We start from the raw sequence: 72,089 nt of genomic DNA, 5'->3' as shown, positions 1-72,089 counted from the left end.
AACAACACTAAACATGAACAACACTAATGCACTCAGGTGGCTGTTCTACCTGTCACAGAGAACTGCAACTCTAATCATTTAATGGTGCACCAATGGTGTGTATACGTATGAAGTTACATTGACATCTGACAGTTTCTACTGGACACTTCAATTTTTTTTGTCAGGCGGTGTAAATGTGATCTCATAAACACTCTCCACATCATTCTAGAATAAAGTGTAGAATGGCAGAGCTCATTATATCTGACCTTTGTAGATTTTTATAAAGCATTTGACTCACTGAGCCTCTGTGGCTCAGGCAGCGCATGCAGGCCTCTTACCACTGGGTTCCGTCGTGCAAATCCCAGTCACTCTATGTGAGATTTGTGCAGGAAAAGGTAGAGATAGGACAGATCTTTTCTGGGTACTCTGGCTTTCCCTGTCATCTTTCATTCCACCAACACTCTACAATATGGCTAAATAGTTAGCATGCAGGATCAAGAATTTTAACCATCACTGGTTAATTTCACTAGCACAGGGGCTGAGTGTATGTGTTGTCTTCATCATCATTTCATGCTCATCACAATGCACAGATTGCCTACGGGTGTCAAATCAAAAGACCTGTACCTGGCGAGCCGAACATGTCCTTGGACGTTCCCGGCACTAAAAGCCATACGCCATTTCATTTCTCCAATATAATTCCTTTTCATCTATCAGTCATTAACCATTGCCCTGGGGACTGTGACAGGCTTCGGTAGCTGGCACAGTTACTATCCTCGTTGCTTGATGTGGTCTTCATTCATTCCATTCCTGACCCGGTTGAAACTGGAAATAGGCTGTGGATTTTCATTTGACTCGCTGAACTCAAATGCAATGTGGAATTCACTCAATGAAGACAGCATTCCAGATAAAATTGTCAACATGATCTGTGAGATGTATGATGGATATGAATGTCGAATGTCCATGAAGGAAACATAACTGAGCCTATCACAATCAGCTCAGATTTTGGCCTCTCTCCTACATTGTTCTCACTCATGTTGGATCGAGATATGAGGAAGGCAGGGGAATGTAAAAGTAGAAGTATACAGTGAGAGACACACTGCTTCCTCAAAGATCTGGACTTGCTTATGACATCTGCCTCCTTTACAAGAACATATGAAGGGGAAGCTATTGGAGTTAGAACAAGAAGCAACAGCTGTTGGGATTAAAATAAATGCTGCAAAGACAAAAGAGACTAGAATCAATGTTACTGCAAACAACCAGGTCACCATATCTGGCAAGCAAGTAGCGGAAGTTGGTTCTTTTGTCTACCTAGGAAGCACAATGACAAAGGCTGGTAGCACAGAGGAAGACACCAAGGCTTGAACCAGGAAAGCAAATAGCTCATTCATTTTACTGTAGCCTGTACGGAAGAACAGTAACCTCTCATGAAAAACCAAGATCTGATTTTTCAATACCAGCATGAAATCTCTTCTCCTTTATGGTTGTGAATCATGGAAGGTCACAAAACAAATCACACACCAACTTCAGGTGTTCGTAAATCGCTATCTACAGCAGTGGTGGTCGGTGGACTCTCAGGTCGGGGTATGGGGGTTGGCCACAGTACTTTTTCCCACAAATCTTTCTTTGCTCTACCGGGCGAGTTGACCGTGCGGTTAGAGGCGCGTGGCTTTGAGCTTCCATCCGGGAGATAGTGGGTTCGATTTCCACTGTCAGCAGCCCTGAGGATGGTTTTCGTGGTTTCCCATTTTCACACCACGGCCGCTTCCTTCCAACTCCTAGGCCTTCCCTATCCCATCGTCGCTATAAGACCTATCTGTGTCAGTGCGACGTAAAACCACTAGCCTTTCTTTGCTACTGACCAGTACCATTCTCGCATTCAAGTCTTCCGCGCAAAAACAAACTAATTCACTGCTGCCAACCCTCACAAAATGTGGGATGCAAGCCAGAGGCCCTATTTCAATCAAAATTCTTGGTCTCAAATGTTATATTTCAATATAATTATGTATTATTATTCTTCTTAAAATATAAATAATAGGGCAAACAAGGTCATAAATTATTAATTAATTTTATTGTATGCAACCATGGAGATTTGGCTCGCGCATGCTTGTATAGGGATTTGTGAGGACACCTGTACTGCTACAGTGCAATGGACTCTGCCCAAGTGAAAGCCTCTTTCCGCACTTTTCCTTCCCCCGAAACCATCCAAAAGCACGCTTGCCCCTTACATTTCAGCCCCCTCACTGGCACCACATCCTCAAATGGAAGCTCGGGAGTCCATGCCTTATTTTCAACCTGAAAACATTTACCAGCGAACTGCGCGCTGAAAGTCAGTCACCTAAATTTGATATTGCTGAACAGTCTTCCTTATTGATGAGAATTTACAGTTTTACAATGAAATGTAATTTTCTTAGCATTATTCAAGTTCAATATTTGACTTCAAATGTCAAGAGAAAATAAAAGAACCTTTTTGTTCTCTAGGGAGGATACCGCCCAGGAGTCCTTAAGGGCCGGCCGCTACTGGTCCACACTGTATCATCAATATAAAATGGTCTGAAGTGGAAGTAAACTGACAAGAAACCAATTGGTATAGAAATAAGGAAAAGAAAGTAGGGATGGATAGAACACACATTAAGAAAACAGGACAGAGCAGTGAAAAATCAATCTTAGAATGGAACGCAATAGGAAAGAGGAAGCATGGAAGACCCAGGATACTTGGAGGTGAACAGTTAGAGAGGAACTGATCGGTATTGGGAAAATATGAACTGATGGGCAAGACCTAGCTACAGAACAAACGCCTTTTGCTCCACAAGGAGAAATAGGAAGTAGATTAGATTAGATTAGATTAACCCATGAGGGGTCGCATCACGGTCTTTTAGATCGGGTGCATACATTTTTTATTCTTTCTTAATAGTTCCACAGTATAACGCTTCCTCCCTTCCTGTACCTTTCAATGGACTCATCCTCTGCACTTGTTGATGTTTGCTGTTCCCCCTTCCATCACCAGTCAGTCAGTGGAGAGCTTTATCTATAAGCCTAGTCATTCTCACTGTGCATGACTCCTGGTGTTGCCTTATTACCCGGTCCATTTTTCTTTCATGGATATATTTTTCATTAATAATATAATGTGTTTTGCAAGAAAAATGTGTATTTTGTTTCATGAACATATTTGTCCTTAATAATACAATGCATTTTGCTTCAAAAACTGGTATTTTGTACTTGCTGGTCAAATCGACCATGCACGACCCATCATGTAACTTTTTTTGACGCGACCCCTCGTGGGTTAAATGTAAATGTTCACAGAAGGAATACATTGAGTTTCTAGGGAAGATGTTTGGGTTCTGGGTGACATTTCATAGTATTTTATTGTGTTATTGATCTGTTGACTAGTGCTGTACATGCTGGTTCCTGCGTCTAAGTCATTGTCATTATTGTGGTGGATGACAGAAATACTAGTGTAATGCCATCACGAGCAATGAACATTTTCTTAGCATTTCTCAGCAGCGCTTACTTCCTCCTTAGATCTTCTTGTTCTTAGAGTCTGCCCTGCATGGCAGCGTCCTCTGCACATGGCTCGCCACTTTGGCACAATCCACAACATTACTGGAGGACACTCTGACTTTGTTCATTCGTTAATTAATTTTCATATCCCCTTGTCCAGTTCCTGCCAGGTCAGGGATATTGATGGCACTTCTCCACCATTGCCTCTCCTTACACAACTCCTCTTCAGTAATTGTATTCCATTTCAGTCTTCTTTTGGTATCCTCCCCTCCTCCATCCTCATAACACATTGAAACCATCTCATTTATTCTTCCCCATCCTATCACTCAGTTTTTTAATCCCTATTTCTTTTCTGACCTCAACATTTCTTACTATGTCTCTCTATGTCTTCCCTACCATACTCTTTAGGAAATTCATCTCACTGGCCTGATTTTTACTCTCATCTCTTACTGTCAATGTCCAGGTCTCTGATGCATATGTTAATATAGGGGAATAATACATCTTGTACATTATCTCTCTATATCTCAAAGGAACTTCTCTGTTCCACACCAAGTTCCTTACATTCTGGTAGAATGTATTTTCCACTTGTACCCTTCAGCTGATCTCCTTATCCAGCCTTGTATCATGCATTATTTCACTTCCCAAATATTTGAAGCATTCAATAACCTCAAGGTTTTGTTTCCTGATACTAAACATCTTCTCCACACTGATTTTCATACCATATCTATATATATATAAAGTAACTTGTCCTGACTGACTGACTGATTCATCATCGCCGAGCCAAAACTACTGGACATAAATGAATGAAATTTTGAGGATATATTCATATTAAGATGTAGGTGCTCGCTAAGAGAGGATTTTTGGATATTCCGTCGCTAAGGGGGTGACAAGGGGGTGTGAAATTTTAAAATGAGTGTATCTATATCTCAAAACTTTATAAGTTTACACATGTGAAAATTGGTATTTAGAATCTTCTTTAAAAATAAGGAAACCCGTATTTTTTTATTTTCAGAAAATCCCAATAGGATGGGTGAAAGAGGGTAAAAAAGGGGTTGAATGCCATTTAATCAGGATACCGGTACTTATATCTAAAAAACCGCAGACATTACAGACCTGAAAATTGGAACTTTTGTTCGCTTTTGAAAATGAAGAAACACGTATTTTTTTGTTTTTGGAAAATCCAATTAATAGGAGGGTGAAAAGGGGGGTTAATTTTTTAAATGAGTGCATCTATATCTCAAAACTTTTAAAGTTTACAGATGTAAAAATTGGTATTTAGAATGTTCATTAAAAATAAAGAAACACGTATTTCTTTGTTTTCGGAAAATCCCAATAGGAGGGGTAAAAAGAGGTGAAAAAAGGGTTGAATGCCTTTAAAGAGAATGCTTATATCTCAGAAACTGAAGATATTACAGACTTGAAATTTGGTGTTTGGGATCTCCTTTAAAAATAAAGAAACACGTATTTTTTGTTTTTGGAAAATACAATTCATGGTGGGGCTGAAAAGGGGGTGAAATTTTAAAATGAGTGTATCTATATCTCAAAACTTTTAAAGCTTATAGATGTAAAATTTGGTATTTAGAATCTCCTTTAAAAATAAAGAAACACATATTTTTTTGTTTTCAGAAAATCCCAATAGGAAGGGTGGAAAAGGGTGAAAAACGGGTTGAATGCCTTTAATGTAGCTACTTATATTTCAGAACCTGAAGATATTACAGACCTGAAAACTGGTGTTTGGAATCTCCTTTAAAAATAAAGAAACACGTATTTTTTAGTTTCGGAAATATCCAATTAATGGGGGGGGGGTGAAAAGAGGGCTTATTTTTAAAATGGGTGTATCTATATCTCAAAACTTTTAAAGTTTATAGATTAAAAATTGGTATTTAGAATCTCCTTTAAAAATAAAGAAACATGTATTTTTTGTTTTCGGAAAATCCCAATAGGAAGGGTGGAAAAGGGTGAAAAAACGATTGAATGCCTTTAATGAGGCTAACTATATTTCAGAACCTGGAGATATTACAGACCTGAAAATTGGTATTTGGGATCTACTTTAAAACTAAAGAAGCAGGTATTTTTTCGTTTTTGGAAAATCCAAATATGGGGGGTGAAAAGGGGGGGTGAATTTTTAAAATAAGTGTGTCTACATATTAAAACTTTAAAAGTTTACAGATGTAAAAATTGGTATTTAGAATCTCCCTTAAAAATGAAGGAAAACGTATTTTTTTCTTTTCTGTAAATCCCAATAGGATGGGTTTAAAAGGGTGAATAATAGGTTGAATGCATTTAATGAGGATACATATATCTCAGAAACTGAAGATATTACAGAACTGAAAATTTGTATATGGGATCTCCTTTAAAAACAAAGAAACACGTATTTTTTTGCTTTTGGTAAATCCAATTAATGGCGGTTGAACAGGAGTGACAAATTGGGGTGAATTTTTTAAAAGACTATATCTACAGAATATCTGAGAAACGTAAATTGTTGCAGACGTAAAAAGTGTGTATTTAGAATCTCCTGTAAATGTAAAGAAACATAGGTGATTTGTATTTGGAAACTCCACTTAAGGGGAACTAAAAGTGGTGAAATTTTAAAATGAGAATTTCTACAGTATATCTCAAAAAAGTTAACATGTTACAGAATTGAAAAATTGTATTCTTTATGTTATTAAAAATAAAGAAACATGTATTTTTAGTTTTCGGAAATACCACTTGGGTGGAGGGGGGGGGTAAAATTGACTGAAGATAGTGTTGATTAATTTTAATTAGGCTACTGATATCTCAGAAATGAAGATGTTACAGACGTGAAATTTGATGTTTTGAATCTGCTTTAAAAAGTAAAGAAACACGTAATTTCTGAAAATCCAATGAGGGGGTGGGGTGAAATTATTGAAAAATTAATAGACTTAATTGTATGAGAATACTTACATCTAATAAAAACTATATTTGTTACAGGCATGAAAATTTGTATTTGGATCTCCTTTAAAATCAAAGAAAAACGCGTTTTGGGGGGGGGAATAATCTTGGAGGGGGCGGGAGTGAAAAGGAGTTGAGTTCCTTTCATGAGGACACATAAATCAAAAACTGAAGAAGTTAGAGTCGTGATAATTGGTATTTAGAAGATACTTTACAATTAAAGAAACGAGTTTGTTGCAGGAAAATTCACTTAGGGGGGGGGGGGTGGAGTGTGAAAGATGTGAAAATATTGAATTATTTTTATGGGGATACTTATATCTCAAAACTGAAGGTTATAGACGTGAACAATGGAGTTTGGAATCTCTTTTAAACATAAAGAAACACGCCTTCTTTTCTTTTTTGCGTGGGGGGGGGGGGATGAAACTAACGACGGTGGGGTGTAAAAGGAGGTTAGACCAATTGATTTTACTGTATATTCATTCCATTCCTGACCCTGTCGAATGACTGGAAACAGGCTGTGGATTTTCGGTGTACTTATTCTGAGCATAAACCGATCATTTTTAATCTTTCCTGGGTTCGTTTTCAAGAGCCATCTTTTCCTTCGGAGAACGTTCTTTGATTACAGTAGATTCTCCTGGCATATAAATAAAAATTAAAAACATTTGAAATAAACGATAGGAATGAGATTGACTGTCCAATTGTTCACCTCTATAATAAGGTCAATAATGCACGGAAGTATGTCATTCGTATCGCCAGAATTTCCGCGTACTTGCCTACGCGCTACATAGGTGCTGGTCACAATGTCAAAAATGACAATGGCAGCAGATGGAATTTACCGCCAATTAGCGGTCTAGCATCTTGCTGTGGGGTCCAGAACATCTATAATAATAATAATAATAATAATAATAATAATAATAATAATAATAATAATAATAATAATAATAATAATAATAATAATAATAATAATAATAATATTCTGGACCGTCGTCAAATGTGCGGACCGCGCTGGAAACGGTTCTGGACGGGTAATGACTACAAATGCAGTCCGGCCGCGGGTTCAGTACTGCCAAGGCACCCAAGAAGACACCACGCCGAATCTCCTCAAGAATTTGATCCATATTAAAAATGCTTATAGGAAAAGATTGCAAACCTTTAGGGACCGAACTGACCGGGTGGAATACTTGGTCCTAGCCCGGGAAGTACGAAATCGATTGCTGGAAAGGAAGATTGAAAAATGGGAGGGAACTTGCCGTAATCTCTCAGAAAACGAGTGAGATCTCGAATTTTGACGGATTATATATAAATCGATATCCATTCAATTATAAATTTCAGTATAATACCGTAGCGAAGCACGGGTATCTTGCTAGTTTCTTAATATAGTCATTTCAAGCCTCTAGTTGGGTTTGCACTTCTGTATCATCGACTCCCCAGATCACTATGTCATCCACAAACAACAATATTTTCATATCTGCTCTACAGTATATGTGACTTTGTTCATGTCCTGCCTTATTATATTTGTCTACCACCTCTTAATTAAATGACAATACTCACTTTGAAGAGAAAAGCAGCTGAAGAGAACAGTTTAGTTTTCAATTAAGACATAACATCGACATGAAAATGTCATTTTAAAAAACCTCTTTAAAATGAACAACTAAGGAAAACAGACACATCACAGATGAACAAAAGACTAATAATTTTTTAATATCTATTTAAGTGAATAGGAAATTGTTAGAACATAATCAGACTCATCTTCTGTTCCCACTTTGCTGCCCCCTTCAATCCTCCCCACTTATTTTATTTATCTTTTGAAGTTCTGTTCTAAGCATAACAAAGGTACTATTTTAAGACTGTTCTTTGAGAAGAAAATTCTATGTAATTTAACCTAAGCAATGTTAAGCAGCTGAAGATGTTCCCAAGGAATGAAACATGTCCTAATAATTAATTTTCTTAAAGCAAATATATATTGTCGAACAGGTTTACTTTTATTTTTTATTGATATAATGTAAACAGTATGTTACGAGTTTTCAGTAGACAGATGGTATGGAATCACATTAGTGGACTAAAAAGCTTGAGTGAAGTATTTAAAACTAGGAAAGATCATTATATGAAGATAAAGTTGGAGTTTAATAAGACAAATTGGGACAAATATTTATTTATGGAAAGAGGAATTAGAATCAGGAATGCTGGCCATATGGTGTAGGGGTAGTGTGTTTGCCTCTTACCCGGAGGCCCCGGGTTCGATTCCTGGCCAGGTCAGGGATTTTTACCTGGACCTGAGGGCTGGTTTGAGCTCCACTCAGCCTACTTGATTAGAATTGAGGAGCTATCTGATGGTGAGATAGCAGGCCCGGTCTAGAAAGCCAAGAATAACCGCCGAGAGTATTTGTCGTGCTGACCAAACAACACCTCATAATCTCTAGGCCTTTGGGCTGAGCAGCGGTCGCTTGATAGGCCAAGGCCCTTCAAGGGCTGTAGTGCTGCTGGGAATAGTTTGGTTTGGAATTAGGGATTGGAATAATTTGCCAAAGTAAATTTTTGATAAATTTCCAACTTCTTTGAAATCATTTATGAAAAGACTAGGTAAATAACTGATAGGGGATCTGGCACCTGGGTGACAGCCCTAAATACGGATCAGTGGTGATGATCAGGGCCTGGATTTTGATGACATGTCATCTTTTAACTTGTGCGTCATACACATTTCTAACTTATACAGGGTGGTCAGAAGAAACATAATAATTTCGTGTGACTATTTCTAGCTGGGTGCAGCCCTTGTAAGGCAGACCCTCTGATGAGGGTGGGGGGCATCTGCCATGTGTAGGTAACTGCGTTTTATTGTGGTGGAGGATAGTGTTATGTGTGGTGTGTGAGTTGCAGGAATGTTGGGCACAGTACAAACACCCAGCCCCCGAGTCATTGGAATTAACCAATGAAGGTTAAAATCCCGGACCCGGCCGGGAATTGAACCCGGGACCAGTACACTGACCATTCAGCCAACGAGTCGGACAGGAAAAACGTTAACCTGGTATATGAGTGTTAGAGGGTTAGTCCTACTGATAAATAATTTGAAAAAAAATTGCACCATTGTCATCTCATCTGCTGCAGTTAGCCAAGCAGATCCCTTCACGAGAGAATTCAAATGGACTTTATGAAGCTGTGTTTCTAAACCTACACGTGGCTTAAGACTGACCAGAGCCATGCCAAGAAATCAGCATCAAAGACAAACACGTCGTACATTTCAGCACGTGTCACCGCACCGGACTTGTCATGGCGCAATCCTATGACATGCGAACACATCTTTAAAGAGTTCCTTTCAATACAGTTCACTACTCTTAGAGTAACTCATGAGAGAGCTTCGTACTTAGAACTTTGGCTCATACATTAATGACCAATAGTAGTATAATACAGGGATTCGGCCGCCACCGCCACCTCCGGCTCCCAGTGGCCACCTCCACCTCAGCCAGTGGCCTCTTCCAGTACTGCCAACTTAAGCTAACTAGCCCGACAGTACTGCCAACTTAACCTAACTAGCGCGAAATTTGAATTTGTAAACAAAGCCACGTGCTTTTTGACAGCTGTCATCGACAACAACGCATCGCTAACCTCAGTACTGCCATCTTGACGGGCCTAAACCTCACTAGTGCCAACTTAACCTAACTAGCGTGAGGTAAACAAACCCACGTGTTTTTTGACAGCCACGTGCTTTTTGACAGCTGTCATCGACAACAACGCATCGCAAACCTCAGTACTGCCATCATGACGGGCCTAAACCTTAATAGTACCAACTTAACCTAACTAGCATGAGGTAAACAAAGCCACGTGCTTTTTGACAGCCACGTGCTTTTCAATAGATTTGTAAACAAAGCCACGTGCTTTTTGACAGACAACAACGCATCGCTAACCTCAGTACTGCCATCTTGACGGACCTAAACCTTAGTGGCACCAACTTAACCTAACTAGCGCGAGGTAAACAAAGCCACGTGCTTTTTGACAGCCACGTGTTTTTTGACAGCCACGTGCATTTTTGACAGCTGTCATCCGCCATCTTTGAGCACCGTGCTGCCCTCTTTATCGTAGTAGATGTAAATTCATCACCTGTCATTTGCAGTGCTGCCATCTTGACGGGTCTAAACCTTAGTGCTACCAACTTAACCTAACTAGCGCGAGGTAAACAAAGCCACGTGTTTTTTGACAGCCGTCATCCGCCATCTTTAATCTATAGAGCACAGTGCTGCCCTCTTTAGCTACTTACCTTTGAAATGTGGTACGTCACAGCTGTCATCCGCCATCTTGCATCCGAAACCTCAGTGCTGCACTCTATGTAGTGACGGTAAATTCCACGTGCTCTTGTTTGGAAACAAAGCCACGTGCAGCTGTCATCCGCCATCTTTGAGCACCGTGCTGCCCTCTTTAGCTACTTACCTTTGAAATGTGGTACGTCATCCGCCATCTTGCATCGCAAACCTCAGTGCTGCACTCTATGTAGTGACGACAAATTCCACGTGCTCTTGTTTGGAAACAAACCTATGCGCTTTTTTGTCAGCTATCATCCGCCATCTTTAATCTAGAGAGCACCGTGCTGCCCTCTATGTGGTGGTGGTAAATTCTACACGCTTTACAAACCCATGTGCTTTTCTGACAGCTGTCATCCGCCATCTTTAATCCAGAGAGAACAGTGCTACCCGGTGGCGGCAAATTCCACGTGCTCTTGTTTGGAAACAAAGCCACGTGCTTTTTTGACAGCAGCCATCTTTAATCACCGTGCTGCCCTCTTTGTGGTGGCGGTAAATTCCACGTGCTTTACAAACCCATGTGATTTTCTGACAGCTATCATCCGCCATCTTTAATCCAGAGAGAACAGTGCTGCCCTCTTTATGGCTACTACCTTAAGCACGTAGTAGCGGGCAATTTGAAAAGTTCTGTTAGCTATCATCCGTCATCTTTGAGCGCCGTGCTGCCATCTTTAGTTGAAATGTGGTGGCGGATAATTTGAAAAATGCTTTTTTGACAGCAGCTATCTTTGAGCCCCGTGCTACCCTCTATGTGGTGGCGGCAAATTCTACATGCTTTACAAACCCACGCGCTTTTTTGACAGCTATCTTTAAGCAACAGAGTACAGTGCTGCCCTCTTTGTTGTGACGGCAAATTCCACGTGCTCTACAAAGCTACATGCTCTTTTGACAGCTGTCACCCGCCATCTTTGAGCACTATGCTGCGGGCAATTTCGTTAGCTGTCATCCGCCATCTTTAATCAACAGAGCATCGTGCTGCGGGCAATTTCGTTAGCTGTCATCCGCCATCTTTAATCCACAGAACACCGTGCTGCCCCCTCTGTAGTAGCGGGCAATTTGAAAAGTTCTGTTAGCTATCATCCGCCATCTTTGAGCACCGTGCTGCCCTCTTTAGCTAGATACCTTCGAACTGTGGTGGCGGCAAATTCCACGTGCTCTTGTTAAGTAAACAAAGCCACGTGCTTTTTTTTGACAGCTGTCAACCACCATCTTTAATCAATAGAGCACTGCGCTGCGGACAATTTCGTCAGCTGTCATCCGCCATCTTTAATCTACAGTGCACCGTGCTGCCCTCTGTAGTAGCGGGCAATTTGAAAAGTTCTGTTAGCTGTCATCCGCCGTCTTTGAGCACCGTGCTGCCCTCTTTAGCTAGATACCTTTGAAAATGTGGTGGTGGCAAATTGAAAAATTCCACGCGCTCTTGTTTAGTAAACAAACTCACGCGCTTTTTTGTCAGCTGTCATCCGCCATCTTACATCGCAAACCTCAGTGCTACACTCTATGTGGTAGCGGATAATTTTAAAAAGAAAAATTCTACAGCAGCCATCTCTCGACGCTAATTGCACAAGATGGTGGCTATACATGACTCCTTAAAGGTGCTCATGCAAGATGATCGCTATACATAGACGCCCTTGGGATGCTTGCGCAAGATGGCGGTTATACAAGGCTCCTTATGAGGGATGCTTGCGCGAGATGGTGGTTGCTCTTATGAGGCGGCTTAAGGATCCATGGCTAGAGACGCCCTAAGGATGCTTGCGCAAGATGGCGGATGCAAGATGGCGGCTATACATAGCTCCTTATGAGACAGCCAGTACAACATGTGATCAGAACATTGATTGATGTGTTCAGAACACAAAATAAGTAGAATCGAACACTGCACTCGATACAACATGTGATTAAAACATTGTCTGGTGTGCTCAGAACACTACATAAGTAGAATCGAACGCTGTATTAGGGGGTACCTTTGTTTAGATTGAAACATAACAAGACTAGAATTGATCACTGCACATTGATTGATGTGTTCAGAACACAAAATAAGTAGAATCGAACACTGTACTCGATGTCGTTAACTTCAACATGTGATTAAAACATTGGCTGGTGTGTTCAGAACACTACATAAGTAGAATCGAACGCTGTATTAGGGGGGATACCTTTGTTTAGATTGAAACATAACAAGACTAGAATTGAACACTGCACTCGATGTCGGAAGATCAGATTGAAACATAACAAGACTAGAATTGAACACTGCACATTGATTGATGTGTTCAGAACACAAAATAAGTAGAATCGAACACTGTACTCGATGTCGTTAACTTCAACATGTGATTAAAACATTGTCTGGTGTGTTCAGAACACTACATAAGTAGAATCGAACGCTGTACAACATGTTAGGGGGGGATACCTTTGTTTAGATTGAAACATAACAAGACTAGAATTGAACACTGCACTCGATGTCGTTACATGTGATCCGATACAACATGTTAGGGGATACCTTTATCCTAAGAACCGAACACTGTACAACATGTTAGGGGATACCTTTGTTTAGATTGAAACATAACAAGACTAGAATTGAACACTGCACTCGATGTCGTTACATGTGATCCGATACAACATGTTAGGGGATACCTTTGTTTAGATTGAAACATAGCAAGCCTAGAATCGAACATTGTTTGATGTGTTCAGTACAACTTCAATGATTAACACACACACACTGTGCACATATCGCATAGCTAACACTTCAAATGATTTACTTAGTACGAAAAAAAATCTATACCGCGTAGCTAACTCGTTCATCACACTGCTAAGACGCTTAGTAATTGTGAATACACTCATACGAAAATCAAGAAAGCACACTGCGTAGCCAACTCGCTCGACTCACTCGCTTAGTAATTGCAACACACACGGATAAGAATGTTGTGAGATACTTACATGTTTTTTTAAGGGGAGGGTGAAAGATCATAAATTATATGTACACATGTTGTCTCCTCCAAGTTGTAAGATGAAATAGACGCAGTACTGCGAGTTTCCGCTCTAGCTGGCGAACGGAAGTAGCATGATATCTCAGCAAAAAATAAAAATACGCGTGAGCTTGCAAGTCAGACACAATGATGGATACCGCGATTCAAATCCTGGCAACTTATGCCGTCGGGAAGGGCATCTAGCTAGATCATGTAATGACGATCGCGCAGGCCCCTCGCCTAGCATTTACGGCTTCTAGTTCGAACCCGCTATCTTCCGAAGTAGCGAGAATGATTGAAGAGTGTTGAGGGTGATTCATTTGTCGGATGGAGGCGTTAAGCTGCCTTCTTCGGTAGGAGTAGGCTATGTCGGGATATCGATTTAAAATCCTAGTCAGGAAGGGCAGCCGGTCGTATAAAACTATGGTGTGAGGCGGGGTGTGCAAAAAAAAGCTAGCAATAAGTAAGGGCTGTTGATGGGGACGTTAAACCTTGTGCAGACTCCTTCGAAAATGATTTTTTTTGAGTACAAGAGTGTTGATGCTGATTCATTTGTCGGATGGAGGCAATAAGCCTTGTGCAGGCTTCTTCAGTCGAGTAGGCTATGTATCGGTACCGGGATATCTAGTTATAAAACCCGCTACAACAAATTTATCACGTATACTGCGATTTAAAATCCTAGTCAGGAAGGGCAGCCGGTCGTATAAAACTATGGTGTGAGGCGGGGTGTGCAAAAAAGCTAGCAATAAGTAAGGGCTGTTGATGGGGACGTTAAACCTTGTGCAGACTCCTTCGAAAATGATTTTTTGAGTATAAGAGTGTTGATGCTGATTCATTTGTCGGATGGAGGCAATAAGCCTTGTGCAGGCTTCTTCAGTGGAGTAGGCTATGTATCGGTACCGGGATATCTAGTTATAAAACCCGCTACAACAAATTTATCACGTATACTGCGATTTAAAATCCTAGTCAGGAAGGGCAGCCGGTCGTATAAAACTATGGTGTGAGGCGGGGTGTGCAAAAAAGCTAGCAATAAGTAAGGGCTGTTGATGGGGACGTTAAACCTTGTGCAGACTCCTTCGAAAATGATTTTTTGAGTATAAGAGTGTTGATGCTGATTCATTTGTCGGATGGAGGCAATAAGCCTTGTGCAGGCTTCTTCAGTGGAGTAGGCTATGTATCGGTACCGGGATATCTAGTTATAAAACCCGCTACAACAAATTTATCACGTATACTGCGATTTAAAATCCTAGTCAGGAAGGGCAGCCGGTCGTATAAAACTATGGTGTGAGGCGGGGTGTGCAAAAAAGCTAGCAATAAGTAAGGGCTGTTGATGGGGACGTTAAACCTTGTGCAGACTCCTTCGAAAATGATTTTTTGAGTATAAGAGTGTTGATGCTGATTCATTTGTCGGATGGAGGCAATAAGCCTTGTGCAGGCTTCTTCAGTGGAGTAGGCTATGTATCGGTACCGGGATATCTAGTTATAAAACCCGCTACAACAAATTTATCACGTATACTGCGATTTAAAATCCTAGTCAGGAAGGGCAGCCGGTCGTATAAAACTATGGTGTGAGGCGGGGTGTGCAAAAAAGCTAGCAATAAGTAAGGGCTGTTGATGGGGACGTTAAACCTTGTGCAGACTCCTTCGAAAATGATTTTTTTTGAGTACAAGAGTGTTGATGCTGATTCATTTGTCGGATGGAGGCAATAAGCCTTGTGCAGGCTTCTTCAGTCGAGTAGGCTATGTATCGGTACCGGGATATCTAGTTATAAAACCCGCTACAACAAATTTATCACGTATACTGCGATTTAAAATCCTAGTCAGGAAGGGCAGCCGGTCGTATAAAACTATGGTGTGAGGCGGGGTGTGCAAAAAAGCTAGCAATAAGTAAGGGCTGTTGATGGGGACGTTAAACCTTGTGCAGACTCCTTCGAAAATGATTTTTTGAGTATAAGAGTGTTGATGCTGATTCATTTGTCGGATGGAGGCAATAAGCCTTGTGCAGGCTTCTTCAGTGGAGTAGGCTATGTATCGGTACCGGGATATCTAGTTATAAAACCCGCTACAACAAATTTATCACGTATACTGCGATTTAAAATCCTAGTCAGGAAGGGCAGCCGGTCGTATAAAACTATGGTGTGAGGCGGGGTGTGCAAAAAAGCTAGCAATAAGTAAGGGCTGTTGATGGGGACGTTAAACCTTGTGCAGACTCCTTCGAAAATGATTTTTTGAGTATAAGAGTGTTGATGCTGATTTATTTGTCGGATGGAGGCAATAAGCCTTGTGCAGGCTTCTTCAGTGGAGTAGGCTATGTATCGGTACCGGGATATCTAGTTATAAAACCCGCTACAACAAATTTATCACGTATACTGCGATTTAAAATCCTAGTCAGGAAGGGCAGCCGGTCGTATAAAACTATGGTGTGAGGCGGGGTGTGCAAAAAAGCCAGCATTAAGTAAGGGCTGTTGATAGGAGGCGTTAAACCATGTGCAAGCTCCTTCACCAGGAGAAGCCTACATGCCGGTACCGTGCAGGTTCTTTCGATAGGAGTAGGCACTGTGTGTGTTTTAACCTCTCCGTACAATCATGATAGTTTACGTTAGGAACTTACATAGGCTAAATGCTACACATTCCGTGGCAGAGCCAGGAATCGAACTCGGACCCCCGAGGGTAGCAGCTAACTACTGCACTACAGAGGAGGACTATTTCAGAATATTTTACAACCTTAATTAGTACTGTGTTTTAAGAGCTTGAATGGTACTCAGCTAAGAAGACGTTCGCGAGTTACAAGCCGCTTATCAGTGTCCTCGCTCAAGGTCGAGCCGGAAGATACGTGTACAATTTCAGCTAACACATGCATTCTACACAACTCGCTCAGAATGACTGTGCCGATACTTCGAGGACTGTAGAACAAATCTATAGCCTACAGTATGCATGCCTCTCACCCGGTAGTCTCGGGTTCGATTCTCTTGGGGATAAAAATGTGTTTAAATCACATGAATGTGTTGAGTTGTCCTTCCTGATGCAAAACTAGCAGTATCTAACCTCATACACTATAGTTTTACGACCGGTTGCCCTTCCCGACAACTCGGATTAAGAATCTGTTTTGTTTTAAGACTAGTTGTCCTTCCTGACGCAAAACTGGTAGTATCTAAGCTCTTACATCATACGCTATTGTTGTTAACCGGCTGCCCTTCTTGACGTCAAAGAACTCGGATTAAGAATCTGTCGAGAATCGGGGGGTTTTTTCAGCTAGATGCTCTTCTTAGATTTTAAATCACGAACTATTGTTTTACTGCCGGATGCCCTTCCCGACTAAGATTTTAAATCGCAAGAATTTGTTTTAAGACTCAAGTCTTGTTATGTTTCTTTCGTAATCTGCAAGTCTAAACATGCATATCGCTGCACACTCCTGCCTTCGCGATGCGTGTTCGATAATTGTTGTTAACCGGCTGCCCTTCCTGACGTCAAAGAACTCGGATTAAGAATCTGTCGAGAATCGGGGGGTTTTTCAGCTAGATGCTCTTCTTAGATTTTAAATCACGAACTATTGTTTTACTGCCGGATGCCCTTCCCGACTAAGATTTTAAATCGCAAGAATTTGTTTTAAGACTCAAGTCTTGTTATGTTTCTTTCGTAATCTGCAAGTCTAAACATGCATATCGCTGCACACTCCTGCCTTCGCGATGCGTGTTCGATAATTGTTGTTAACCGGCTGCCCTTCCTGACGTCAAAGAACTCGGATTAAGAATCTGTCGAGAATCGGGGGGTTTTTCAGCTAGATGCTCTTCTTAGATTTTAAATCACGAACTATTGTTTTACTGCCGGATGCCCTTCCCGACTAAGATTTTAAATCGCAAGAATTTGTTTTAAGACTCAAGTCTTGTTATGTTTCTTTCGTAATCTGCAAGTCTAAACATGCATATCGCTGCACACTCCTGCCTTCGCGATGCGTGTTCGATAATTGTTGTTAACCGGCTGCCCTTCCTGACGTCAAAGAACTCGGATTAAGAATCTGTCGAGAATCGGGGGGTTTTTCAGCTAGATGCTCTTCTTAGATTTTAAATCACGAACTATTGTTTTACTGCCGGATGCCCTTCCCGACTAAGATTTTAAATCGCAAGAATTTGTTTTAAGACTCAAGTCTTGTTATGTTTCTTTCGTAATCTGCAAGTCTAAACATGCATATCGCTGCACACTCCTGCCTTCGCGATGCGTGTTCGATAATTGTTGTTAACCGGCTGCCCTTCCTGACGTCAAAGAACTCGGATTAAGAATCTGTCGAGAATCGGGGGTTTTTCAGCTAGATGCTCTTCTTAGATTTTAAATCACGAACTATTGTTTTACTGCCGGATGCCCTTCCCGACTAAGATTTTAAATCGCAAGAATTTGTTTTAAGACTCAAGTCTTGTTATGTTTCTTTCGTAATCTGCAAGTCTAAACATGCATATCGCTGTACACTTAACACCTCCATCCAACAAATGAATCACCCTCAAACACTCTTCAATCATTCTCGCTACTTCGGAAGATAGCGGGTTCGAACTGGAAGCCGTAAATGTTAGGCGAGGGACCTGTGCGATCGTCATAACATGATCTAGCTAGATGCCCTTCCCGACGGCATAAGTTACCAGGATTTGAATCGCGTACCCCGACTAGAAGAAGCCTGCACATAACTTAACGCCTCCATCCGACAAATGAATCACCCTCAACACTCTTCAATCATTCTCGCTACTTCGGAAGATAGCGGGTTCGAACTAGAAGCCGTAAATGCTAGGCGAGGGGCCTGCGCGATCGTCATTACATGATCTAGCTAGATGCCCTTCCCGACGGCATAAGTTGCCAGGATTTGAATCGCGGTATCCATCATTGTGTCTGACTTGCAAGCTCACGCGTATTTTTATTTTTTGCTGAGATATCATGCTACTTCCGTTCGCCAGCTAGAGCGGAAACTCGCAGTACTGCGTCTATTTCATCTTACAACTTGGAGGAGACAACATGTGTACATATAATTTATGATCTTTCACCCTCCCCTTAAAAAACATGTAAGTATCTCACAACATTCTTATCCGTGTGTGTTGCAATTACTAAGCGAGTGAGTCGAGCGAGTTGGCTACGCAGTGTGCTTTCTTGATTTTCGTATGAGTGTATTCACAATTACTAAGCGTCTTAGCAGTGTGATGAACGAGTTAGCTACGCGGTATAGATTTTTTTTTCGTACTAAGTAAATCATTTGAAGTGTTAGCTATGCGATATGTGCACAGTGTGTGTGTGTTAATCATTGAAGTTGTACTGAACACATCAAACAATGTTCGATTCTAGGCTTGCTATGTTTCAATCTAAACAAAGGTATCCCCTAACATGTTGTATCGGATCACATGTAACGACATCGAGTGCAGTGTTCAATTCTAGTCTTGTTATGTTTCAATCTAAACAAAGGTATCCCCTAACATGTTGTACAGTGTTCGGTTCTTAGGATAAAGGTATCCCCTAACATGTTGTATCGGATCACATGTAACGACATCGAGTGCAGTGTTCAATTCTAGTCTTGTTATGTTTCAATCTAAACAAAGGTATCCCCCCCTAACATGTTGTACAGCGTTCGATTCTACTTATGTAGTGTTCTGAACACACCAGACAATGTTTTAATCACATGTTGAAGTTAACGACATCGAGTACAGTGTTCGATTCTACTTATTTTGTGTTCTGAACACATCAATCAATGTGCAGTGTTCAATTCTAGTCTTGTTATGTTTCAATCTGATCTTCCGACATCGAGTGCAGTGTTCAATTCTAGTCTTGTTATGTTTCAATCTAAACAAAGGTACCCCCTAATACAGCGTTCGATTCTACTTATGTAGTGTTCTGAGCACACCAGACAATGTTTTAATCACATGTTGTATCGAGTGCAGTGTTCGATTCTACTTATTTTGTGTTCTGAACACATCAATCAATGTTCTGATCACATGTTGTACTGGCTGTCTCATAAGGAGCTATGTACAGCCGCCATCTTGCATCCGCCATCTTGCGCAAGCATCCTTAGGGCGTCTCTAGCCATGGATCCTTAAGCCGCCTCATAAGAGCAACCACCATCTCGCGCAAGCATCCCTCATAAGGAGCCTTGTATAACCGCCATCTTGCGCAAGCATCCCAAGGGCGTCTATGTATAGCGATCATCTTGCATGAGCACCTTTAAGGAGTCATGTATAGCCACCATCTTGTGCAATTAGCGTCGAGAGATGGCTGCTGTAGAATTTTTCTTTTTAAAATTATCCGCTACCACATAGAGTGTAGCACTGAGGTTTGCGATGTAAGATGGCGGATGACAGCTGACAAAAAAGCGCGTGAGTTTGTTTACTAAACAAGAGCGCGTGGAATTTTTCAATTTGCCACCACCACATTTTCAAAGGTATCTAGCTAAAGAGGGCAGCATGGTGCTCAAAGACGGCGGATGACAGCTAACAGAACTTTTCAAATTGCCCGCTACTACAGAGGGCAGCACGGTGCACTGTAGATTAAAGATGGCGGATGACAGCTGACGAAATTGTCCGCAGCGCAGTGCTCTATTGATTAAAGATGGTGGTTGACAGCTGTCAAAAAAAGCACGTGGCTTTGTTTACTTAACAAGAGCACGTGGAATTTGCCGCCACCACAGTTCGAAGGTATCTAGCTAAAGAGGGCAGCACGGTGCTCAAAGATGGCGGATGATAGCTAACAGAACTTTTCAAATTGCCCGCTACTACAGAGGGGGCAGCACGGTGTTCTGTGGATTAAAGATGGCGGATGACAGCTAACGAAATTGCCCGCAGCATAGTGCTCAAAGATGGCGGGTGACAGCTGTCAAAAGAGCATGTAGCTTTGTAGAGCACGTGGAATTTGCCGTCACAACAAAGAGGGCAGCACTGTACTCTGTTGCTTAAAGATAGCTGTCAAAAAAGCGCGTGGGTTTGTAAAGCATGTAGAATTTGCCGCCACCACATAGAGGGTAGCACGGGGCTCAAAGATAGCTGCTGTCAAAAAAGCATTTTTCAAATTATCCGCCACCACATTTCAACTAAAGATGGCAGCACGGCGCTCAAAGATGACGGATGATAGCTAACAGAACTTTTCAAATTGCCCGCTACTACGTGCTTAAGGTAGTAGCCATAAAGAGGGCAGCACTGTTCTCTCTGGATTAAAGATGGCGGATGATAGCTGTCAGAAAATCACATGGGTTTGTAAAGCACGTGGAATTTACCGCCACCACAAAGAGGGCAGCACGGTGATTAAAGATGGCTGCTGTCAAAAAAGCACGTGGCTTTGTTTCCAAACAAGAGCACGTGGAATTTGCCGCCACCGGGTAGCACTGTTCTCTCTGGATTAAAGATGGCGGATGACAGCTGTCAGAAAAGCACATGGGTTTGTAAAGCGTGTAGAATTTACCACCACCACATAGAGGGCAGCACGGTGCTCTCTAGATTAAAGATGGCGGATGATAGCTGACAAAAAAGCGCATAGGTTTGTTTCCAAACAAGAGCACGTGGAATTTGTCGTCACTACATAGAGTGCAGCACTGAGGTTTGCGATGCAAGATGGCGGATGACGTACCACATTTCAAAGGTAAGTAGCTAAAGAGGGCAGCACGGTGCTCAAAGATGGCGGATGACAGCTGCACGTGGCTTTGTTTCCAAACAAGAGCACGTGGAATTTACCGTCACTACATAGAGTGCAGCACTGAGGTTTCGGATGCAAAATGGCGGATGACAGCTGTGACGTACCACATTTCAAAGGTAAGTAGCTAAAGAGGGCAGCACTGTGCTCTATAGATTAAAGATGGCGGATGACGGCTGTCAAAAAACACGTGGCTTTGTTTACCTCGCGCTAGTTAGGTTAAGTTGGTAGCACTAAGGTTTAGACCCGTCAAGATGGCAGCACTGCAAATGACAGGTGATGAATTTACATCTACTACGATAAAGAGGGCAGCACGGTGCTCAAAGATGGCGGATGACAGCTGTCAAAAATGCACGTGGCTGTCAAAAAACACGTGGCTGTCAAAAAACACGTGGCTGTCAAAAAGCACGTGGCTTTGTTTACCTCGCGCTAGTTAGGTTAAGTTGGTACCACTAAGGTTTAGGTCCGTCAAGATGGCAGTACTGAGGTTAGCGATGCGTTGTTGTCTGTCAAAAAGCACGTGGCTTTGTTTACAAATCTGTTGAAAAGCACGTGGCTGTCAAAAAGCACGTGGCTTTGTTTACCTCATGCTAGTTAGGTTAAGTTGGTACTATTAAGGTTTAGGCCCGTCATGATGGCAGTACTGAGGTTTGCGATGCGTTGTTGTCGATGACAGCTGTCAAAAAGCACGTGGCTGTCAAAAAACACGTGGGTTTGTTTACCTCACGCTAGTTAGGTTAAGTTGGCACTAGTGAGGTTTAGGCCCGTCAAGATGGCAGTACTGAGGTTAGCGATGCGTTGTTGTCGATGACAGCTGTCAAAAAGCACGTGGCTTTGTTTACAAATTCAAATTTCGCGCTAGTTAGGTTAAGTTGGCAGTACTGTCGCGCTAGTTAGGTTAAGTTGGCAGTACTGGAAGAGGCCACTGGCTGAGGTGGAGGTGGCCACTGGGAGCCGGAGGTTGCGGTGGCGGCCGAATCCCTGTATTATACTACTACCAATAGATTTCAGTGTTAGAAATACTGGGTCCTGAAAGTTATCACAGTGAGTTTGAAGACAATCTGGTGTTTCAGGAGTTTTCTAACACAGTCTGGAACTCTTATTGCCAGTTTCGATGTGGTTATCCAGGTATTGAAATATAGTTTTGGCTGCCAAGGCCTGTCTAGGAATTAGGTATCATACTCAATGATTTCCAAAAATGTATGGGTCATTATCATAGACCAGTCTGAGAGATCAAAACAAGAACCAATCCTAAGAGAAACACCATCTTTATATACACCCATGATCTTCTGAATTTAAAAAAATTCAGAAGTTTGCAATGTTGTTTTCATTCATTGAGAGAATGTTCCTTAAACTTTCAAAGTTCTGTTACACACACAAATAAATGATATACAGTCAGTTCACAATACTGATTCAAACTTCTCGATTCATCAATGAAATCAAAATAAAGGGCAACTCCTGCATCATTTCCATAACTTTTGGTTTGATGTTGTCTTCTAGGTGTTCTTTATATACTTCACAATTTCGTTCAAAAGATACATGTCTGAATATGTTATTAACTACCTTCTCCCAAAATATCTCTAGCTAATAGGGTACGGTACATGTTATACTATAACAGTCCTCCATTAGTGTGACAATTTTTGTGCTTGAGCATAAGAAAGGTTACAGTACTTTGTGTGTGGCTTTACGATTTTGCATATACTTGAAGGGAAGTGCCAATGAATTAAATTTACTGTATTTATTGGTAAACACTGAAGTCTTATTCTTTAATCAGGGATAATTAATGATTAAAAATGGGTTTGAAATTCACAAGTATCATCAGTTGATAAGTGAGAACCCAATAATAGACCCCAGACTGTTGTAATCACATCCCATTCTTCTTATGAGCTGCTGTGAAGTCATGTTTAATGTAATCATTATTGCTTCATTTCTTAGACATTGTTACAAATGTAATCAATATTCACAGCAACCCAGTTCTTATCCTGACTCCTAAACCACACATCTTGATGTTCCTTGGGTGAGCTATGCTCTCATGTACCCTTAATTCTGATGAAAAATGCAGAAGTTAGAAAAATAAGGAGAAATAGGTGAGGACTATGTTGTCAGTAAGAAATGATAGGATCTGACAATTTCTTATTAGGCTGACTTAAGGGGCACAGTTGATTTGTAATTGTCATCCTGTTCACAAAGATAAGGAATTTGATCTTTGCTGAGATCTATGGCATTTGAGAGTATCTAAGTGGCTTTCAGCATTTTACCTGCAAGACAAAATTCTGACACCTTGAACCTACCAAGTTGGACTCAGAAAGCCAGTACTCTACCATCTGAGCTACTCAGCCCAGCTGAGATCATCAACATCAACATCATCATCATCATCATCATCATCATCATCATCATCATCATCATCATCTCACTTCACTTCACTAAAGTTATCCAGTATCTCCCAAATTAGGAACACCAGATCTGAAGAGATTTAATGATGAAGTTATGAAACATGAAGGCGAAGAATAAGAGACATGATAGGTACGAACGATATCTTTAAAAGCTTGCACATTTGTCATTTTTCACCTGCATACTGACTTCCAGCATTCCTTGCATACACACATACGCACGCACGCACACATATTTGTAGCCACAGTGGCAGTATGTGCACCTTATACTGTATAAACGAAGTATTGTCAGATTGCTGAGAGCCCCTTCATATATGACATGAGGTCCATCATCCAGTTACTGACTACTAACATAAATTCTTCACCACATAGTGGCAACCGGAAATATGAGGTGTATTGTGCTTAACATTCTACTTTAGAGTTCTGGTGAAGAATTTATGTTCTCTCTCGTGCTTCTTTTTTCTTCACATACTCACACACATAACAGCCGGCTTACCCTTCCATCAGCCGTTGACACTCCCTATCTATCCGTCTAAAGGTTTAGACCAAAGGCTTTAGAACAAAACTATGTTAATAACTTTGTGTGTGAATTTTAATTTGAACTCACCCTAAGATTACAACTGTAAGAAATTTTATCGTACATTGTTTTAAATAATTAGGTACATTCGACCCATAAGTCTTTGACTTGTTGAGAAAGGAAGGGCAAACATTGTATTTTTCTATATGTAGTAATTTTAAGTGCAATATCATAAGATTTCATCTTGTGAAAATGCTTGCTTTACGTCGCACCAACACAGACAGGTCTTCTGGCTTGTAAAAATGTTAATGTTAATAATGTTTATACGATTGCCAGTTTTCTACAGCCTTTGTTCAGCTGATAATGATGTACAATAGCATTGAAACTAGTTCTGAATAAATATAATATATTGTAATTACGTCTAGACAACAAACTGTATAGCATTGAATAAGGTGGACCCTAAAACTTTTTGAAGCTTTGTAATCTCAGTTCAATACAGATAAAAAAGAAGTTTATTACTCTAAATAATTACACCATGTTATGTTAAAATGTTTAGACACACAAATTGTATTATCTTATGGCGTTTGTAACTGCATGTATTATCTTTTCCATCTTTTGATTATGGCTGAAGATGACCCAATATCATAGGGTTAAATTAGTCCCAAGATTTAATAAAGATAATAACATCAATCTAATTGGTATTGATTAGGTGGACCTTCCCATCCCCTTCTTGGATAGTGATGAGACTGATGAGTCATTAATATGGACCACAACAAAATTTATTACTTATGATTAGTTTGTGTTTAAACATTCTCAATGTATTCTGATTGTTGAGATGGACATAGTCATGGCTCTATATTGTATGAATTAATTACAGAGCACAGTCAGTAATAACAATATTATATTAAACAATATTAATCACAATAAAACCAAAATATTGATTAACAAGACTCACAAACAACAGTCATGTAACTGGTATCATATGCCTGCGAGACAGAACGGCAAACTTACCATTCTTTTACTGAAGGTCAAAGAGAGTGAACGGTATGCCACCTTCACTGAAAGGTACCCAAAGGGAGAAAGAATTTGGACCCTGGAATGAGAAGGGATGTAGAGCAGTCATCTCACAGATGTATGATACCAGTTGAGGGATAAATGCCATGCAAATTAACCAATTCAGATGTGCATTTCCAAGGATGTGAATGACCAGGAACTGCCACAGCCTATAACTGGTTACCAATGAAACTTACTGAAAAAGTAAGTCTCTCTAATTCTTAGCATTAGCTTGACACTTAGAACTATACTTGTAATGCTACACTCATATCTTCTGAACACATAGTTTAAAAAATTTCAGACTTATAGGAAAATTGATTCTTCTTTGATGGTCTTTAGCCTGGAGCCAGATCGGGACATCCATGATATATTATTTCACAGTCTTCACCCTGCCGTCCTGCCTTGCCAGCATCAATCACCAGAAGTCTCCATCCAGAATTAATTGACTGAGCTGCCCATTGACTAAAACACAATATCAGTCAGTAAATGTGCACAAAGAAATATTAAAGCTGTTTTAAATATATTTTTTGATGAATTGCTTACTGTTTTGAATTATTTATTTATTCTAGTATTATATATAGACAGAGAGAGAGGAAAATGAAAAGAAACTCATAATAGAATAAATATAATGACAGATAAGTTTTGGAAGAGGAAATATGGACAAACATGTAACAAAAAAGAACAACAACCTCCACTTCTTAATCTACATTGGAAGTCTGCTGTAATGAGTACAGGATATAGCGAGAACTCCATTGTAACAACAGATTTTATGTCCCTTGAAAATTCCTATATTAAACTGTCCAATATCTTTCGGTTACAATGAGAAACCTTAAACAGATTCTTCCATTATTATGAGTGATTTAAAATGTGTAAATTTTTCCATTCTTGATATTTATCCTGCATTCCAGTGATTATATTGAATGCAATCGACCTTCCACATCAAATTCTCGCTGCATGTACTAGCGAGCTCTATCATCGATACTCAAAGGCACTTCAGAAGTTGATAAGTATTCCCGGTTGACTAGTGTAAACAACCCAAGTTCAAAATTCAAAATGAAAGCAGAGAACATGTTTTCATAATAAAAGCATAAATAATTTGGTGGAAAGTACTTTTTAAGTCATCAGAAATAACTGCTTAATTTTAACACCATCACAGGTACTGAAATTGAGTAAGAATGTAAGCTAATACTTCTCAATACACGGTAGGGTGCATCACTGATTTCAGAGGTCACTTCATACATTCTTGTGTCTGGTCATATTTCAGAAAGACCGTGTAAAGCTAAAAGGTTATCATTACGCTAACGGGGATTGAAGTATGTTTTCATGATACCGTACATAAATAGTTAACCAAGGTTAGGCAACACACCCTGAATAAAAAACCTGGAATGTTTGCCTCAGAAACCTCTGGAGTGGATCTACAGTATTACAATTTTTAAGAATGAAACTGAACATGCATGTTCATGTAGTATCAGAATCAGGAAAATAATTAATGAGGAAGCCACAGTATGGAAATCATCTGCAAAATTTTAAGTTTTGAACAAACTGATTTCATACTGATTTTAATGTTTTTATTCCTTCTGGTTTTTACAAAAGATTGGATATAATGAAAATCTGCTATTGCAAGTACATTTTGCACTGTTATGAATTCTCATAATAATGGACTTGTACTGTACCCACCATCTTCAAATACACTAACATTTATAAAAATTGCAGTACCAAGAAGGAAACATATGTGACTGAAATGAACATATACCACAGATTAGGTACAGATTTGTACATGAGTTTTGAGCATGTGTCTTTTGAATACCCTACATGTGCTGCTATCAGAGCCTCTAAATGTTGTGGCATAGAATCAAAGAGGTTCTGGATTTGCTCCTGGGGAATCTCCCTTCTTGCAGTTTGTATGTGAGTCCACAAATCATCAACACTGGTTACTGGAGGACTGTGACGAACAAGTTGCTGACCAACCATATCCCAGACATGTTCAGCAAACATGCAAGCCAGGAAATCAATAGTACTAGTCATTCTTCGAAGAAAATGCAGAAACCTGTCAGGCAGTATTGGACAACTCTATGTTATCCACTGAATGGCAACAATTTGGAAGTGGTCCTTTTCATGTTGAACATGACAATGCACTCGTTCAGAAAATGAAGACCATAACTGAATGGTATGTTGAAATGGGAGTAAATGAAATAAAATAGCCACTTCAAGGCTCTGATTTGAGCATCTCTGTTAGACTATGTGTTATGGCACCAATCAACAGCCAGACCAGACCACCTTGAAATGGCTACAGAATCGTTCATAATTTTGGAGAAGGAGTGAAAGAAAATATCTGTAGAATCTACCAAAACTTCCTATAAAGGCAGAGGCTGAGATAGCTTTGAACTGTGGACCTGTAATACTGACATCATAGTCAGATGGGTGTCCAGTCGTTAGTGGCAATGTAGAGTACTTTTACATATTTCTCCATTTGTCTTTAATACCGTCTCCCCTGGAAGACTTTCCATTGTCTCTGCTCTTACCATATTTAGTTCCATCTGTAACAATGTCAGTTTCCCCTCGTTTCCCCTTTTACTCATTTTATTACCTATCATCCTAAATTTCCTTTTTAGCCTCTTGACATCCTTATTGTGGTACGATGGGTCATATGCATTTCTATCTTTCAATTCTTTTTTTTTTTTTTTTACACTTTTGCTTTACGTCCCACTGACACAGATAGGTCTTATGTTGATGATGGGATAGGAAAGGCCTAATGAGTGGGAAGGAAGTGGTCTTGGCGTTAATTAAGGTACAGCCCCAGCATTTGCCTGGTGTTAAAATGGGAAACCACAGAAAACCATCTTCATGGCTGCTGACAGTAGGGTTCGAACCCATTATCTCCCAGATGCATGCCCATAGCTGCGTGTTCCTAACCACACTGCCAACTCGCCCGATATTCCCATTTCCAACTGTTTCACTTGGCACATATACTGTACAGTAGTGTTTCCACTTCCAGTATTAAATTTTTGAGCCTTGCCCATACCAATTCTACATTTTCAGCAAAATAAGAAACTACTGCTTCTATGTCTGGCTTACATTTTTTACTATCTTCATTTCTCTCTTCTGCCTTCTTGCTTAAATGTTAATTTCCTACATAACAGTGCTGTCATCGCCAATCCATTCCATTACCTGTATTTTAAAATAAATTTCCTCAGGTCTGTCCAGTAATACATGACGAAACTGTTGTAGGCATTTTCATTTTCACCATGGTTACTTTTCTTACTGTTCATTCTCTGCTCAATAAGAAAGGGGTCACGTTATATTTTTGAGATTTAATTACATTATGGCCATGAATCAAATATGTTTTATGTTAGTCTGATAGTTTTTTTGTTTAGTGCTGAACTGGGAATCCACAGGAACCATTTCAAAGATACGAGTTTCCATGATTTCCATTTCCTTCCTCCAGTCCCAATACCACCTAACTTCACGGTAAGTCAAAGTAGTATTATATAAGATGGTTGCAACTTAATGTACATCTTAAACTCACATTCCTTGTTGAAATTTACATTGATTTAACCTGACATACCTTAGTAAAAATTATAATACAGGTTGTTCAAACAGTGATGCAACCTTATAAAAAAAATTCTTTTTATTGCAGGAGGGAACCTTATTTAACTAAGGAAAAATGGGTTACACATTACAGCAAAGAGTAACAATGTAACCCAGTACATTAGATGTACCAAGTATGCTGAGACTCAGAATGCCTTCACAGAAAAGAATGGTAAGAATGCATCAAGCAAGTCTACCATGAAGTGGCTGAACGACAAGTTCCAAGAGACAGAGAGTGTGGCAGATGCAGCCAAAAGTTATTGAAAACTTATTAGAAAATCAGATACCATACCTGACGTACTGTCCCAATAGCCCACCTGCAGTCCCCAGTTCACTGGCAAGCAGGCGGTTAATGTCACACACTCTGTGTTGGATACACTGCACTTCCTGGCTTTCATTTAGCAGCCAGGTTTTCTCTGTTTTCTGAAATAATAAAATTTATTTATAAAGCCGAAATTCATGCTAGGATGTGAACTATTGTAGAATAAATAATTCATAAAATCAAAGTAACATTTTTCCGTGGTTAGGGCAACCGGATGAAAATAGGAAAAACAGAGGACAAAGCTGTTTAAAAAGGAGGACAAGGTTGGAAAGAAGAGGACACAAAAATCCTCTATGAGAGTCTGAATTTAGAGAATATATTCATACACAAACAAAATTTATTCATTTATATATTATACACTCAATTCCTACAAGATTTAAACAATGAAACTAATTTACATGCTTTGCTGGTACTTTTCTGAAGATTCAGTTGCCTTCAGAAGTTTTGAAGTGTAACATATAAAAAGATACACATGTTAATTCATTTAGATTATATTGAACCATTAAGAGAATTTTCCCACATTCTACTTTGAAATGGTTCCTATTTTCAGTCCATTGTGCTGAGATCCATGAAAATAGTCTTTCTATACTTGCATTGTGCCCTGGTATAGAAAAAAGTATTCTGCAAGTTTTAATAACTCTGAACTACAATCAACTGACTTACATGAATTGAAATACTTTGCCCACTTGAAAGTACAAGGTAACTTGTTAAATTCAGGGCCAATACTACACTCATTCATGAATTGTTTGAAATTGTAGAACTGATCAAAATATTTCACATCATCAATTTGAAAGGATTTAGACTTAGCTTGCAAATACTGAATACATTTTTCAACATCATAATAATCAATATTACTTTTCAATGCCATCTATTTAAAACAGGCTTCCTTCAAATCCCAGCTATTTTCCGTCACTTGTCACATTGTCAGCTGTCACACATTAACATAGCAGTGTTCTGATGGGGTACAGTGTCTATTATCACAATACAAGGCATGCATAGAATAATCGCATGTACTGTATATGCGTAATCACATTTCAATGTATTGATGAGATATTGATGATGCCGTAGCGTAATGAAGAATACTTTCTTTTTTCTTGCTATTTTCTTTATGGTTCACTGACACAGATAGGTCTTATGGTGATGATGGGACAGGAAAGGCCTGGTGTGAAAATGGGAAACCCATCTTCAGAGCTGCCAACACTGGGGTTTGAACCCACTATCTCTCGGATGCAAGCTCACAGCTGCACACTCCTCACCACACGCCCAACTCACCTGGTATGAAGAATACTTGTAAAAACGAAGTAGTAGAACAGATTATCCCAAAATAAGCAGATTCACTAAAAAGGAGGACAATTTGTGTTTCTTAAATAATCCACCCAGACTCCAGACAAAGTTCTAAAAAAGGAGGACATGTCCAGATAAAAGGGGACGTTGATCTGTGGCTGTTGATATCGTGATCGAATTTTATAAATTATATAAACCTGAAACTGAATTCGTGTGGGCAATACACTGTGACCATTCGGTGCTTAAAGAAAAAATAAGGCACTGCACTCTCTTTTGTTTATGCATGCTCAAAACCTAAACTTAAATTGTTTGTAAAGATATACAATACTAAGTTCAACAAAAGTCTCTAGATATAGTTACTCTACTCTGTTAAAACAGTGAGGAATTTAGCAGGATTAACTTCTTCAGCTAATTTGTACTTGATCATGAATCAATACCGGTAACTTTGGTTTGAATCTTCCAACTGATGTAAGTAGTATTACAATGAATGGAGTCTAGATGTGTTTTCTGAAAAGGATCATGAGTTTCAATTCAGTTATGTAATAAAGCTCAGAAATTACCTTCAGTTTGAAAATAGAAGCAAAGGTGGAGATCAATGACCCACAAACAAATCCAAGATTACATTGGACAAGGGGAACAATGATGATGATGTCTATAAGCTACATCTCATCTTTAAGCACAATGCATGGATCATGTTTGATTACGTTCATATTTTAACTATCAAGCAATATACAGGATGTATCAGAACTATACTGACAAAAATGTCAGTGCTACTCTTCATATTATGTTAAGAATGATGGTGCAATCGGACTGGAAGAGAAAATTTTTCTTTTTCGAGAAAATGAGGTTACTTTGTTACTTCCAGGGCCATGATTCAAATGAATGAACTCACTGTATTTGCTATGCCAGAGAGCCAGCTGCTGTCTGTTGCTATGCATCAGAGGAGGGAAGGGAAGGAAGGGGAAGTAGGAAGTGTGAGACAGAGGCAATGCTTGGTTCGAATGGACAAGGCTCTTGTTCATTTTTGCAAAGTCGCTTCCCAGCCCCAGTAAGCAGTTTTCACTTTGTTCTGCACTAATTGACTACTATGCAAACCCTGTAGAAAATGATGAACTTGTACAAAGATTACAGGCAGCTTTCCAGGTCATTCATGACACACTACACATCCTCAAAGATCACTATTACACCATTACGAACTGTGCATCGGAGTAGGAGGGGGGCATATTGAACATCTACTGTAATCAAACCATTGGGTGTATTCGTTCAGTATTCCTTTCCATTTACAGTGTTGTGAGTAAAGTAATACACAATTGTGGGGCGGCAGCGTTTGCATCTTCGAGCATGTTAAATAATGAAGAACATTACTATGACCAACAGACGAGAGGAGAAACGATCCGGTGCATTTCTTGACTGACAAGTGTGTCTTAACTACAGTGTGTTCTCATACTGTGTGTGTAGTTATAGCTGTTTAATAAATGAACAGTGGATATTGCCTGTAAGGGACAAGGGCAATCTTGTGCGAGTTGAACAAGGAAACTTGTGCATGCACGTGGAGCATTATCTCTGTCCTGCCCCAATTCCACTCCCTCCCCTTCTCCTCCCTGAAGTATGGCAGTAGCTTGTGCTCTAGTATAGCAAATATAGCAAGTTTTTCAATTTGAATCACATGCCCGGAAGTAACAAATAACTTAATTTCCTGGGAAAGAAAACTTTTCTTTGCCAATCCTATTCCACCATCGTTTTTAACATAACACGAAGAGCATCCCTGACATTTTTGTCGGTATAATTCTGATACACCCTGTAGTATGATTCAAAACTATCAGATTAATGAAGAAATATATGATGGATAATTTATTTTATTAATCATTGACATGATCTGAATAATTAACAACAATATCGTCATGTCTTTTTTCTGAGTCAAAGATATGAATCATACAGTAACATATTTTCTTAGGTTATAAATGTCTTAAGTACATTAGGCCTACTGTACGGAGAAGGAACATAAAGCTATTTATTAATCAACAATTCATCATATTTTGCATACTTACCTCTTGTGGTACAACAGTGGGTACGTCAGTTTGGTTCTCTGGATTAATCAGGTCACGTCGTCTTCTGGTTGCCAAATATACAGAATTGGATTTGGTCAGAGCAATCAGGTTTCCCTGAAAAACAATTTTAACATATAGGTTTTCATATTATTTAAATTTTTATCATCAGCTATTGAACATGCACAGATTTTATTGTCATTCATTATCATTTTCATAGAAAGAAGAAACAAAATAAAACCTGAAAACGAAAGAATAGCAACAAACTCCATATATTCAAGCATCAAGCCCAATTCTTCCTGAATAAAATGTTAATTAATAAATTTCTTGTTTATTTATTGCTTGATAACAAACAATATGCTTTCCCCATTCAAGGATTGCCATATGATAAAGCCTACTGAACAATGTGATTAGAATAATTGAAAATAGTAGGATGTGAAAGATCTTAACATATAACAGTTATTTAGGGTCTGTTGAAATAATTATGAAAGAATGCAGTCCAGCCCTTTAGAGCAGTATTGGCAATTTTTGTGTACTAACGTCATTCTACGCTATCTCTCCACTAACAGCTCGGAACATATCATTTATGATATAGATGTTGATTCCTATAGCGAACCTGAAATGTCCAATAATTGACCAACTATATTGTATTACATACCGTTTAGTCGACGAGCAGCTCACCTCCTTTCTCCCAAGTCTTCCCAGCCCAAACTTTGCAATATTTTCGTAACACAGAACAAATCGAGCTGCTTTTCTTTGGAGTTTTTCCAATTCTTGAATCAAGTAATCCTGGTGAGGGTCCCATACAATTGAACAACACTGTAATTGGGGTATTGCTAGAGACTTATACGCCCTCTCCTTTACATCCTAATTCATCATCATCATAATTTAATCATTTCCAGTTTCTGGGTGCGGAGCAAAAGAGCACTCTCCACTTATGTCTATGCAGGTACACTTCTTCTTCTTTAACTTTTCACAATTCCACTCCTCTTCCTTGCAGATCATCTTTTATTTGGGAGATCCATTGTATTCTTAGTCTGCCACTTGGTTGCTTTTCCTCCAGATCTTTGTCAAACCATTTTTATACTACCCTCTTCAGATCCATCCTCTTCAAGTGACCAAACTATCTCAATCTTGATGTTGCTAGAATTTTGTTGAGTGGTTTCACTTGGATGCCTTTGCAGACCTCTTCATTCTGGACCTTATCTTGTCTAGTTTTCTGCAGCATTGATCTCAGGAATTTCATTTCTGCAGCCGGGAGTCTGCTGTTACCCATTCTGTTGATGATGCAAGTTTCCAGACCTTATGTTGTTATTGGTACAAAGCAGGCCTGATACAAAGTTTTCTTAGATATTAAACGAATTTGGATATCCCAGAGGAGGTTTCTGACTTGATGGTACAAATGAGCTCTTTTATGAATCCTACTGGTGATTTCAGCTGAGCAACGGCCATCTCGAGTTACAATGCTGTCAAGGTAGGCCTATTCGAACTGATCAACTTCTGCTACCTTCTTTCCATCTAGCATAATATTCATACTTCTTCTTTCCCCACTAACCTTCATGGCTACCATCTTCGTAGGGCTAATTTTTAGATCAAACTCCTTAAATTGGTTGTTCAAGGCATCTAGTTTCTGCTGTACTTCATCCTCTGTGCAACCCCAAATCACCACATCATCTGCAAAACCCAATGCCTTGAAATCAGTACCGACATACTGTTGTTTCACACTCTTTATGATTTCTTTCATTACAGAAATGAATAGCAGTGGCGACAATGCACTGCCTTGTTGCACTCCTGTAGAAGTAACAAACCAATTTGAATATCTGCTCCTTATTTGGACCCAGCTCTGATAATGGGTATTCAGAGTGTCGGCTCATGACAGAATTTTCAGGGGGTTCACAGCAACATTTTTGTTCATGCCTCAAATGTACCAAAGTAGAATGCAAATCAGTACAAAATAACTTATTTAAATCATTTTACTAACAGTTCCTTGTATAGTTCCTTCTCCTCTCATAATATGGTATAACCACTGCAACCAAAGCTGCATTTTTCTGAGATAAATCTGTGAGTGTACAACAAAACTAAAATTACCACTGCCAGGCTGATTGGCTCAGACTGTTGAAGAGTTGGCTTTCTGACCCCAACCTGGCATGTTCGATACTGGCTCATTCCTGGGGTATTTGAAGTTGCTCAAATACGTCAGCCTTCTGTCGGCAGATTGACTGGCATGTAAAAGAAATCCTGCTGGACTAAATTCTGACACCTCGACTTCTCCGGAAACTGTAAAAGTAGTTATTGGATGTAAAAACCATAACTTCACCATTATTATTATTATGACTACTACTAAAATGTCCTCCAGGAGATGCGCTGTGGTGGTTTGAGGTGAGAAGAATGTGAGAGAGGAGCGATCATGGCCTATAAAAGGAATTGTTGATGTATTTCATCATTTGCTTCATAGAGGAGAATGGAAAACCAGGGAAAACCATTCTCAGGACAGCAGACAGGAGGATGAAACCAACCCCACCCCCTCCTGAATGTAGATCTGAAAAGTCACAATAAAGTCGTGGCCACTGTTAGCCGAGCTACTTGTCTCAGTGAAAGTAAAATTCACAGTAAATTTGCTACAATGCTGTAGGCTATTGTAGGGAATATTAAAAGGTGCAAACACTATTCTTGGTTTTACATAGCATCAAGTTAACCTAGGTATGACAAGCATAAAAATAATGCATAGTGGTACCACATTTACCAGTACTCAAATAAATTTCACTCGAAACGATTCTCCAACTATAATTTAAGCAAACTTCTTCCCGCAATTATGAACATCTGTTCAGAATTACCAACTGGCGAAATCTTTCGGCAGTGTGATGCAATAGTTACTTATGGGAGCTGTGGCCTGCAGTAACAGGGGAGGTGGCGGACCCTTGTGGTTAACTGTAATATTATCTGTGGTTTGAGGGTGGCTTAGACAGAAAGGCACATACCTTACCGTGTTCATCGCTCGTGGAGGTTATCTGTGCATAAACCGTGATGTCATCGGCATGTGCAGGTTCATAGCACAACAGCCAGTGTGCTTCCTGGATTGTCAGTCGAAATGAACAACTGTCAGGGTAACAGAGCTTCGATATAAGTTGAATTCTTGTAATCGATTCAATCAGGTCAAAGCAAAGGAAACAAGATTGAATTATCCATGAATGCATGAATATGTATTAGAGCATGTGCTCCTGCGAGCCCACTGCCACTGGGAATACAGCATTTTCACTTTTCTGATAAGAGAGTCTGGAATGTTTCTTCTTGATAGAGAAACCCAGATCTTGTCCCTAGGCATGCTGTCATAAGCCTGTTTGAGATCCAAGAAGACAAAGATGATATCTCTTCCTTTCCCCCAGTATTTCTCTATAATCATCCCAACAACAAAGATGAGGTCAGTAGTGCCACTTCCTGGGCAGGGCTGCCTCTAAAAAAGGGTCCCCACCTGCTACCATTCCTTTACATCCTTACTACAATCCCTAAATATGTTTATAACCATATGAAGAGATCTGTAACCTTTGTTGCTGTCCTGTATTCTACACTGTTTCCTTTACAGGTTGTATTTACTTGTCTTTATTCTGCAGGATTGGTAACTGAATCTATTTATCTTGATTGCTGGGATTGATGTCATATGCGATTACATATCAGCCAATGGCAATGCTAGTACCTGCTCAAGCAATGGAGAATGGCATGTACTGTATTTAATTACAGTAGGTTATAAAAGAAAAAGTACTTTTTGGAGCCAGCTGGACATTGTTATGAACACATCTCTCCTGTAAAAACAATTCAACATAATATTTGCATCATTTCAACTGTTTAACTCCTTGGCTAAATGGTCAGCATTAAGCTCTTCTGTTCAGGGGTCCCGGGTTTGATTTCCAGCCGAGCCAGGGATTTTTAATTGCGTGTGATTAATTGTTCTGGCTAGAGGACTGGTTGCTTGTGTTTTTCTTAACACTTTCCTCTTCATATTCATACAACACACCACACTACCAACCACCACAGAAACACGCAATAGTGATTGCATCCCTCCATGTTGGGTTGGCATCAGGAAAGGTACCTGGTCACAAAACAGGGCCAATCCACATGTGCGACACAATTTGCACCCACAACCTCACAAGGTGTGGGAAAAGCAGAAGGAGAAGAAGAAGAAGAAGATAATAATAATAATGTTATTTGCTTTACGTCCCACTAACTACTTTTTAAGGTCTTCGAAGACGCCGAGGTGCCGGAATTTAGTCCCGCAGGAGTTCTTTTACGTGCCAGTAAATCTACCGACACGGGGCTGTCGTATTTGAGCACCTTCAAATACCACCGGACTGAGCCAGGATCGAACCTGCCAAGTTGGGGTTAGAAGGCCAGCGCCTTAACTGTCTGAGCCACTCAGCCCGGCTGAAGAAGAAGAAGAAGTAGAAGAAGAATAAGAAGAAGAATATTTGCATCATTTCAACTCCCTTTAAGTTTGCTTATCAGATAGTGCAATTTAGGTGGCATGTGTACCAATTTCAATGTTTCTGTTTCACTCTCGTCTGGCAGCAAATGGAACTATACTGAACAATTTCTAAGGTTGATTTAATTCTTTTAGGATGAAGAGTGCACTACCATAAACTGCTACAACAGTGAGATTTATTTATACCCGCCTTACAAAAATTATCCTATGTAGCCCAGTTGATCACAATACTTCTCTTACTTTTTGATTTTATTGTTTTAACCATTATGGTTTATTTTGGTCCAAACTGACTATAAGTTTTGATATGTAAACAAGCAGCCACAACATGATATGGAAATCATAATCACAACCCACTTATAAAATAGCCATTTTGGACAGACAAAGAGTACAGAAGGAACTGAAAGTAAATTTTAAGTTTTAAATTTTTGATGCACAAATTGCTTTTAGAGAAAGAATAACAGATGTCTTTTTTATGTAATGTTAAAGATTTTATTTAGATGACAATTGTTGTATTTTAATTTATAACTCATTTGATAGTATATTATTAATAGGGGCCAGTTGTTGTTGAAATGTCATCTTTTTTCCCTTTGCATTAGGACATTGCTCAGTAGGATAGAAGTTCAATCCACGATATAACAAACTATAATAATACGTTTTAATTTTGTATTATTTTGCAGTTTTTGCTTATTTGGGATGATCAGTCATTATTTCAACTTTCCAGAAGGTTTTAGGTTATCGTGAACCGTTATCGTGAACGGCGGTTCACGATGCGCCTTTCGCATATAACAGAGTGAGCGAACGGACTCGAACAAGATTCGAATCTGCGACCTCCAGGGTATACAGCCTGTGGTATGAAAAGTAGCAGGCATGTAAAACACATGTATATATGAAGGGAAATTACAGGAGAATCTGTATATAATTCATAATTCATAAATAATATTACGGTAATGATAATAATAATGGGAATGACAGAATATTCCAAGGAAAGAAATAAAACATTCTATGTGGCGTAGAATCTTGTAAGACAAGGGCTTTGTGACTCAATGTTTCGAAAGATACGTATATAAGTTAAATGCGCATTTCTTCTGGAAATGTACAATGCCACGTGTAAAAGACATAAGAACAGCTTCTAAGCATTTCTGGAACATTGTGTGTAGTGCAATGTGACAGGAAAGTTCCATACTAAGGAACCAATCAGAGAACAGTGATGCTGTGACATGTACAAGCGACCAGTTGTGGTAGTGAATTAATCAGTAGAGAGTTCTCGAAGGGATGGAAAAGAAATATAAACTCGTAACTTGTAAACAACAGGGATTTTTGACTCTCAGCTCTTGACGGAGGCTTTTAGATGTTCAGTTCTCGAAGAAGGCTTTTGACTGTAGGCCGGAGGCCATATCGTCCAGTGAACAGATAGTTAGTCAGCCAGGGAGAAACTGTTAAGAGTGCTGGTAGACTTTGAATAGAGCTGCGAGTACGCAGTAAAGTATTAGTAAGTCAGAGGGATAATAGGCTCTTGAACTGAGTGTGAGTTGTTAGTGAATGATCACAGGGTTTTCCACACCAGTAGTCAATTAGATGTTGGAGAATAATAATAATAAACCAGCATTCATTCTTATTGGGAGTGTTTCGTATCGCAGATGAAGTGACAGGTTTCAGGGACTAGGACTTCAGCACAGAAGAAAGAAGAGAAGAAGACTTCAGCTGCATAGGAATCAACTTCATCCCGTAGTTAAGTATTCAACCAGTGGGTATATAATCTTGTGTGTAATATAAGAACTAAAAGACTTACAGCAAGATTTGAAAGAGATTTAAAGGTTGATTGGTGTCAGAAATTTATATGTGCTTTGTATATATGTGTATATTATTTCAAGGGTTTTAGAATATAAGTGATATTCAAACTTATTTTGCCAATCTGACTATATGCTCCCAAAAATCCGAACCCAAGTCCTCAGCCTGCTGAAATTCTTAGGGTCACGACAAGGTCAATATATACAATTTTGAAGAATGTTTTCTTAAAATTTATGCATGTATGATAGAAGTCCACAAGTGAGAACATAAAAAATTATACATTTTTCTTACATATGATTACATTTGTTAAATATATTTCATGACCAATCAAATGGACAGCAGTTGCTGGTGATTAAGAAAGGGTAAAGAAAGGATTTATACATCAGAGTCTTGTGGTCCCAACATATGTGCAGGAACACAAAACAGAACTCTGATAATAAGGAGATAGTATTTCTTAACTTATCTCAAGCACAGGGAATTCACGAGCCTTTGCCCCTGACTACAGTCAATCATTCACCTCCCACCACAAGTCAAGATCAAGTAGATATGAGAAAGGATTGAAAACAACAGTTATATAACTTTCCGCTTCAAGTAGTTCTGTGCAAGAAAAATGCCAAGAGTGAAAACATTACAAAGTGTTGCACAGACACAGATATGTCTTATGGTGACAATGGGATAGGAAAGGGCTTGTCATGGGAAGGAAGTGGGCAGTGCCTTAATTAAGATATAGCCCCGGCATTTTCCTTAACATCTTAACATCAGGTTACTTCAAGCAAGATAGTGCAACACCACATTTTTCCTTAATGGTTCGACATTTCTTGGATGAAACATTTGGTGAACGCTCGACTGGAAGAGGTGGACCTTTGGGTTGGCCAACACAATCACCAGATTTATCGCCATGTGATTGCTGGCCAGGGGGAATGGTGAAAGGATGCTTGTGTGCTACAAGACCTCCTGACATTAATGATCTTAAAGAATGCATAACAACAGTTATCCACTCTATACCTATGGCAATGTGTAAACGAGCTATGGACTGTATGGTGGAAAGACTTCACACATGCATTGAGAACAAAGGGGTACAGGTTGAAGGAATGTGCTAGATTCATTTGGAATTGTGTACATGGTGTGTTATTATGTTATTCACATAAAAGTCAATCCACATTTTTTTGGACAACAATATCTGTTAATTTCCTTGAACATAACTTACCTGCAGGAGACTGAGCACCACCAGATAAGCAAGGAAACTGAAGGCATTGTCTCGAGAACTGTTCTCAGGTTCATGTTCATCTATTCTGAATATAATAGAAATAAAAGAAAATTACTGATTCAGCTTCTATACTTAGATTACCGTGCTATGGCATTACTTTACTGTATTAAGTCTCAAACACTTACTAAAATAGTAAATCATGCTGGATAAGGGAAACTTATAAAGGAAGACATCAGAAGTACACATATGTATGTCCAACCCTTGTCCCCTTTCTCTATGGGGTTGGGTATGAAGTGAGATGAATCCTTGTAGCGAGTTATTATGACCAAATGCCCTTCCTGATGTCAACCTTATCAGAGAAGTTAATGGGATGAAATGAACGACGTGATGTATGATAGTGGGAAGGGAGAGGGGTAATTTATGTTTAAAATTTTGCTTTACTTCGCACTGACACCGATAGATCTTATGGCAACAATGGGATACGAACCCCGACATTGGGGTTCGAAACCACTATATTCTGAATGCAAGCTGATAGCTACGTGACTCAAGCTGCATGGTCACTTGCTCGGGTGAGACTCAGTGCCAGCACACAGGCTACTCCTGTTGAATATCACCAAGGACTCTGCTCAAGGCTTTATGTCCCCATCTGACAGATGAATCACCATCGACTGCATCATATGCCCTCACTCCATATGAGCACTGTGGAGAGGTTTGGAATTGAATCCAGGCTTTTGGCATGCAAACTAATGATTAGAAATTGTATACCTACATCTCTCCTATCCCATCAGATTAAAAGTATCCATACCTCCCCCCTTTATAAATCTGAAGCATAGATATTACTATGACTCAGTATAGAAGTGCAGTGTGTGTGTTTTGTTTATTAATATGAAATGCCAGTAAATGGGATAAGCGTCGGTCCTTGACTTTGAATTTGGATGGTTGTTACATTGTTTTAGACATTTCAATATTTCTTATGTTTTCTAAATTGGCCATGTGATTATAAAGTGGAAATATGAGTTGGCTTTGCTTAATCATAGTAGTTTCTGAAAACTGCTGGATGTAAAACGAATCAATTATGAGCTCCTTTTCATCTTTTAATAGCCATTTACCATTGCATTAACACATATCCTGTAGGTTTTTTAGTACATGTTGGGAAGAAAAAGGGCTGGGACTGGGAAAGTAGTGGCCATAATGTTCATTTGCCTGGTGAAAAAGTGGAAAAGTATTGTTAAATCTGAATCAATTACTCATGATTTGATTAAGAAAACAACTTTATTGATTACAAGGATGTATGCAAAAACACCAGGTGCAATGTACAACACAGCCATCTTGCATGAAAGATGATCGATGGACAACCTTGATCAATTCCAAAGAGGAAGTATCACTAAATCTAATACAATGAGATAAAAAAAAGTTATGAAAAATTATATTTAGGGCTGCCATTTCCTAGAGCCACAGTTTGAAGAGGAACAGTATGGCTTCAGGCTTAACAGGTTCACAACAGACCTAATCTTCAGGGCTAATGGAGAAATACTGGAAAAAAAGCAAAGATCTGTTTGTGGTTTTCCTTGATATCGAGAAGGCATATGGCAGCATTGTAAGAGAGAAGATACGGGAATGCCTGAGAAAAAGGAATGTGCCAGACAGACTATTGAGTAAAGTCCAGATGCTGTATGAGCACTGTACCAGTAGGGTGCAATTAGATAATGGACATTCATCCTGGTTGCAGACCAAAAGTGGAGTCCAGAAAGGCAGTGCACAATCCCCATTATTGTTTATCACCATCATGGATGACATAATGAAGAACAAGGAAACCTCTGGTGAACTAAATGCAATGGCTTTTTCTGATGGCATTGTGATCTGGGGAGAAACTGAGGAACAAGTACTGTTGAGACTCAATGAATGGAGGATTAAGTTTCAGGAATTGAAGATAATTGAACTCAAAACAGTACTGATGGCAATAAACAGAGAGGAACGACCAGCGAACATCATGCTAGGAAACCATCCACTAGAAAGTGTGGAAAACTTTACATACCTCAGCAGTGGAATATCATGAGATACACTAGCCACAAAGGAGGTAGCAAATAGAGTGCAGAAGAGCTCTTACTTTTACCAGCAAGTATGAACACTCCTCTAGGATCCCAGAGTACCAACAAATTTAAAGCTGGTGAAGTTCCATCAGTACTTCATACGCTATGGTATTGAAACCTGCACCCTCACTAAGAAAGACTCATCTGTGATGAAGTTCCTTAGGATCACAATTCATAAAACAAAACTGGATGAGTTAAGGAATTATGTGGTTAGAAAGGAATCTGGGATTGAGACATCATTGTTAGATCAGGTTAGCATGTTCAGAGATGTAATGAGGATGGAGCCAACAAGGACAGCTTATGTTAACTTCGAGAGACATATTGGCAGGAAAACAGATGGTGGCAAGACCAAGAACCCACTGGATAGACATCGTAAACATGAACATTGCAGTTCGGGGAAGGACACTAGACGACATCATTAACAACAGAATGTATCTCAATAAGACAGAATGGAAGAGGCTCACCAATAGTACCTGGGAAACTGGAACTATAAAATGATGATGATGATGATGATGATGATGATGATGATGATGATGATGATGATGATGATTTTCTAAAAGTATGCTTACAGATATTTGACCCATAACATACAGCCAAACAACTTGCAAGATCCACAATTGTTCAGAGAGCACCACGACTGTGCATTGCGAACCACGAGGAATGAGGATCTTCAGTTGAGCAGCTGCCTGTAAACCAAATATTTCTTCTGTGAAGGAAAGTGCCACCAAACTTTATGTAAAAAAATAATGCCACTGGATGGTGGAGAACTAGAAATGTGTTGGAGTGATGAATTATGTTATATAATGTGATAGTTTGATAGGAAGTTTGGGGGTGGTAAATTCCTTGAGATCACCGCCTGTCAGCATGTGGAGTGTCAACTTGATCATATGGAATATAACAGCTATTCATAATACAATTAATGCATACATTTCAGTTACACTCACTGGCATAAAAAATTGTGAACCATGAACAAATTGTGTGAATAAAATGAAGGTTGCCACACAGTCTCATCATAGGTTGACATGTGTCCTGTTTGCATTTAATCCTGATTGCCAGTGTAGAAGTGCCACGTCCCTTTCTCATTCATAGATGGAAGACATTGAACAAGGCTTTTGTAGCAATGTGAGCAGTGTGAACTACTGAGCTAAGATGTGTAAACACACTGCATGTCCCAATGGCACATTTGAAAAGCCTTTGACCAGGTGGACAAGTCTGAGAGAGGCCAGACTGTTGGACTAACAGAGGCAGGTTGGACATTGTCATGGCAGCTGACAATTGCTTGTATCCATCAGTAATATATCCAGGCGGCTAGCAGAGTAGGATCTGTCATCACAGGGCTGAATGGCTCAGACAGTTGAGACGCTGGCCTTCTGACCCCAACTTGGGAGATTCAATCCTGACTCAGTATGGTGGTATTTAAAGGTGCTCAAATATGTCAGCCTTATGCTGGTAGATTTACTGGCACATAAAAGAGCTCCTGTAGGATTAAATTCCAGCACCTCAGCATCTCTGTAAGCTGTAAAAGTAGTTAGTGGGACGTAAAACAAAAATAACATTAGATCTGTCATCATGGCGTCCCTTATTACATCTACCATTGCGATCTAAGCATCACTGAGCATTTTAACATCTGCCAGGAATGTGTAGCATGGCAGTTTTCAGACTGGCGATTAGTGGTACTCAGAGAAGAATCACAGTTCTGTCTGGAAACAGCTGAGTCCTAAATTAGAGTCTGAAGATGTCATATAGGATATAGGATATGACTGCTCTAAAATAAAGCTTGGATCACTACATCTTCACCAGGATGAACTTGAAACTCAAACTTAACACCAGTGTAGCAAAATACACTTACTCATGTCCATGGAATTGATCATGGTGTAGGTCTCCATGATGCGCTGCAACTGGTTTATGGTGTAGCCCTCCATGATGCCCTGCAACTGGTTTATGGTGTAGCTCTCCATAGTGTCCTGCTACTGGTGAATCAGGTGTTGGAAAGTACTCAAACTGTCCTCCGGTATATCCTGAGGAAAATGAAACAAGAATAGAAACAGTAAGTTTAAATAAAACCTACTGTTTGGACCTCACGTGTTTGCTAATGTGCGGTGAAGCAGAGAGTGGGAGAATGCTCTTCCAACCACATGGCCTAGCTGCGGTTACCAGAGCAACCTCCTTCGGACATTGCCCGAGTGGCTTTTTTCTGGTTTTAATCAGTTCGTATCTGCACTCTTATAAAGTCGTTATAATCACTCTTGTGTTTTTTTTCCCCAGATCATAGATTTTTGTCTTGGTGGATACATTTTCTGCCTTCATTATATCTACTGTTAGTAAGAAGTAAAAATATGGCAATTTGTAGCAGAGCTAGGCAAATAATAGGGAGCATTATTAAGTGGTGTAATCAGGAAGCTAGAAAATATAAATAAAGTATCATTAGCTAAGTCATCCTGTTTGATTTTTAAACCTATCATTATTAAATGAATAATAATAATAATAATAATAATAATAATAATAATAATAATAATAATAATAATCATATTTTGCTGAAAACCCACGATGACAACCACCATTTCACAGATGGAAGAATGGAAGAGAAATGACAGTGAGAAGATGAAGAAATTCTGGGAAGAGAAGAAAAGAAATTCGTGCTCCTTAGTTGGGCACAACATTGTGAAAAAGAAAAAAATCTATGGCCTCAGCCACCCAGTTACCTTTGAACATGGTACCATTTAGGTGTCATCTTTGATAATTGTCCTTTAAATGAAAATATCATAAGCTCCACTTCTCAAATTAGCATTCTATGTGCTCTGGATGTTATGACACAATATTTCTTTAGGAGGATAGATATTGCTATGCTTCAATCAGACTGGTTGGTGCTGCATTTCAAGTAATCACATTCTTCAGCCTAGCAACTAAGTGGGCTCTGAACAATAGCAGTATACTCATTTGCATGTGAGCTCTTAGCAGAGAAAACCTTCCATTTACACAAGGACACTCACTACTTCAATAATACAGTGTACCGGTATATGTGTTCCATTGGCATTTAATGAAGTGGTTCTAGAGGGTGAAAATGACTCTCCCTCATCCATATTCAAGACACCAAATGAGGCCTTAGTAGCAGCATAAGCAGTGTCAGCCACAGGGCTAAGTTGTATTCCCCAACAGCACATCCAAAAAGCTTTTGACCAGCTAGATGAGTGTGAGAGAGGCTCCACGGCAGGTTGGATGTTTTGGCGCATAGCTCGCCACTTGAACCATTCTGACTACACTGTGCGTAAGTGTTGGATGCATGGGGAATCTGGTAGTACACACACCCACATATGCACGTCTCGAGAAGGCTCCGATCGATCCTGATGGATCACCATCCAAACAAAAACACATCATGTCAGTTAGGGATGTGCTAGTGTCAACCTGTGCTATATCCAGGCAGGTAGCAAAGCAGGATCTGTCATTGCAGTGTCCTTTATACCTGAGCATTCCTGAACACATTTGAACTTCTGCCAAGGAATGGGCAAGATGGCACCTTGTGGATTGGTGATGAACCTTGGTCCTGTCTGTATACAGAATTCAAGTCTAGAGACATCTTGGTCAGTGTAAGAATTCCATCAAAATGTGTCAAGGTGTGGTATGCCATTTCCAACGATTCCGACTCTTCACTTAAGTAACCCTGATGGTGCAGCAATGTGTCCAGGAAATTCTATTACCGTGTGTGCTTTACTTTCTGGTGCAGCTCAACAATCACATTACCCGTCCTCACACAGTACAGGGATATGATTGTGGCTTAAATTTTAATGATTTTCAAGTAAGAGATGTGGAAGGAGGTGAGGTGATAATTCTAGTTACAAATAGACATATAAAGCTCATTCATGGTGATTTAGGCCTACAGACCAAATGATGAAAGGTATGACAGTCTATAATAAAGATACATATACACTCAACTCTTGATTAACCAGGATAATATAGGGTTAAGGCTTCCCAGATAAGTGAAATCATGGTTAACCCACAAAACGTGAAAATAGAACAGGCATACTGAAAGTGATAATAACAATACTACCATATTGTTTTTTATTAACTTACCCAGTACGTAGCAGTAAAAGTAGTACTTAGCACAATTAATAAATGGAAAAATAAACAACACTTTTCGTTGAAACTAATCAGGCAAATAAAAATATTCGGACTACCTAACTTTACTGTTTCTGAAAATAATCAGTCATAGATGTCTACTTTTGTGCCGAGAAACACTTTTTCTTTATTTTGCTTCTTAAGTTACTCGAAACAAGTTTTTCAGTGATGAGAGCATCATCCTGGCCCTTGATGTACTCCAGCAATGATTCAACATTTGCCAAGGCAGCCCCATGCATAACTGTTTTTTGGGCTTGTGTTGTGCGAGCAGCTGTTTCCCCGTCCTCACCACTTTCACAACCCGCTCCCTCCCTGCCCTTTACTTCGTCAACAATCTGTTCGTCTCGCAGCTCTTCGTAGCCTTGGTCGTTCTGGTCACAATTGAAGCACTGACGAATATTGCCTTTGTCAAATTCCTCTCCATCTGGGACAGTTTTTAAGGCTACAGTCACTGTACTAACTGTATCGGCTTCATCAAATCTGAGAAATCCATCGTCTTCAGAAATATCTGTATTACTGTAACTCCTAACACTACGAATTTTTAGTATTTTGATATCGCTGTTAAGCTGCAATGCGGTTGATCCGATTACAGTAAATTGAGAGTTGAGTGTACATACATTTTGAGTAGTTATCATGCAGTCAGCTCTTTCATTTTCCTCCCCCTAGTTTCACCTTACACTTAGATTTTCTGGTTCCCTTATTCTTATTGCAACTAAATTAATTCATGTTTATGAATGTCTTCCCCAGGGTAACCTTTTTACCATCCAAATAAGTACTTTCATTCATTGTTAATTAAAAAATCAATAAGTTTATCTCCCAGATGAAAAGATTTGAACGTTCATATTATTAGCATCGAGGTGATTCTATGATTTCCGACTAGAAAATTTGATATATGTATACCTGGATAATCAAAGGATAGCTGGGAACTTCCAGAATTTTGTTGGTCTTGATACTTATAATTTGCAGCAGTTACTCTCTTGTCTGGTATCTCAGCATGATCTTCAGCCTGTGGTGTATTATCAGCTGTTGATCCATCTTCAAATTTGTGATTGGGGAAGAGCATGGTATTTGACTTCACTTGTGCTGAATCTGTTGAAAATAAATAAATAAATAAATAAATACTTCTTAGACCTAAACATGACATGGAAGTTCTAGTTAGGGACATTCACTGAAATGGTTCCTGCTTGGATCTGTGACAAGTAGATTAAAATGTGTGATTTTCTCAATTGGGATAACTTTATTTACCATTCATCATCCAAATTTGGTAGATTCTGCTTAGGATTACTTGTTTTACTGTCTAAGCCGGAAATGTATTTAAACTTATTATCTCTCTTTAAGATCAGTGTTACAATAAACAAAATAAGTCTTCTGCCGATGACCTCTGAACAGGATAGGCCGCAGAGTAGAGCTGGATAGACAAGTTCCTCCAGAGAAAGTGGCCATGATCTGAGAGAAAAGTCATATAGTATATCAAGGAGTGAAATGGAAAATGTCTGAAAAGCATTTCAAGTATAGGTGATTGTGGAAATTCTGAAAAATAACTACTACTATTACTACTACTCCTACTACTACTAAATGTTTTTATTCCTCTCCTGAAAGGGGAAGTGAGCCTCCTAGACAATGATGCTGTCTCTCAGGCCAGAAGATTTGTATCAGAGAAGGAAATGTGCGGTGAAGGTGGCCACCCTTTCTCTGCTTGGTTTGCTGGTTGGAGTGCAGAGCTGTTGGACCATGGACCAGCTGTGGTCACTTGTGGGCTGAGACCCACTCTGCATCTACTGACCTGAAAAATTAATCAATCGCAGAGGATTTCATTCCCTACCCTGAAGGGGTGGGGCAGGCCACCTAGAGGGTTACGCCCTCTCTCTGGCCAAGATGTGCACACGGGTTGGGGAGATGTGATGGAGGAAGGAGGTTGGTGAAAGTATTTGAAGAAGGAGGAGATGGGAGGGATTTATTTGGCGTTTTTGCTTAGGGTTTTACAACTTTATTTTAATTTTATTTGTGACATACAAGAAGGGAAAGAATTTGATTTAAAAAATATATATTAACTCTTTTTTAAGGTACATACAGTCTACACGTTTAACAAATTATATATAGTGAAATCCCTCAAAAATGGACACCTACGGTTCGTTAAAAAGGGTCCAATATTGTGGGGTGTCCAATCTACAGGGTGGGCGTACAGTATTTCAGAAGCGCACTAAGTGTGCAAAAGGAAATCTCTGAGTTAGTGTGTACTGTATACTGTATATACACTGTAAAAATGTGATTCTTTGAATTTTTATACTGTATGTCACAGAATAATTGTAACTTCAGCCTTTTTACAATTAGCTGCCATTCTTTTAGAAAAATGTTGATTACTTAATTACACTGGAAATTCTTAGTCTTTTTGTAATCATGGACTTCCAATACATTATCCAAATCACTAAAAACACAGTCTGACAATTCACTGCGAAGGACATGAGGAAGACATCTCAAACATCTCAGTTTCTCAGTTAACAAGATGTTATCTATGTGAAATGGTTCTTCCTCTTATGTTGGTTAGGTACACATTTCACAATTGTTTCTTTGGACATGCCCATCCAAGCACCATGGATGCTAAAAGAGAAGTCAAATTTACATTTTTGCTTACTGAGATCCAAGTTATTGTTTGCTGTTGTCACTTCCTCCTCTGCTGAGTGAGAATAGGCTGCTAACATGGTTGTAAACAGTCCAAGTCTCCACAATCTGTAACAAAGAAGGTACTGGTAACTGCACACAGAAACTGAAAGGAACAAATGAAACATTTTAACTGCATAAAATAATTATGAAATGCTTGGAAGGGATACATCTGTTGGATTTGAAATGAATTACAGCTACAGAGATATCTGGAGAGAACTTACAATGTCAAACTCAAGACACTACAGTAAATAATGAGACCATTAGCTCTGTATGCTTCAGAATGCCTGAACAAAGAAAGGGATAACTCAAAACTGTGACCAAAGGATCAAAAGATCCTAAGAGAAATCACAGGTCTTCTCTAAGAGGAAGGTACAGAATCAGACACAACAAGGGATTCTACCAACAACTAGAGAGGCTTACAATAGCTATGAGAAAGAGGAGACTGATCTTCTACGGTCATGTGGTCAGGATGGACAACCAAAGAGTGAGCTTCAAAGTCTTCAGCACAATTTCTGGAGGAAAAGTGACTAAGGTTAAGTGACTATAAATTGACATCAATTAAATATGCAGCGACAATAAGTACAGATTACTGATCAGAAAAACAGACTCTCACAATGTAAGCTTGAGAGAGTAAAGGGCTAAAAAGAAAGCCCGCCAGAGTGAAGGATCACATAGTCCATTGTCATCTTAAACGAGTGCAAAAATAAATAAATAAATAAATAAATAAATAAATAAATAAATAAATAAATAAATAAATAAAATGAAAGGAGATATGAAGACTCCATGCAGTCTTGTTCAGAGAAAGGGACATTTATATTGTTATGAATAAAACACCATCTATTTTACTGCTCCAATTTATTTCAGGATGACCACACACACACACACACACACACACTCTCTCTCTCTCTCTCTCTCTCTCACTCACTCTACTCTGTACTCCAACATGATGCTATAATCTTTACCAAATACAGTAGAGACAATACACGACACTTACGGATTTCGCCTTGCTAAAATGGGAGACAATTCGACGGTGGCGCTCCTAGTGACTTGACCTGAACAAATCGCGCTAAATTCAAATATCAATGGAAATGTATATACGGAAATGGATAAATAAATTACCAAGAAAGTGGTATTGAGATATTAACTTCGAAGTTGCTAAAGCAATTCTGGATAAATGAATGAAGAATTATTTAAAAGGTTATTATTCAAAGACTGAAATTAGACATATAAACAAGGTGTGAAATGGACTGCTGTGAAATGGCTTGATCTTTCATTTATGCATTACTTTTTTAGCTTTAGCATACCTGACTGAAATCTTACGGTTGGATTTGTCTTTTCCTCATTTAAAAACAATGTATCATCACATTAAGACATTTGTCAATAAAAATATCGGCACATTCCTTGCACATATGATGCAATGAATTAACATTTAATAGCTGGACAATTTTCCTCTTAACATGAAGCCTACTAACAGAAAGAAAATCTATAAAATCCCGGCTTTAATCTGAGAAGAGGGATAAAAGAAAGAAAAGTTTGAAAATGTTGTCGATAGTGATGCTTTGAGGAATATTTACGTACAATTAGAGTAAAAATGTAACATACCCTTGGCTGTATAGTCGAGGATTTTTAAAGTCGCTGGCCTGGAAATGATCTGAACAGATCTTATAATTCTTATACAAGCGTAACGTCCCTTCTTTCTTGTACACTTTATCCAAATCGCTTCTGTGACATTTCAAAACCCACAGATCACACCTACAACAACACATCGGTATTGAAGGTTAACTGCTGCACTATACAATAAAATATGCGTATTATATTTTAAGCCCATTCAAACATGGGTCGAGCAGGTCAGAAGATTATGAAGTACTATAAAAATCTCTGTCACTGGTAGAATATGTATGCAAACACAATATTACTTACATGTTCTTGTCACGAGGGAACCTGAAGAACGAGCGCGCATTTTTCTCTACTTCGTAATTACTGCAGCCAAACACAGCACATACCTTTCCCCTCATGTTGAGAGGAGATATCAAGGAATGACACACGCTACTACTTAATTATGTCAACTCACTGAAAACGCATAAATAACACCAAAAACTTCACACAAAAATACACGTGCTCTTATGACAGAATCAGTACCGTTCGGGTCTATCCGCTAGAGTGAGCTCCAATAGCTGTCCCTCGATATCTCGCTCAGTGTCGTGTATTGTCTCTACTGTATTTGGCTATACTTGTGTGCTTTAACCTGACGCTCGATACTCTGACACGACTGCTCGTTCATACTCCGGTGCAACACTACAGTCACCCTAGTCTTGCTACCGAAGTCCAACACTGACTGGTGGAACACCCACTACTGTACATACTCCACCCTCCCACACTACAACTCCTCCTCGTTCGCAGCGGCCTTGTATTTGTATTTCGATGATGGGTTACTAGCATGGGCGCCCGCAAGGGGGGGGGGGGGGGCACTTGCCCCCCGCTGGAATTCTAAAGATGTTGATGTTCAATTGTTTAATATCATACCAGATTATTTAATAAACTGAAATTACTGACAGTCATCTAGCATATGTTATAACTGGAAGTTTCTGTAAACAATTTAATGTTGCTGACGTTATATTGGTTTTTATATTCAAGAAAATTGTTAATGTGCCCCCCCCCCCGGAAAAGATCCTGCGGGCGCCCATGGTTTCTAGAATATTCAGGGCTTGGTTAGAGACGGAACATTCCCGTCTCGGGGTCCAGAAGGTGCAGGGTACAACCATACGAAGAGAACAATAGAGAAGAGGCCACGGCATGCGGTCGGGCCGGCTGGGAGAATCCCAGCCTGGTTTACAGTATTCATCTCTTCCAGGAAATGCCGAAGGGAGCTACGAGTGGGGTGGCACGCAACACTATTAACAGTACATCGGTGCTGGAGTCTTGTCGTCCAAGAAATAATTTTTCTGTCCTTACCGCGATGAACGATGTGGTGATGGGAGTGACTCTTGTTTTATGGGGAGGTACAGCTAGGCTTTGTTGTTCCCTTTCTTTCCTCCAATACTCCTTCATCTCCTTTTCCTCTCCTCGGACCATTTTGAAACTGTTTTCTTTCCTTCCCGACCTTGGAATCGTTCCATTTCTAACACTCTCTTTCCAAAAGTCTCTCTCTGTTGCTTCTTCTTCTGTTCCGTTGTTTCTTTCCAAATCTTTCGTGACTTCATGAATCCAGGTTGTTGTTGTTGTTGACTTCTTGTTCCAAAGTTAGGGCCTATATGAAGATTTGTTTGGTTAACCTGTTGTCATCCATTCTGTATAAATGTCCAAAAAATATCAATCACCTTTTACGCATTGTAACTGTTATGTTTTCAATGTTCCGGTATATTTCATCATTCCTTCTTGATTTTCAAAGCGCCGTAGTGCTTAGTGTACCGAGTATTTTTCGTATAATTTTTATTTCCAGTATTCAGCTTGTAGTTCAGTACTAGACATTCACTCGCGTATAGGCATTCCAGTTTGACTACTGTGTTGTAGTGTTGTATTTAGATAAACACTTTTTGTTGTAGATATTCCTGGTTATTGCTGTTAGGTCAATGGGATTTCACGAAACAGCACCTTCGCTCTGTGAGGGAACACTCACTTCGAACAGGCTTTTTACTACGCATCCCTGACATATTAGACCAATGGATTTATAAAACTGACAGATTTAGCGGGTTTTAAAAGTTTGTGCAGCGGCGAAAGGAATTTTGAATTTGTAACACTCATAGATCAATGTTTCATCTCAAACCCACATTTTAAATCATGTGCATAGAGTGAAACTGTATTTGTTCAAAAGAGTGCTGGCCCAGCTTGTGTATTTTGAAACTGATCCAAGTAAACAACAATCCTTATTGGATCCTTTCTTGGAATATTATAATCCGTGTGTTTTGGTAGGTGTAATACTCGTGTGTTTTGAAACGCGTGTGCTTTGAGATATCATGGATACGATCGGAAACATAAGAAATATTTGACGTAAGCGAATATTGTTTTCCTTGCTTTAGCATTCCGCGTGCTTGAGATGAGAGTACCCACGTTCAGTCCATCTAGAAAACGGATAGGTGACACGCAAACACGATTTGTGTGGCACGCCACACAACATACTAGCAAACATTACGTTTTAAGTTACAATTAATTCTATGATCATATTTTTTACAAATTTTATTAACTTAAAGCAGAGCCTCCGTGGCCTCTCACCACTGAGTTCTGGGGTTAAAATCCTGGTCACTCCATGTGAGATTTGTGCTGGACAAAGCGGAGGCAGTCATTAATCATTGCCCCAGATGAGTGCGGCACAATTCCTATCCTCGCCGCTAGTTTTCATTAAAGAAGTACATTTTATTCCTAAAATTTGCCTGTTTTTAAAATGTAATACTCAATGATGTTTGCAAAATGAAATCATGATACATTCAGTAATGGATTTGTACGTAATGCAGTCTAATAACTAAAATAAGTCAAATGAGGGGTCTTCATGATGATTTTGAAAGGAACATAACCTATGGCAAGCTAGACAATAGAAAATAATAGACACGACCTTAATTGACACACTAGTCGGAAAAGGTTTGCCATCCCTGGTCTAGAATATGATTCACGTTAAGTTGAAGAGAGCGGATGACAAGAACGCAGAACTATTCTCTGTGGTATTCATGTACCTTGCTTTTATTCTTCTGCGTTTTTATCGGATCAGCATTCGATCATGATAAATTGAAATTTATGTTCACAATTAATTGTCGTGCATATTCCCTCGAAATGAAGTTGATTTACGAACATCCCTTTCATCTTGTTACCCCTGGTTCGATTCCTGTCTCTGTCACGACTTTTAAACTGGTTTGTGGGACTGGAGCAGTGTACACTCAGGCCTAGGCAACACAATTGAAAAGAGAACTGGGTTAAAACTACTCGCTAATGTAAAGGTGGGCGCAATTCGGCTCAATGAGTAGCGCTCTAGTTCAGACAGGTAAAGGAGCAGAGTACAGCCTAGCAGCTGCTTGTACGGCTCTCGGTTACAAGTAGTTAAAGGAGTGCGTATCTAAACAGATTTCAACAGTTGCATTGCCTAATGTCTCGTTCTATCCTGAGCAGTAAATTATGGTGAGGTAACCAAACAAGTTATGTTGTGTAAAATATTTGTTTTATGTATACAAACGCCATGTGCTAAGTAAAACGTTTAATTACATATTCATATCAGTACGTTATGCATAGGAAACAGAATTGATTATTTCTACATGTGATAACTAAATACTGCTTTGCCTACTACCTGTAGTTATGTAAATGCTGTAAGCCAGGAGGAGTGCAACAAAGCAATGAACGACGAACGAACTGAACAATTGTATAGCGTAAACATAATATACGAGTACTCAGGCACGTGAATTGCTGTGGCTATGCTTGCGCCATCTAAATGCAACGGCGTGTGGCTTTTAGTGCCTGGAGTGTCCAAGGACAGGTTCGGTTCGCCAGGTGCAGATCTTTTGATTTGATGGCCGTAGGTAATCTGCACATCGTGATGAGGATGAAATGATGATGAAGACGACACATACACCTAGCCCCCGTGCCAGCGGAATTAACCAATTGTGGTTAAAAATCCTGAACCTGCCTGGAATTGAAGCCGGGACCCCTGTGACCAAAGGCCAGCACGCTAACCATTTGACCATGGAGCCGGACTGCGCCATCTAGTCTTTACAGCACAAACTGTTAGAAGTCAGCTGCTCTCGGCTCTTCCCGTTCTCACACCATTAGCTCAAGGATCGGGGCTCTCTCATTGCCCACGTATATCCTAAACAAGAGTTCTGCGCTCTTCCGCTTCACTTACAGGAAAATGCCCAAATGTTCCCTTCCTTTTCTTTTTTCCTTCTTGTTCTCTACCGAGCGGGTTGGCCGTGCGTTTAGGGTTGCGTAGCTGTGAGCTTGCATTCGGGAGTTAGTGGGTTCGAACCCCACTGTCCGACAGCCTTGAAGAAGGTTTTTCGTGGTTTCCCGTTTTCACACCAGGTAAATGCTGGGGCTATGCCTTGATGAAGGCCACGGCCGCTTCCTTCCCACTCCTAGCCATTTCCTAGCCCATCGTCATTATAAGACCTGTCTGTGTCGGTGCGATGTAAAAGAAATTGCAATTGTTTTCCTTCTGCAGCCCCCCCCCCCTCCTTGCATACATAGGTATCGAAAATGTTGTATCGTAATTTCGAACCACTGTTGAAGGTTCTGTGCCCCACCCCCACTCCCACACCCATGTTTTCGTCCTACGATCAGTTATATCGGGCTAAATTTGTCATTTCGGAAGATATGACCGAAATAGGTTGCATTCCTACGTTTTGTGAGGGTTTAGACTTCGTATGACGTAATATCTTCTCGCTGGAGACGAAGCATACCCGTAGGATCTGTAATATTCTGCGATACATTCACATTTTCAAAAGCCTACGGTCGGTTCATTAAGGAAGCATTTAGAGTCCAGCCTTCAACACCATAAAGCAGCATCGGTAACACTGCGAGAGAAAGGAGAGTTTGGGGATTACTAGGAAACTGAATTAAGTGAGAAAGGCAGCTAAAGATAACATAATAATGACAAAACATAATTGGCAGCCATACGAATTTAAGGGAACAGTGGAAGGATGTGTATAGATACTAGACAGAAACAGGTTCCGGGAAGGAGAGTCCAGGGAACGTTAATGGACAATGAGAGTGTATATGCAAGGACTTAAAGAAGACAGAAGTGCTCAGTCAGCCGTATGTAAATGTACTTGGATATAAAGATAGAAGAAATGACTAATGCTGGCGAATTACTGAAATTTTCCTATGATAATAAAGATATTTACAAAAGATACAAAAGTTGAAAGCTAGCAAGGCGGCTGGGGTTGATAAGATTTCTGGCTATGGTTTGGGATATAGTGGCATATATGAAATACTTATTTCATTACTGTTTGCATGAAGGAGCGATACCAAATGAATGGAGAGTTGCAAGATTAGTCCCAGTGTACAAGGGAAAGGGCGACAAACATAAAGCGGTTAATTATAGGCCTGTCAGCTTGACATGTACTGTTTGTAAGCTCTTGTCTGTTGGCGACGATGGGATAGGAAAGGGCTAGGAATTGGAAGGAAACAGCCATGACCTTAACTAAGGTACAGCCTGGTCTTAAAGTGGCAAACCACGGAAAACTATCTTCAGGGCTGCCGACAGTGGGGTTTCGAACCAATTATTTCCCGAATGCAAGCTCACAGCTGCGCGAATCTAACCGCACGGCCAACTCACTCGGTGTGAAAAATATACTTTCCCCTGTAGGTTATCATGTTTCACGTGATTGAAACTCAAAATAATACCACGTCTTTTATTACAGGCATGGAGAGTATCGATGTTTTGAGTACCGGCAATTCATTCACTACTGTACATGTACTGTACTTTTCTTTAACTTTCCTATACAGATAACATTTCTTTTAGAGACAATTTTTCATTTGAGGTAAGTTTGTAGGTAAGTTAATGAGAAAGGAATCGAAGTTTGTAAGACACTCTTTATCTAGAAATGAACTTCAGCAGAGACGGTAGATCTATGTAAATTACTCTGTGTATGTTCTCTGGGTAATGCCAACAAGTTTCTTGACGGAATACAATAGAACCCGTGGGAAGCTTGCGGTCTTCAGAGTAAGGAAGGGATTATTTTACTGATAGCGGTGTATAGCAGACTTAATCTTGCCTGCGGCTTAACAGAATCTTTCTCAGTGTTAAGCTGTACCTAAATACGAGAATCAGGCGCTGTAATCAGCTTAGGAAGTGTGATGTGACTTTGTTGATATCCTTTTCCAGGCTATTGTGACATAACAGAGGTTCCTCCACTGACTTAAGAGTTATTGTTTTTAAGTTTCCCTCTATTGTAACTTCAGGAGAAACTTTACCATTACCACCGCCTGTGCAAAGACAGCCGTTCCTATAATTATAGCGTGGAGTATGGACGCTGGTTCCAGCTGTCTCTTCTGGATCAGACGCTGCGGTATTAGTTATTCTGTTGAACTACTTGTATCTGGGAAGTGATGATAACGTAATTATTTAAGGTCTCTTCAATTGCTATAGTTTTTAAGTAATGGTGAGGTGTCTGAATTTTGTCCCGCAGGAGTTCTATAACTTGCAGGAGTTCTATAACTTGCCGGAATCCAACGACAAAGATTAAAAATGCAGCATTTTAACTTGAATTCGCCCAGCAGGATTAAAGTATAAGGCGTGATCAAAACGTTTCCGTTTGTGGGCTTGCTGCATCGGACTTGCAACGTAGCGTGACTCCGATGCGGGTACATAAGCACGGACACGTAGGCAAAGGGATTAGAGGACGATATCTGCGGGCAGTGGCGAAACTCCTTTACGGAATGGCAACAAAGGACCTACGCACTCTAACAATCACTCGCTCTATACGACATCTTAAGCTGCGTTTACACTAGTGAAACTCCCTCGCGAAAGTCGCTCGGGCGAAACTTACTCGCTTCAAGTGAAATTTCGCACTACCCAAAACAGAGCGCAATTCAGAGCGAAAAATAGCGCGATTGGGGCGAGCCGCCTTCGACAAGCCTGAAAGCTTTAGTTCCGGTTTTGCAGCCAACTTGTTTTGTCCCTCCAGCCGCTACATTATTTCATCATCATCATATAGTAGATTAGTGTCATAAAGTTAAATTTCAGTTTTGTAAGAAATTGAAGTGTTGCGTTCTTCGTGCCGGTCAGTGTAAGTTCTTCACAATGACCCAAGAATGCTTCAAAATAGGTACCGGTAGGTTCAAAAAAGTAATTAAATGACACAATTTTGCATTATAAACCAATAGTAATTGATTACCTGATCCAGTGACTCTGATCTTATTTTCTTTCTGATATGATCCCAGTAGAGCTTTCATCTTCCCTTTCACTGTAGAAATAGGAAAGTTTAGTTGATAACTAATTTCCTTCCACGCATCTTCTCTTTTATTGCGAATGAAATAGTTTTTGTTTTTCGGATTCCACATAAAATCTCGATTTTTATAGAGCTCGATGAGCTGCAAGCACTGTTCATGATTCATCCTTCGCGCAACTTTGGGGACCACGTTTACACTGAGCGAAATTCGATGAGCGAAACCCTTTGATGCGCGGACAAAAACCGACAAGGCTCTGGCTCGCAGCGAGGGCCCTCACTCCGCAATTACTCAGGGGTGAGGAAGCGTCTACACTAGGCTCAATTCCCTCGCGAAATAATTGCGCTTAGTGTAAACGCAACTTTAGAAAGCAAACGCTACGAATGTACACCAAGGCGTGGGGAAACAGAATCAATCCCTGAATCAGGAGAATTGGAAGGTATGACCCAGACCAATACAAAAAGTACCCCACGCCACAACACATACTATTCAGCCACAGGAATAGAAGATAATGGTCTCGCCCCACCCCTTCTAAGGCGTCCACCACACCAAAAATATGCAAATGGGCACCACTCAGACATCACCAAAAACAAAAAAAAAAAAAAACAAAAAAACAGAAACCTGTATATATAGCATGTTTTCCTTTTCTTGTATTTCTTTGTTTTCTGTGTATTTGTATATGTTTCAGTAACGCGAGAGAAAAACAGGCGACCTGCACCTCAAGAAGCACACAGACAACAATCACATAAGATTGGATGCAGCGACAAGAGAGCGGTACCCCGAGCCCGCACTCAAACTTAGTGTACAATAATCATTATATTATCCAACTTGTATGTTCTTGTATGTTCATGTTTATCTCTAGAATTGAAGTGACATGAGTGACCACCACCGCAACGCCGGAACACACCCAAGGGTTAAGATAAGAAGAAGACGTTTAAGAAAACGTTAACCCCAGCTTCACAGCAGGCTTGGCTTATCCCTTCTCTGTAAATGGAAGTTTGGCACCACGGAACACTGGCAACTGGACAATGGGACTTTTCCTGTAGTCCCAAATCCCAGACGCCACTGGACACGCGCATGGAATCCCGCAGTGCCAAGAAGGCTTTACATGTAGGCATCCTTCTATTTCCGCCTATGTGGTTTTGTCCTGACCCTTATTACCCGATTACACCGGTACTGATACCCATCACCACATCTGGCCTGGTAACATGCTGAGCATGGGGACAGGCAGATACTCCTGTAGTATCACACTCCCACTCCTCCCTGCTATCTTTTTTCTTCTTACAACTACTAGCATGTCGGAGACTATGCAGAATAGAGTCGATTGCCATGTGGTGCTGGTGATGGGGGGCTGGGGGGAGCGGACTACGGGCCCCCCCGAAAAAGCAAAGGGATCAGAGGACGAGTTGGCAGTCACAGCGAGCGGACGTACGTGCTTCCCGCTGACTCATCTCTCCTCGTCAGGCGATATGTACTTTCCAAGTGCTAGTCAGGCAGATGTACTTGTTGGTACACTTTCGAAAGAGCTTTGTCTGAGCTGTAGCACTTCTCAGTGCTCGCTTTCTCTTTCAGGAGGTTTATTTCAGGATGACTACGGCGGACGGACAGGGCAGCCAGATGGAGGCAATGACGCCCCAAGAAGCTCCGTTCGAGTGCGGGCGCTTACTCCGATGCCTCTTCATGTGACCCAGACCAGCGACGGAGGACGGCACGGAACCGGAGACACCGCCACCAGTGCCAGAGCAGGAGGCGCCGGAGATCGAGGTGGAGACGGATCCGTACAGGGACAGGTGTGACCCCCTAACGGCTTCTTCTTCTCCGAGGGCTACACGGAGTTGGAGTACGAGGCGCTGCTCGTCTACTACAGGCCAGGGCACCCTGTACGTTCTGAACGGGGCCTAGTCCTGGACATAATGCGGCGCCCTTCCTACGGAGGCAAGAAGATCACGATGGCCATGTCCGTGGAGAGCTTTCTACCAGGAGGCCGCATCATCAATCATCACGACAAGGAGCGGATGCGCAACGAGGAGAACGAGCTCTCTAGTCTGTTTCAGGTCGTCCGACTATCAGGGAGTGACGGCGTGCCAGAGACGAACGCCAGCGCCCTGAGGAGGAGGCCGCAGACGGAGACGGAGACGGAGACCAGCTCAACTGCCAGTCAGACGGCCAGTAAGGACCGATGGACGAGGAATAAGGCGCTTAATACCGACTTAGTCCTCTCGTCCACGCCGGAGACCAGCGACGCCACCACGGAGGTGGAACATGCCGCCCCCTGGTGCCGCGACTGTGCAACCCAGGCCGAGCGGCTCGGCACTACGAAGTGGACGCAGTCCGCTCCCTCAAAGACCACCTCTGCGAGGTGGACGCAGACCAAGGCCTATCATGAAGGGTCTACCACCAGAGCGCAATCCAGGAGGGCACTCCAGACGGTGGACGGCAACACGGCAGTAGAGGAGGACGCCCCCTGGCGTTCGGAGGCTGCTATCCAGGCCCGGCCTGCCAGCGTGTCAGTCGAGGTGCAGACATCGATGTGCGCCCTACAGGACAGGGAACGCAGTCGGGTGTCGGAACATACCGACGCCACAGCCGTCAGCCAGGAGGAGGAAGACGCCGTCTCTATAGCGGGACCACCAGCAACCCCAGAGTCACCAGGCTGGGAGGAGGGCCACCAAGACGAGGCCTCCTCCCCTGCCTAGAAGAGACCCCCAACCCCCGGGGAAGCAGACGCACCCCCTAGAAAAGGAGGAGGAAGACGACGCCAACCCACCAGGAGAGGGCTGCCCAGGAGCAACCCAGGACTGCTCTCAGGATAGCAGCCGACCGAGCAGCCAATCAGGAGAGGACCTCAGCGGGACGCGGCAATCAGATGAGACCGACACGTCCCCCTAGGCAGTACTTGCAGTGTTTCCGCTGCCTGAGGTGGGGCCACCGGCAGGAGAGGTGTGGGCTCTTAGTGAGGTGCAACCGTTGTGGGGGTGATCACCACTACACGGCCTGCGCGGCACTTAAAGAGGCGCCAACTGAGCGGGGAGCCATCCGGCCTCTCATCGCAGTTGCCCTGTGTTTCGCGCCATGGCGCGGGCAGAGAGGAAGGAGGCCCGGCGCCATGACTCACCCCCCATCCAGGAGACCCCCGCCTGGCGGCTTGGTTTCATTCTCCAGGATCGGAGAATTGGTACGCGGGACCGCAAGGAGGTGGCGCTGTACGGCGGCCCCTAGTGTTACTTGACGCATGGCTCCGCAACCGACAAGGCCCCCTCTAGTCACGGCAGTGCCCAGACGAACTAATACCCTGATAACTGGAATGGCGAGATTATGGCACATGGCTGGTGCCTGATACCTTTTCTCAGCTAACAAAAACACGTGGACCTATCCAGAGACCACATCCTTTTGCATGTGCTATCAAAATTTGTCAGGTTTTACATGTAGGCTCTTTCTTTTTCTGCCTATGTGGTTTTTCCTGACCCTTAATGCCACACCTCAACACCATCTACGTAACACAAACCTTGCCTTGTAACGCGTCTGACGTGCAAACAGGCAGGCACTCCTGTAGTACCTTTTCCACTCCTCCCTGGTATATCTTTACTTAGTATTAATAGCATATCGGATTCAATGTATATTGAATCAATTGCCACGCGGGGTGAGCGCCCCCCCGCCCCGAAGAAAAAAGAAGCAAAGGGATTAGTGTGGCAGTCGTGTCGTACCGAGTTGCGTGCGTTAAATGCGACCACGTGAACTATGGCAACATTATTACCAAATGCGTCCAAACAGGCCCAAAGTGCTGTTTTTCTGTTTTTGGCTCCCGAAGGACAACACAGGCGGACATCCATCGGAGAATGAAGACTGGGTATGGGGCAGCCTGTCAAAAACCACCGCTGTGGAATGGTGCACCAAGTTCCGTGCTGGTCACGATTGGCATATCCGATTCAGGATTGTACGGCTGTCGAACAGAAACTTTTGATCGCAATGAAAATACTTGTTGAATAGTTTCTCCTCCTAATTGCAGCACTGTCCATCACTATCCATCTACACACAGAATGGCGCCTCTGCATTTCCAGCTCAAGTAAAATGCCATTGAATATTGAATTTTCACGACCGCATTGTAGTCGAAACCGACTTTCAACCTATTAGGTCGTGTTACGTACATTTAGTACGTGTTGAAGAGATGTTAAGTACAGAACAAAAATGGCCAACCAGACACCAGTGGGATACGAACCCACAACCTCCCGATTTCGCGTCGGTTGCTGGTGTCTGGTTGGCCATTTTTGTTCTGTACTTAACATCTCTTCAACACGTACTAAATGTACGTAACAAGACTTATTAGGTTGAAAGTCGGTTTCGACTACAATGCGGTCGTGAAAATTCAATATTCATTGACTTGCCCTCAACGGGCAACTTAAACGCACTCTACAGTGAGATGGTAGTAGTACCAGACCTGTAGCTCAGATCCTTTCCAACAGAACAAAGATGGCCTAGGCCACCATAGCTGAACTGGCAGAGCAACCGACGCGAAATCGGGAGGTTGTGGGTTCGTATCCCACTGGTGTCTGGTTGGCCATTTTTGTTCTGTACTTAACAGCTCTTCAACACGTACTAAATGTACGTAACACGACCTAAAACGTTGAAAGTCGGTTTCGACTAAAATGCCATTATCACAATACTGACTAATGCACAAATTAATCCAATTACAAAAGTTCAGTATCACATATATCACTGCTTGTCATAAATTCCGTATTCTTTCTTCCTTTCTTAATCTGTTTACCCTTCAGGGTTGGTTTTCCCCTCGGACTCAGCGAGGGATCCCACCTCTACCACCTAAAGGTCAGTATCCTGGAGCGTGAGACTTTGGGTTGGGGATACAACCGGGGAGGATGACCGGTACCTCGTCCTCGTCCAGGCAGCTTCACCTGCTGTGATGAACAGCGTTCTTGTTGGTGGGGGCGGGGGGTATTGAAAGGGATGAATAAGGAAGAGGGAAGGAAGCGGCCGTGGCCTTAAGTTAGGTACCATCACGGTATTTGCCGGGAGGAGAAGTGGGAAACCACGTAAAACAAATTCGAAGATGGCAAAGGTGGGAATCGAACGCCCCTCTACACAGATGACCTCCCGAGGCAAAGTAGACCCTGTTCTAGATCTCGTACCAATTTTCAAATTTTGTTGCAGAGCCGGAAATCGAACCCGGGCCTCTGGGGGTGGCTAATAATAATAATAATAATAATAATAATAATAATAATAATAATAATAATAAACATTACAGCACGGTGATTAAAACCGAATGTCTCTATGGAAGTGAATTACTCTGGGTTACTGGAAAGGCTGGTCTGAGAGAAGCAGAGAAGTTTGAGGGGAAGATCCTACGAAAGATAATGGGCCCAATGATCGTGGCTGGACAATACAGGTTGCGAGGACGAGAAGACCTTTATCAGAAAACCGAACGACTGATGATATCCATCAAGAAGCGACGACTCAAGTTCTATGGCCATCTATTTAGAATGGAAGACAAGCGGTTGACTACGAAATTTTTACCATACTCGATAGTAGACCTAACGTATGTGATAAGTGGATCAGGGAGGGAATGGAGGATCTGAAAAAAATTGGACTAATTCATGAAGAAGTTGTTAAGAGAACCAAGTACCAACACCAGATCAATAACTTCAAGGGCTTTCGTGAAGAAGAATAGCAGAGCAACGGGTGGACAGCAGAAAGGAGAGAGGCTACAAGAGGGAGAATATAACGATACTGGGCTGCAATAAAATGTGTAAATGTTGCTTATTGTGGTGTCTAATAGCCGTAAACTTCTAAAGATAAAATAATAGTAGTAGTTGTTTTACGCCCCACTAACTACGCGTACGGTTTTCAGTAACGCCGAAGTACCAGAATTTCGTCCTACAGGAGATGTTTTCGTGCCAGTAAATCTACCGACACTACTGTAGGTTGACGTATTCGAACACCTTCAAATACCCGTCAACTTAGACCAGAAGAAAAACGCTCTACCATCTGAGCTACTCAGCCGGGCTATAATTTATATTACTATAATTCAGTGTGCTCATCTAGGAAGCCAAAGATTTCTTTCCCGGGCGATTTGGCCGTGCGGTTAGGGGCGCGCAGCTGTGAGCTCGCATCCTGGAGATATTGGGTTCGAATCCCACTGTCGGGGCCCTGAAGATGGTTTTCCGTGGTTTCCCATTTTCACACCAGGCAAATGCTGGGGCTATACCTTAATTAAGGCCACGGCCGCTTCCTTCCCATTCCTAGGTCTTTCCTGTCCTATCGTCGCCATAAGGCCTGTCTGTGTCGGTGCGACGTAAAGCAAATAGCAAAACAATATTTAATCTCTTTTATTCGCTATAATTTGAATTAAAGAACTTACTCACCTGCTGTAGATATCCATATTACCTGCGCTATCTGGAAAATTCTACTGAGAACACCGATCTTCTCAACTCCTACTTATAACCTGAGCTATGTCACGGTTCACATGTAACACAATCGGACCTACTTGTGCCTCACGGTAGTTTAGCCGACTTTGATTATGATTTAATGACAGAAGTTGAACATAATTCTCCCAGTATTCCAGTTCCTCCATGCAAGAGAGTCAGACATGAACATGACAGAACTTTCACCTTTTCTTTATTTAACTCTCGTTTAGTTAAACCAGCTTGCATGAACATGCATACTTAGATACGCATCAGTCAACCAAGCAAGGTTGTACTTTTATGAGACCGAACGAGGGGTTAAGGCAGGCATTCCCAAACTGTGGACCGCGGATCCCTGATGGGCCGCGATGATAATCCAAGAGGTCCGCAATGATAATGTAAGTTGTATTTAAAGAGCGAAATTTTATTGCACAAACAGAATTCATAGATCATTATTGTAGATTTAGGGACATATGTTTTTACTGTGTGGAAGTAAATGCAATTATTGGCCAATAAATGGGTACAAGTTGGCAGTATCTTGTGAAGACCTTGTATCACAACTCCACGTCTCTGATCGACGTTTGGGTCCATGAAATCCCCTATATCTTACAATTTCTAGAAAGGAAACACTGCGTTCAATGCTTTTCGTGACAACATACCTGTGCGAGTGTACCTTTTCTGCTCGCACACGAATGAAAACGAAGTACAGAAACGGAACTAAAGTAGAGGCTGATCTTCAGTTCGAGTGACTACGCTTGTAAAACGCTTGGTTTTTGGAAAACAGCATCCTCCGTCCCACTGATCCAACAACAATAGCCTACTAAGTGAATTTTCTCAAGTACGTCTGGACAGGTTTTCCTCCGGGTACTCCGGTTTTCCCTGTCATCTTTCATCCCAGCAACGCTCTTCAGTATCATTTCATTTCATCTGTCAGCCATTAATCATTTCCCCAGAGGAGTGCGACTGGCTTCGGCAGCCGGTACAATTCCTATCCTCGCCGCTAGATGGGGCTTCATTCATTCCATTCTTGACCCGGTCGAATGACGGGAAACCGGCTGTCGATTTTCATTTTTTCTCGTCTCCAGATCCAGACTGCTTTAGTTATTAACCAAGTGTCACAATGTTTTATAATTTCTATGCATACATAATATCTCTTTACGTAAATGAAGTTACATTTACATTTAAAGGAAAGTAAATATTAGTCCTAAATTATACGAATAAAATCAAACACGGTAACCTTATAAAATTCAGTTCTTTGTTCACTGAATTCAGTATTATGTTCTGTGGCTAGGGGATACTTGGACATGAATGCGATATGCAAAATGTTTGGGAAACCCTGGGTTAAGGTAACATAGCTGTGAGCTAACATTCAGGAGATGGTAGGGTCGCATCCCACCGTCCGCGTTGGTAACGCTGAAGATGGTTTCCCATTTTCATACTAGGCAAATGTCGGGGCTGTACCTTAATTAAGGTCATGGCCTTCCAAATCCTAGCCCTTTCCCATCCTTGCGTTGTCGAAAAGCTTCAATGTGTTAGTGCGACGTTAAACCACTAGAAATAAAACGTTTACGCGACTGCTGATATCGTGATCACAGCCACGGAACCGACAATCTTATGTGGAATCCGAACCACAGCCACGTGGCTATTATTTGAAACATGTCCACCTCCGTAATGTAACATTTAGCGTTATTAGCTGCCATCATCGGGGGCCCGGGTTAGATTCCCGGCTCTGGCACGAAATTTGAAACGTGCTACGAGCACTGGAACGGGTTCCACTCAGCCTCGGGAGAGGGGTGTTCGATTCCCTCCTCAGTCATCCTCGAAGTGGCTTCCGTGGTTTTTCCACTTCTCCACCGAAATGCTGGGATGGTACCTGACTTAAGGCCACGGTCGCTTCATTTCCTCTTCCTTACCCATGCCTTCCAATCTTCACATTCCCACACAAGGCGCCTCTTCGGCATAGCAGGTGCGGCCGCCTGGGCGAAGTACTGGTCCTCCTAGCCCAGTTGTATCCCCTACCAAATGTCTCACGCACCAAGACAATGCCCTTCAGGGAGTAGAGTTGGGATTCCTCGCTGAGCCCGAGGGTAATAACTCTGGAGGGCAAACGGATTAAATAAGTAAATAAATAATGACGTCTAGTATATGGTCACAAAAAATGGTACCTGCAGCTCACCTCGAATCGGTATGTGGCTTAAAAGAGCTGCACTACCTCGGGGCGAGGGCACGAATTCACTTTAACTTATTTCAAGAATCTCGAGATTCGAACCACGGCCACCTTTGTAACATCCCTGTGGGTGGGGGCGGTAGAATAACATCTACGGTATCCCTTGCCTGCCAACGGCCGTAGCCGTGTTGAAACACCGGATCCCGTGAGATCTCCGAAGTTGAGCAGCATTGGGCGTGGTCAGGAGTTGGATGGGTTGCCACGCGCTGTTGGTGGGGGGTAAGGGAATGGAGGAGCGGAAAGGAACTGGCCACCCTACCGCACGTAAACTCCGGCTCAGGAACGGCTCTGCGGAGGTTCGGACCTGCCTTCGGGCAGAATAACATTTACCTTACCTATCCCTTGCCTGTCATAAGAGGCGACTGAAAGGGAAATCAGGGCCCCTCAACTTGGGATCGTGGGTTGGCAATCACGGTTTCCGTAGCTGAGTCTGATATTACTTCCACTTACTTGTGTGAGGCTTCTTGATTTCATTTTTCCTATCCGACCTTCCTTGGTCAACACTTGTTCTTTTCCAGCCCCGACCTGGGAAGTCTTTCATTTTCACTCCCTTCGAGTTCCTTTCTTTTACCGATACCTTCATTTTTCAAATTGCTTGATCTCTTCCATTTTCCTTCCGATTAGTGTTAATAGACTCAGCGAAGGATCCCACCTCCACCGCCTCAAGGGCAGTGTCCTCGAGCGTGAGACGTTTGGTCAAAGATAAAACTGGGGAGGAGGACCAGTTCCGCGCCCAGACGACCTCACCTACTGTTCTGAACAGGGGCCTTGTAGGGGATGGGAATATTGGGAGGGATAGGCAAAGAAGAGGGAAGGAAAGAGCCGTAGTCTTAAGTTAGGTACCATCCCGGCATTTGTCTGGAGAAGAAATGGGAAACCACGGACAACCACTTCGAGGATGGCTGAGGTGGAAATCGAAGCCCCTCTGCTCAGTTGACCTCCCGAGTCTGAGTGAACCCCGTTCCAGTCGTCGTACCATTTTTGAAACTTCGTGGCAGAGGCAGGAATCGAATCCGGGCCTCCGGGGGTGGCGCCTAATCACACTAACCACTACACCACAGAGGCGGACTGCCCACCTTGGTGAGACGCCAGTAGTTGACTAAGGAGTTGCATTCTGTACTGAAGGTTGATAGCAACAAAGAAACAACAAATCTTTAGTACAACAGCCCGTTCGGGGCCTTGGCCTGGCATGCCAACTGCTTTATATCCTGATGACCTGCATTGGAGAGTTACGTGGTCAGCGTAACGTCATCCTCAGCGATACTTCTTGGCTTTCGTGTCAAAATCTGCCGCGTGGTGGTGGTGGTGGTGGTGGTGGTGGTGGTGGTGATGATGATTATTGTTTTGAAAAGAAGTACAACTAGGCAACCATACTCTATTAACACTAATCAAAGAGAAAAAATTGAAATGGTCCGATATTTCGAAATGAATGTATCGGCCAAAGCAAGACAAGGGCAATGACGGGAGTGAAAATGAAGGACTCCCTACGCCTCGATTGCTATAGTACCGTCGGGGTCAGAAAAAAACCAGAGTTAAACATGAGGTCGGATAGGATAAAAGAAAGTGAGGAGCCCATCACGATTGGAAGGAATGCCAGGACTCAGCAAAGTACCGCATGGTCGCCACCCCACGCTCCCAAGTTTAGAGCTCCTGAGTCGTCTCTTACGACATGCAGGGGCCATAGATTTATTCTACCGCCTCCACTCACAGGGGTTACGGAATCCGTTGCCTCTCGTATCACATAACTCCTCGGTTGGTCTCACGTTCTGTGCATTCAAAGCTCACACACATTTGTATATTTTAATCAAATGTACATCAAAATAACGATGAAAAAACTTTGCAAACACACCGCGAAAAGCATGATCAATGCACTAAATATTCCTTCCCACTTTTATAGAATAGGACTGTCTACTCCACAGACGAATGAAAAAGTGAGGTTAGAAATTCTGTACGTTAGCTAGTTAAATATAATAATAGCGTTAGTGTTTGGTGCGGTTAGAAGTTACGTGCGTTGAACACACGTCTGTCTGCTGTTGTTTCAAATTACGAGCGAGTTTAGTCGACTGACCTTTAGAAACTCTAATCGGCTGACATTTTTTCCTCCTGACATTTACGAATAGGTAGGGTATTCCATTTACTGCCGCCTTCCGAACTGCATTACTTATGCTGGCACATTGAAATTCGGTTTCGTTCTGTGGCTAAATGGTTAGGGTGCTGGTCTTTGGTCTACGAGGTCCCGGGTTCGATTTCCGGCTGGGTAAGGGATTTTAACCTTCATTGGTTAATTCCGACGGCTCAGAGGCTGGGTGAGTGTGCCGTCTTCATCATTAGAATTCTTGATAGGTAGGGCCCCGTCCTCACAGATGGGCAGGTCGTCTATAACGCGTCAGCTCGAAAGAAATCCTAGAAGGCCACATGCCATTATTATTATTGAATTGAATATGAATATGAGTATGACTTTGAATATGTTTCAGCCTGAAATTCTAATACCATATCAACGGCTATCTCGATTGATGTATACTAATAATAATAATAATAATAATAATAATAATAATAATAATAATAATAATAATAATAATAATAATAATAATAGTCCGCCTCTGTGGTGTAGTGGTTAGTGTGATTAGCTGCCACCCCCGGAGGACCGGGTTCGATTTCCGGCTTTGCCACGAAATTTGAAAAGTGGTACGAGGGCTGGAACGGGGTCCACTCAGCCTCGGGAGGTCAACTGAGTAGAGGTGGGTTCGATTCCCATCTCAGCCATCCTGGAAGTGGTTTTCCGTGGTTTCCCACTTCTCCTCCAGGCAAATGTTGGGATGGTACCTAACTTAAGGCCACGGCCGCTTCCTTCCCTCTTCCTTGTCTATCCCATCCCCTCACAAGGCCCCTGTTCAGCATAGCGGGTGAGGCCGCCTGGGCGAGGTACTGGTCTGTTTCCCCAGTTGTATCCCCCGACCGAAAGTTTGAAGCTCTAGGACACTGCCCTTGAGGCGGTAGAGGGGATGCCGGAAAAGTGCGAACACGGAAATTTGCGAACACATCATTAAAGCGGAAATTTGCGCATACTAGGGATTATTACTACCTGACCAGGGTTTCCCAGGTCTTGGTAAATATTTCGTTGCCGGAAATCTGTGAACACTATCCTGAGAATCCCATCTACCCTTGATCAGCTTTCCTATTTTAACATTGTGTTTGCAACCTCCCATACATGTCACAAACATCTACCAGGTAGTTTTGTAACTAATGCCAAATAGCTTAATATGATAATAGTGGAAACTCTCCTCACTTAGCACGGAGAGCAGCGGCGACAGCGCGTAGTGCTGCCATCTAGCGGCTCGTAGGGAACACTAACATAACGCGCTATTCAAACACTACACATTTCGACTTCCAATCCAACGAAATACAGATTTTAAGACGTTTGCGTCGTTCTTGTAACATAATATAGGGAATGGAAAAGGTGGGTGTTGATCTGAATGAACCAGTGATAAGAATAAAACAAATGTAATCATCATCATCATCGGTTTGCCCTTCCAGCGAGCCGGGTAGGGTGTTTGAAAACGAGCGTCTTCCAAAGTTGCCTATTCAAAAACATTTCGTTGTCCAAGACAGATTCCCAATTCCATCCTCTTCTCTCCACGTCTTCCCTCAGTTGGTCCATCCATCTTCTTCTTGGTCTTCCAGCTGGTCTTCTACCTGTTATTCTCTTTTCCAAATAAGAACATGGTAACCTTGTGCTCAGTAGCGTAGCCAAGATCGGCCAATGGGGGGGGGGTTACAGTTACAAAATTAAGATATAACATAATGAAAGTGCTTGTGCTTGTGCGTGTCTGGTACGCGCATGCATGACTGTCATAAGGATACTGATACAAGAGTGAATTACTGTATGTGATATTCAGATTCCAATACACTACAAGATTCTTACTTTAAAATACAGAACAAGAACAATATGATCGAGGTCAGCAGTTTTATCTCAAACGGTATGTTCAGTTTACTATCTAAAATCTAATTTTTGAGGCTTCCTAGAAAATAAATTTAACACATCTGTTGGTTTTACAACTATGTCTCTGTGAATGTTCAAGGGAGCCAACCCGTTGAGTCGACTTTCACTTGTGGTATTTCTGAGGTAGGTTTTAAGGCGTCTTAATGTTGAACATGATCTCTCACTGGCTGCAGTGGTGACAGGTAGGGTGGCAAACACTCTCAACAAGCAGTAGATTGCAGGGAGTTTATCTTGATCACATAAAAGAAGTTTATTGTTTACTGTCAGTTTCTATTTATTTTCTTTTTGTGAAAGTTCAATGGGGGGGGGGTTATAACCCCCAGTAACCCCCCCCCCTGGCTACGCCCCTGCTTGTGCTATTCATTCGTTTAACATGCCCAAACCATTTAAGTCTAGATGACCAAAGTCTTTCCTCCATCGATTCATTTAGACCTAGGTTAGATCGGATCTCATCATTTTTCACATGATCAAGTCGGGTCTTTTGGAGGGCAGTTCTAAGAAATTTCATTTCACAGGCTTGAATCCTACTATAATCCTTTGATGTTAGTGTGCAGATTTCCAGAGAATATGTAAGGATAGGAATGAAATATGACTTGTACAGGGTCATTTTTGTTCTTTGTGGGACTTTCTGATCCCATAGTAGGTGTCTAACGATGCTGTAAAAGTTAGAGCCTTTGGTTACTCTGTTTGTTATTTCTCTCTCAGCTCTGTTATTACTAGCGATTACGCTTCCTAAATAACTGAATTGGTGTACTACTTCAACTTGGTGGTCCTGTATTTTTATGTTGCATTCTGTATAATGTCTGCTGATTTTTAATGCTACTGTTTTTGATGAGTTCAATTTCATTCCATAGTCATCAAACTTCTTACACCATGCATTCAGATAATTTTGCACTCCCTCCTCTGTTTCATCCCATATTGCCACATCGTCTGCAAACACCAGAGCCTGAAGATCTTTATTACCTTTTCCTTTTAGTTCCTTTAAAATGGTATCCATAACTGCTATGAATAGAAGTGGTGACAAGGCACTTCCCTGTTGTACTCCTTTGGTTGTATTGAACCATTCAGAGTGACCATCTCCAATTCTGACACAGCTTTTACAATTACTATATAGCATTTGGATATTCCTAATAAGGTACTCCGGTACATCAAGTTTTCTAAGACTTTTCCAAATAGTTGATCTAGGAACATTATCATACGCCTTTTCAAGGTCCATAAACACAATAATTAGGTCTTGTCCTCTTTCCCAGTGTTTCTCTGCCAACATCCTCAAAGCAAATATCAGATCTGTTGTGCTTCTTCCAGCACTAAAGCCATGTTGTTCCTCTTCTAAGATAGGCTCTAGTATATCCCTTACTCTGGCTTCAATGATCTTCTCCATAATTTTAAGGCCGTGTGATAGGAGGGTAATGGTGTCAGGTCAGAATATATTCTGCTATCGTATGCGACAGTAGACGGTACTACCTGCGACTGTCTGGCCGAGGGTCTGGCGGCCGATACCAAACCAGGCAAACTAAGGGAAAACCAATAGCTGCGAGCAGAGGAGTTTTCCCTTAGAAGATTGGATAAGATGAGACCTTTGTGTGGGAAACAACACATAAATTCATCAGCTGCTGCCTTGCAGTGAGGCAGGGGACTGCCAAAGGCTAAGGGAGACCACCCTGAAAGAAAATCCTCTAGTACGTTAGGCCTAGCAAGTCAGTACAGGAGTACAATGCAGTTGCTTTCAAAATGAAAACGAGCCTCGGAAAGAAAAACAAATGTAA

The 72,089-nt window shown here is 41.1% G+C and overlaps 1 protein-coding gene across 1 annotated transcript; it reads right to left on the bottom strand.

Annotated features, from left to right (window-relative positions):
* Positions 1-24,222: 24,222 nt before the first annotated feature.
* LOC136857153 (uncharacterized) lies at positions 24,223-50,835 on the bottom strand. Its single transcript, XM_067135583.2, has 8 exons — positions 50,736-50,835; positions 48,787-48,881; positions 47,055-47,243; positions 43,891-44,059; positions 39,952-40,036; positions 32,486-32,599; positions 29,124-29,254; positions 24,223-25,705 (listed from the first exon to the last, which is right to left on the bottom strand). Exons 1-8 carry the CDS (start codon positions 50,828-50,830, stop codon positions 25,579-25,581), a joined length of 1,005 nt encoding a protein of 334 aa, XP_066991684.2. The 5' UTR covers positions 50,831-50,835; the 3' UTR covers positions 24,223-25,578.
* Between the last annotated feature and the right edge of the window lie 21,254 nt (positions 50,836-72,089).

The sequence above is a fragment of the Anabrus simplex genome, chromosome 1, assembly GCF_040414725.1.
Source record: "Anabrus simplex isolate iqAnaSimp1 chromosome 1, ASM4041472v1, whole genome shotgun sequence".
Classification (NCBI taxonomy): Eukaryota; Metazoa; Arthropoda; class Insecta; order Orthoptera; family Tettigoniidae; genus Anabrus; species Anabrus simplex.
Note: the sequence above shows the minus strand (reverse complement) of the source record. Positions and strands in the feature narration are given on the sequence as shown.

Excerpts from the sequence above, each read along its gene's own strand:
- LOC136857153 (XM_067135583.2), bottom strand. The coding sequence starts at position 50,830 with ATGAGGGGAAAGGTATGTGCTGTGTTTGGCTGCAGTAATTACGAAGTA. Across the intron at positions 44,060-47,054 it reads GCTATCCTTTGATTATCCAG|GATATACCGGAGGACAGTTT; the intron begins GTATACATATAT and ends CATTTTCCTCAG. Across the intron at positions 25,706-29,123 it reads CTATTGGGACAGTACGTCAG|TCAATGGGCAGCTCAGTCAA; the intron begins GTATGGTATCTG and ends ATTGTGTTTTAG.